At 49.3% G+C, this 70,179-nt stretch overlaps 1 protein-coding gene across 1 annotated transcript; it reads left to right on the top strand.

The window, feature by feature from the left end:
- Positions 1–21,065: 21,065 nt before the first annotated feature.
- PRRX1 (paired related homeobox 1) lies at positions 21,066–60,927 on the top strand. Its single transcript, XM_054515815.1, has 4 exons — positions 21,066–21,466; positions 52,866–53,041; positions 54,175–54,356; positions 59,986–60,927. Exons 1-4 carry the CDS (start codon positions 21,226–21,228, stop codon positions 60,122–60,124), a joined length of 738 nt encoding a protein of 245 aa, XP_054371790.1. The 5' UTR covers positions 21,066–21,225; the 3' UTR covers positions 60,125–60,927.
- Positions 60,928–70,179: the final 9,252 nt, after the last annotated feature.

Here is a 70,179-nt window from a genome sequence, read left to right as displayed (position 1 = left end):
GGCTGGGAATGGTGTCCTATTGAACAGGCAGTGCTGGGTAGTGACAGAAGGGCAGAAAGTCCAGCAGCAGCAGGATGTGATATCTGGGACTGGAAAGCACATGTGGGGCTGCAGCTCTAGAGCTGAGTAATGGAACACATGATGCCTTTCCTAGAAGCCTTTTCCTTGGCTCTGCCATGTGCTGTTTTCTGGATTCTGATGGAAATTTGGGATGGGATAGGTTGCCCTGTACCCAGTTCAGCCCAGTGCTCTGTGGAGCCTTGGGATCCATCTCTGCAGGCAGCAAGAGAAAAGCTTGGAGGTTCCTCACAGCAAAGAATGAAACCCATTGCAGGATTTGTGATGCCATTGAAGTGGATAAAAAACCATCCCAAGGGAAAGCTGCAGTGTTGGGAATATCCCTTTAGTCTCTTACATTGCTCAGAACTGGGGAGGATGTGGCAGAATGAAGAACAGAGTCACTTCACCCAGACCCTCCCTCAGTCAGCTTTCAAGGGCTGGAGCCAAGTAAGGCAAAAACACCCAAAAAAAGGCTTGGTGGGTAATAAAAGTGAAACATGAGTCACAAATAAATCCCTGAGTGATGGGCCTTTTTAACTTTGCCAGGCAAGGTTTCTTTACTCTAGCAGTTGGTAAGGGCTGGTGATGTATCATGAACATGACTGATGTGATCCTCTCATGTCCATGTTACCAGGGCTGAATCCCACCCTTCAAATGTCTGTCTGACATTTTTCTCTGCAGTAATTGGTCTCTGTTCTGGTTTCCTGGTGTTTCCTGATTATTCAGGGCCAAATTGAGCCCCAAATCTCAGCTTGGGAAAGCATTGTTCTGAACTTGCTGTGCCTTGGGAGCCCTCAGATACTGTGATGGATTTGTAATGGAACAGCTGCAGACAAAGAGACAGCAGGGGCAGCTCTGAATGCACCGTGGGTGACCTTGTGTTGCTCCTGCATTGGTCCCTAAATGTCCTGAGTGACTCACTGAGTTATTTCAGCTCCACAGCTTCCTCCTTCATGGAGCCAGTAAAGGAGGAGTAGAGCAAAGCACAGGGGCACTCCATGAACTATGGAGTGGTTCTCCTAGGCAAGGTGCCTGCCTGGTGATGGATTCTGAGTGAGGCTGTGGCTGCCCTGCGCTCCTAAATCCAGCAACGACAGAAACAGGAGCCCTTCAGCTGCCTGCCATGTAGCTAAAGGGCAGCTGACCTTCTTGGCCACTGCCTCCACATGGACCACTGTATTCCCAGGAGCAGTGAAGGGATGGAGAGCTCTGGGAGGCATTCCTAGGCAGCAGGTACCAGCAGCTCCCTGCTGCTGTGGCTCCTTCACAGGTAGGAGCTGAGAGTCCTGCAGATGGTGTCTCAGCAAGCCTTTGCTGAGTTACTTTGCTCCCTTCCTTTTTCCATGTGGGAGGGAAGCCCTTTGTACTTCACTGCCCTAGGAGGTCATGAGCCCTCAGCCCATCAAGGATACCTCACTAGAGGTGTTTGTGGACTGCATTTAAGAGTCACAAAGTGGCTGTCCCTTGGATTGTTAGCTTGGGCAACAAACCCCTGGCAGAGCCATGCTGTGAGCCCCTGCCAAAATCTCTGCTGAGTACACTCGCTGCCTTGGGCACATGAGCTGGGTACAGCTCTGCCTTTGCAGGCTTAGCTCACTTTGCCCATTCCAGTGTAGACAGACACTGTCCCTGTCCCAAGGAGGGGTTAATCCAATTCAGACATCATTTTCTTCAAAGTTTCTCAGTTTGCATCTGGAGTAGGTTCCTGAGCCTCACCCAAACCCGCATCACGTCCTCAATAGTTCTGTAGCTGTTTAGGTGATGACTCTGGTTGCTGATGGTGCATTTTTCATTGTCTGTGGTGCTGATGGTCTCCTAGAGGTTGTGTCTCTGGCTTGGCTGCCGTGTGAGCTGCAGCTGCTCCCACATTTTGGTGGTTTGCTTCATGGAGAAGATGATTCTCTTTGGCGTGAGGATGTGCTCATGAAGAACCAGGTCCATTCCAGGGTTTTCCTAACGTGCTTCTCTGAGCCTCCAAGAAGAACATCCTGCAGCTGTTTTAAAAAGTCATGCCTCATTCTCTGCAGGATTTTCTTCTTGCTTCCAGATCTCTTTTTCCCCCATCTGCTAAAATGCCAGTTGTTTTCTTTTCTTCATTCCTCAAATCAAAATATTTAGCAGTGGACTTTTCTCCATGACATCCCACTGCATCCTTTAACTACTGTGGAGTGTTCATCAGTCTCAGTGACATTAACCAGTTCTGCAGGAAAACAGCTCTGCCAAGCAGGCAGGCTCCACTCCTGGACAGTATCTGGTACTGTCAGTGACAGTCCCCCTGTGAGTCTCTCAGGGATGATGCTTTTGCTGGCAGAACTTGAGAAGCTGTTGGAAAATACTTTCCTTGGCCTGGCAAGTTGCACTTGGGCCCTCATGGTGCTCCTTCTGTGCTCCTTCTGGCCTCAACATTAACGAAGCTCTATCTGCTTTTCAGAGAAGGGAGTCACCATTTTCTTTCAAGGACTAGTCAGTCTCCTCTGCCCCAGCTGCCCGCCACACTGGAGCCTTTCACTGCTTGCACCCTTCAAAGCCACTGGTTTTCTTTTCTCCTTCTGTCTTTCAAACAGTTTCCCTTTCTACTTCCAGCAGCTGCCAAGAAACTTCATGGACCCATCTGTCCTCCAGGCCAGGCAAACAACCAGGGCTCCCCAGAGCCACCAGGAGATGGGTGAGCACAGAGTGGTACTGGAAATGCTTTAATTCATGGAACTAAAACTCAGGAGGATTAAACTCACAGCCAGTTTTAGAAGCCCACATCCCTGCTGTTCTTCCCACTTCTCCCAGGCTTTGGGGGTATCCATGTTCACCATTACATCCTAAACATTCAGAAATCATTGCTTTCACCTGCAGTGTCTGTAACCCCAGAGGTGGCTGGTTTGAGCTGGTCACCTCTGGAGAGGTGACAAATCAAAACCCAGCTGGGCATTCCTGGGGAGAGCCAGAAGGAGACTTCCTGGTGGAGGCATTTGGGATGGCTGCTGTCCTCACACACATCAAAGGTGTGAATGGCTTTTATCAAGAGGCAGTAAAACTAATCCAAAGCCCACTTTAATGTGTTTGCCACATATTTGAAAGGGAACGGATTTCAGAAATGCTTTCAAGAGTTTTAAAAATTCTTCTGGACCTGTGTCTTAGAGCTCTTTCCACTCTGGAAACCTGATGCTTTTGTTTCTGGGATCCCAGATGTTCTGGATTCAAGACTGAGGGAAGACTGAGAACTAAAACTATTTCTAAACCTCTTCTGAAGTATGGGCACAAATAGTTTGGCTTTTTTTCCTAGCTCTAAACCCGAGTGGTTTTTTTAAAACCCAGGCCATGCTTACAGTAAATACCACCTCCTCAGTCAGCAAGTGAGATATCTTCCCATTCAGTTGTCAAAAACCCCTCATTTCCACCTCACTAAGCCTGCAAGACACTGGCCTTTTGACCTGCTGGGGTGCTTGCCCCTAGTCTGGAGCTTTAGGCCAGTCCTGTTCTGCTGCAAGGAATCGACCTTCAGTGTTTAAAACAGGAGCAAATCCTTGGCAAGATCAGAGGAACTGTAGTCTTTCTCATTTTCTTTTTTTTTTTTTCTTTTTTTTGTCCTGTAGGAGAGTTTAAACATCTCTGCTTTCATTTGGGAAGGGCGAGTGACTTTCCCATGCCGTAATACCCAGCAAGTGTTGAGAGAATGTGGTTACATAAAACCATATTTTTAATACAACCGACAGACTGTCTTGAGAGCTAAGTGTTTTTTGACAGTTTTTATGCACCTGTTAATTCAAAGCTCTTAACATGTGCCAGTTAAAAAGAGCCAGGCACTAAAACATCCACCCTGTGGACGGCCAGGGCTCAGCTGCACACCAGAGCACAGGGAATCCATGCAAGGGAAACACAGCACCAACTGGTACAGAGCTGGTGCAACTCTGAGCTTTGCTTTCCCTGTCCTGCTTGGCCTCAAAGATTCCTGCTTCTGCTTTGGACCTGAAGAACAGCTGACATTTCTTTGTGTTTCTTCTGTCTGCTTTTCTCACCTATGTCAGGAAGAAAAGATGCCAAGCTTCCTGTCAGGGACATATCCTCAAAAGACAATACTGACAATACTTCCCCAGTCTCCTCTGCTAAATTTGTGCCTCCTTGTTTTCCTAAAGTGGGGTGGTTTTGGTGAGCAGGTAGAGCCCAGATGGAAACCTGCTGCACTGTCCTCCAGTGTGTCTGCTCAGGTATCACCTCCACTCCACTGCCTGCTCAGACAGAAAGGAAGTTCTCCTCCTCCTCCTCTTCTAATATTTTCCTTCCTCTTCACCCCTTCAATGTTACAAACTTTCAATGTAGAGATTTCCTCAGGGTCATTTTAAACCTCTCACAGCCAGGTCTTCCCTCTTCCTCCTGTGACTTTCTCTCCATATTGTATCTGCTGCCATCACAACTTCCCAGTTTCAGGGTTAGGGTTAGATTTAATGTTAGGGTTAGGTTTAGGGTTGGGGTTAGGGCTAGGATCTGGCTCTGCACTCTGTGGATCACCCAATGGCCTCATCCCTGTGAAGAAAAGTTTGAAAACTCACCACCATCTGACATAAAACCTCAAAAAGCCCAGAAGGCAAAAACAAGAAAGCCTGAGAATTTTAAATACTTGCAGATGCTGACACAGTCATTTCTGTGGTAGAAATGACCAGCTAACTCTAAAATGAGTGGCCACTCATTTTTTGTGCCTGTGTCTGTGCATTTGGGATGTGTTTCTGTGTAAGGAAGGGTTAGCATTCCTTCTGTGGAAATTCAGTCAAGCTTAATCAAGCCTTCAGCTGATACTTCGAGTGCCTTGAGGAGATGGGGCTGTGGCAACTCTAGACCTTCCCTTTATCTCAAGGCCAAGAGGCATGAGGAGAGTCTCTGGTGTTAAGCCCAAAGCTTAACAAAGCAGACATCAGTATTCCTTCTCTGCTGAGTTCCCTGCAGGCTGCACTGACAGATTTGGCACATGGTGAATAACCTGTCAGAACAGAATTGCTGTCCCTGGATGCTGCACATGAGCTTGAGCTGACAGGAGGGTTCTTCAGGCAGGGAACACGAGGTGGGGCTTGTCAGGACCATAGATGGGGCTAGGATTCCACCTCAGTAACACTCAAGCTGTTTATTGCAAAATCACCTGGCAGGACAAATCCGCTCCACGTCAGGTGTGTGCACGCTGCTCTTTGTGTTGAATTAGCCAGAACATGGTTATATAGTGTTTTTATTGGCTTTACATTGTACACTGACTGCAGGAAGACACATTATACCCCATCTGGCATAAATCCTGTTGGAGCACAGTTACCCTGTGACAATTCAGATGATGAATTGGACCAGGCAGAGTGGTATACACTCCATCAGTGTTTTGCTGCATGGGATCACAACAGTTTTAATCACGTCCTGGGTACCCTCAAACAAAATTTTCTGTGTCAGTACTGCCTAGCTGTGCTGGTATGTGTTATGGTTATGATGTTTCCCTGAAAAACATGATTCTGCTCCTGCTGAAACATTGCATTACTGTTATTTCTTACTCTGCTACTTCAAGAGCTGCTGTGCATGGACTTGGCCTGTAGCCTGTCTTTTCAGGGTGCACCTTCCAAGCAAGATTAAGGTGTAGCTGGGGTGATCTCCTGTTCTGGAATGGCAGACCTGGAAAGGATCTCAACACATCCTCCAACTCATAGCCACTACCAAGTCCACCCTGTGTGTCCTGAGTGGTAAGTGTGTGATAGTTCCTGCTGTGGTAATCACACGTTCTCTGAACAGAGAGAGACATAGCTCTCCCAGGATTTTCCTGGGAAGCTGTGAGAAGCTGTGAGAAAGCTCAGAGAAAGAATTAAAACAATTATTATCTCAATCTCTGCACATGGCAGGCAATGACTGTCAAAGATGTTTACAAGGAGTTGTCCCTTCTTGACCAATAGGTGAGAGAAGATTCCTAAAGGCCAATCTGGTCTTTGGTCCACCATTGTTTCTATAAGAACTGTGTATTTCTACTAATAAAGTGCTTTTTCATGTCTTTTGAGGATGGAGTCTCAGTCTCACCTTTGGCTGTCCCCAGTATCCCTTTGGTGATATTTCCTGCCTCCAGATGGAGAATCTGTCTCTCAGCAGTGGAAGCTGAGTGTTGGGACCCAGGACATTTCTCTGGCTGCCCTGGGTGATTCCAGACCCTGGCAGGGGGCTCAGAGACCTTGGCATGGAGTCACAAACACCTGTGCCTTTGATTTTAGCCCATGGAAACAATTACCAACTTTGTGTGAAGATTTACCAGCCACAAGAGTTTGAATAGAATGATAGTTAATTTGTCAGAGGGTAAAAAAGTAGAATTTTGGGGATTGAGAATGGGGGTTCAAGGGGCAAGATGGAGGAACCTGGGCATGTCCTGTCCTTCTCCTTCTTCTTCTCCTCCATCTTCTGCTGTGGTGGTGACACTTCTGGATTGGTTTAGAGTAGAGACAGACTGTCTAACATAGGTGGTAGGTATTGGAAAATTATTGTAAATAAAGCACAGGTAGTTCTTAGTATAAAAAGCCAACACCACCCCAAGGGCAGGGACTGTGCCACAACCCGACCTGCTGGACAGATCTCAGCAGGTCAGAGAAGGAATGTGACAGATAAGAGCAAATAAACAACCTTGAGAAGCAGAACTGAGGAACCTCAACTTCTTTTTCAGTCACAGGGCTGGAAAAAAAGAGACTTTCTGATACCTTGGAGATCATCTCAGCCACAGAAACCCAAGAGCTGAGTGGAACCCAAGATCTAACTGGAAACTCCACTGCCACACTTGGACCTGGCTCTCCTTGCCCCATGAGCTGTGTTTGAGCAGAATGGTTCTTCCCAGGGCCCAGGCCTTTCTCTGTGTTACCCCTTACAGCACATGCACAGCAGGCTCTGCAGTGAGGCAGGGAGTGAAGAATTCGTGGTGGGAAGCATCCCAAACTCCCTCAGATCTGCTGAGATTCCAACAGCACCCCAGCCATCTGTGACTCATCCCCGTGCTTGTGCGTCAGCTCATGGAGAGATCCTCAGAGCAAGCAAGGATCTGATCCCAGGCTCTGATCCCAGGCTCTGATTCCCTGCCTGCTGTCCCAAAACCAGCCCTGGGTTCCTGGTGCTTTGTCCTCACGAGGGGACAGGGCCATGATGCAAGATAAGTTCATAAGAAAAGCTTGGTGGTTGTTTACTGCTCTGAAATACACTCCATTTTCAGCCACAGGAAAATTATAAGAGTCATAATCCTTGCTGAGAGCTGAGCTACTTCTCCAAACAAACTGACTCCATTTCCATCTGATTTAAATTTGAGAGAGCTGTTCGTGTCCCAAAGCTGAATGATTTTATCACCCCTTCACCAGCCCCAGCATATGATGACAGCTTTTTTTGATTGAACCAGAGAATAACTTTGCTGAGAGATCTCCCAGTTTTCACCCATCTGAGGAGCCCTGATGTTTCCTTAGAATCCCTTTGCCCTTTTGCTGCAAAGATGGGTTGCTCTGAGGACAGAACTGCTCTCTAGGGGTTGAGAGCAAAGGGAGGCTTCAGCAGAGCCTCCAGATCAAGCTTGAAATAGGAGCTTCTTTCCTTAAGCTCAAAGAATATGTGTAATTTTTCATTTTTTTGAAAGTGTGTGTTAACTATATCAGTTAGAAGAACTGCTCATGGGGCAAAATGTGCAAACCTGTGTTAGGATGCTAAAAGTTAATTGCATTGCTCAAAAACGTACAGAGTAAAATCTAAGGGGCCTTTCCTTTGGCATGCTCTTTCTTCTTTAGAGAACTTTCTGAAAACCCCTTTCTTGGGTTGGTGACTGTGCCAAAAACTGTTTGGCAGAAAGGTAAATTCAATGTATCAGCCAGCAGCAAAGCACTCAAATGCTGCTGCAGGTCTCCAAATTCATTTCCAGGACAGATGCAATAACTGATCCATCCTGGACAAAGATTTTCCTTTGCCCAGCCACGTGCAGCAATGAAAGCAGCAATCCCCACTGATATTTCTGCCCAAGAACAGATCTGTTGCAGGCTTCACCTCCCCTCGATGAAAGCACCTCCGAGTCCAAACTGGACAGCTTGGTTCCCTGGAATGTGGCTGGTCCTGAGGATCCTGGGCTGGAATTCCTCCCTGTCAGCCATAGAGGGAGCCGTGATGAGAGGCTGGGATGTGGCAGGAACCTCAGCACAATGGGAATTGCCCGTTTGGAAGGGAATTGTGCAGTCCTTGCTGCGGGGAGAGCGAGGCTGATCTGATCTGATCTGATCTGATCTGATCTGATCTGATCTGATCTGGTCTGATCTGCTCCTTAGGGTTTCTGGCCAGCGTGTTCTGGGGTGAACGACAGCGACCTGGGTGGATAAAGGATGCTTTGTGCCAGATTCAGATACCTGGGGGAGGGGAGCAGGGAATGAAGCAATTCTGTTTGTTTGGAACCAAAACAGTCCCAAAAAAAAGAAATGGGAGGGGGAAAATTATATATTTATATATATATATAAAATAAACGAGAAATCCTGAGTCAACTTAGGACATGGTGTTTGATCTGAAACACAATGTTCCATTTTAGAGTTGAATTTCATTTTTTTTTCCCTAAAGTCGGGTTTTTCAATAAAACCTCCAAAAGGCTCATTTCAGAAACACCTACATGAAGTCAACCCCTTTGCTTTGAAAACACTTTGGAATGAAATGTTTTGAAGTTTAAAAAAGAGCCTCCTGTATTAGGCTTGTTGGTTTTGTTTGGTTTTTTGGGAAAGAGTGCTTGTCAAATTCAGCCCAATTTCGTGAGTGGTTTATGTCCCTCCAAAATTAAACTCTGGTCAAAATTACAGTTTGCTGCACAAATTCACCCACTGTATCTATGGATGTGCCCAGGGCAAAACGGAGCCTGTGATTCCACCTGGAGCTGCTGGAACCAGGGAGGAGAACCCAGGGCTTTGCACAAAGGAGACGATTCAGCTCTCTGCAATCAAACCCCAGCTCGTGCTTCCTTTCCAAGGGCATCTGGAGTCCCCTGGCTCCACGTGGCCAAAATTCCCATTGTCTCCATGAGGAGTTAAAACACGACATGAAGAAAACACCAAATGGAGAAAGGAGAAGAGCATAGGAAGAAATGGCTTTGACCCATCTTATTTATCTGCTTCCAAGAAAAAAAATACGAGTGTGAGACATGGAAGTTGATTTCCAGGCACTTTCTAATGACTTGGATGATGCAGTGAAACAAATGAGAGCAGCCAGGAGAGTGCTCTGCTCCGAAAGGGCAGGGAAATATTTGCCAATGCAGCAGCTCTGCAAATGTGTGAGGCTGTTAAGCTCCTAATCCCATGTCTTATTTTTATGAATTTTCACACTAGTGGGATATAATGAACGTTGAACCCAAAGACATTAATTACTCAGGTCCTTTTTTTGAGAGGAATTTCGATGGAGTGTAACGTTTTAAATTACAAGGTGTGAAATAAACTCTACAAAACTTACAGCTTTAGTGGAGGAACTCCAAAATCAAATAAAAATGCAAAACCGCTGATGAAGTCCAATTTACTGTAAAATGCCCTGGATCATGGTGTTCCAGTAATTTTTTTTTTTTTCATCCCTACATACTTTGGTTAAAATAATTTATATCCGCTGCAGTGTTTATGTACCTTAAGCTTTATTTATTAAAGGATATGTATATTTCAAGCCCAGTTTTAATGAGACATGCTGAAATCTGTAAGGTACAGTGCAACTTTTGTTCTAATCAGCACTAAATCTCTTCTCTTTACTTTTTCTGTGTTGAAAATATTCATGTTGGACGGAAAGGGCCGTGCATGTATATAAATTTCAGAAATGTATAAATATATATGTAAAGTAATAAGCAAAATTTATTTCTTTTTTTTCCTATCATCAGGGCAAATACTTCATCATTGTTCAGTCTGAGCACTTAAAATCACGGATGGATTTTATCCTAGTTCTTAGAATGGGACAATTACTTCTTTTTTTAGGCAAATTATGTATTTGCCAAATGCTGTGCTTTAAGTTGGCTGAAAATGTTTGGGAATTCACATCAGCTTGAAGAACTGTTTTGGCAAAGGAATAAAAAGAAGTCCAAAGGTTTTGGCTTTGTTTTCTAATGAAAAGTTTTGAGATTTCATTTTGAACCAACACCCTTAAAGTAATGTCAGCATGAACTAAAAAAAACACTTGGGAAACTGAGAAACTTCTTAAAATTCTGAATTAAATGGGGCCTTAGAGATGTTCCTTGGGGGAGTTGATTTGAAAGTTTCTTCCTGTGTTTTTGTTCTTGCAGGGAAACAGAAAATATTTTTGCTTAAATAGATGAATTTGAAAACTGTAATGTTTATGGCTGTTTCAGTGTAGCACTAGCAGTAAGTTTGAAAATTATATTCAGTTTAAGGAACTTAAACTTGAGTCATATTTTCAAGACATTGTAGAAAGCTTGTCTTTCATTGACACCTCAGGATGAGATAAAAGGTATTTCACTCCTTAACATTTACTGATAGCTCTCAAATATGGATATGAAGCAGGTCATGCAAGTGTCCCATGCAGTCCCTAAACCACTACTGAAAATGGTACAACAGTTCCTAAATCCCTTTAAATGCAGTAAATGGTACCATGGGCAGGAAAGTGATGCTCTTTCCATAAAAAAACCAGCCTTTGATGAAAAGGAAAAAGTCCATTTTGCTAATTTTTGTTTCAATTTAATGAAAGAAGGAAACAGAAAAATCTTTTAAGATTCCTGCCACAAAGAAGGCAAAACCTCTTCTGTTTTAAGAGATGTGACAAATGGAAAAATTCTGGTAAATACCAGCTTTGCTCAACTTTTGCCCAAATATCTATCTTTCAGAGGAAACCTGTAAAATACAGAAGGTTTCAGGTCTGATGAGCCTGATTTCCTCACCATGCTTCCCTCTGCACAGAGAACCACACCATTTTCTGATGAACCTGAAGTTCTCAGCAAAGCAAAGTGAAATCTGGGAGCAGAGGGGGGAGGCTTCACTCTGTCTGTCCCATGGAAAATGTTTGCTTTAGAAATGAATGCATTTCTCAGAAGTGAACCCCCAAGCCCAGAAATGGCTGAGCAAAGGAATTTAAAGGGAGAAACACTGGGAATCAGGGAGCAGAGTAATAAAGTACAGGTTTGTTCTGTAACAAATTCCAGCACTTGCAAGACTCTTTTAGACATATGGAAGTCCATTTAGGAGGAAAATTGGTTGCAGCCGCTGACTCAGAACCTGTTGGAATCAGTGGAAACATTTCCATTGTCTTCTGTCCTGAAGAAATGGTGTTTCTGTCCTTCCTTCCATCCCTGGCCTGTGCTCACTCTCTGGGCCATATGGATTTCATCTCCCTCAAAGACATGTAAGAGAAGAGGGTTTGGCTGTTTAACAGCACCATGGAGCTGTGTGGACAGGAATGGCTGATTCCTACTTGATTTGCTACAAATCAGGTAACCAGCACCTTCAGAGGAGTCACCTGGTGCATCTGGCTCTCGTATCCCAGAGCTGAACGTGGCTTTAATCACACCAGCACGTTAATTGTGCCCCTCAAGACAAGCTCAGAGGAGTCAGGGTCTGTCTTTCTGCAACCATCTGATTCCTGGATTCTGACCATAATTGCCAGGCTATCCCTGGGAAAGAGCACTGGGTAATTGCTTATCTGGATAGTGCCTCCCTTCAGCTATTTCAGATTTCCAGGCTTAAACCCAAAGCTGCCTGCAGGTAATGAGTGAACCAAGCCCATCAAGAACTGATCTTAAAGGATTGGCTCCTGTTTCTCTTTCTGCAAGGCAGGCTCCCAGAAATGGGGGCACACAAGGGGATGGATGCTCCCAAGCACTCCCTGTTCCCACAGGGGGTCACCTCCAGACATTCTAGGGATCCCTCTCTGCCTCCTACCACCGAGACCAGGACAAGTCCCCATGGAAGAGGTGACAACCTGCAGAGCAAGAAATGTTCAAGTATTTCAGCCTCTTGAAGAAAACATGGATGTTTTCAGACCAGAGCTGGGCTTGAGGGAGTGCATGAGAAGAGATGGATCAGTTCTCCCCCAGTGCCACCTCAGACCCTCCGTGTGGCCCAGACAGGTCCCTTCCCTTCCCTTCCCTTCCCTTCCCTTCCCTTCCCTTCCCTTCCCTTCCCTTCCCTTCCCTTCCCTTCCCTTCCCTTCCCTTCCCTTCCCTTCCCTTCCCTTCCCTTCCCTTCCCTTCCCTTCCCTTCCCTTCCCTTCCCTTCCCTTCCCTTCCCTTCCCTTCCCTTCCCTTCCCTTCCCTTCCCTTCCCCTCATTCCCTGTGGTTCCCTCTGCCTTTCCCTTCTGGTGCTCCATGTAGGGTAAGAAGTGCCTTGCCCAGAGGTGCCTCTCCTGTTTGTAGTGACAAGCCCAGTGTCACTACAAACCCCAGCTCCAGCAAAGATGGATGTGCCACCACAGAAACCTTCCCTGAAACCACTTCTGGTATCAGCTGGCTCTGCTCTCCTCCTCTCACCACAGAACTGTGACTTTCGTGGCAATCTTCTCTGGGTATTTTGGACAATGAATGTGTTTCTTGCCATGTAATTAAATTATCCACTTGAGAAAGAAAAAGATGTGGTTTTGTTCCCATTACAAAAACAAACAAACAGGGACTGATATTTATTACAGGCCGAGGCTACTCAACAAGTGTTCTCTGGAACTCTAATAAATTGCTGAAGAAAGTTTACAGCTGAGCCCTAAAGATGGTTTAGTTTTCCAAGGGGCTGGGATGTATTTATTTCCCATTTTCTTAACCCACAGTATGGTGAACAGCTTAACGTGCTCCTTCCAGGGTTCAGATGGTGTCAGCCCAAACCCCTGCTCTTCACCCCGAAACAGTTAACCACTTTTTAATTAGAACCACACCAATTATTCATTTGCAAGTCTCACATTTATTTTTCCCCGTTTGCTCAGCCTGCTATTTGGTTTTGCTCCCACTTTGTTAAAACAGCTTCCAAAAAAATTTTTTTTTAAAAAAATAAAAAATATTAAAAAATAAACCTAAAACCTCCAGCCACACACCAAACCCAAACAACAGAAGCAGCCAGCAAGGAGCCTTTCAGCCAAAGTGAGGATCTTGTCCTGTGCAGATGCTGTGGGCTCTCTGTCCTGTTGTGTTGCCCATGCAAGGAGCAGCCCAACAGTTCAGCAGCCAGGGACTCTCACCCTGGCACAGTTTAAACCCTCTGCTCCCTTCAGGCACATCATTTGTGCCCAGAGATGAGTGTGGACAGATGTGGGAGCAAGGCACTTAAACACAAGTTGGTTGTTAAGCACGTGCTTAAGTATTTGGCTGGATTAGGAAACTGGTTTTGAAGGGTTTGCGTTTAGAGAGAGCCCCCAAAACATTAGAAAGTTGATTTTTTTTTTTTTCAGTTCATTACTGGGCCTGCCAATGACATCATTCGTTTGCAAGATGAGAAAAAGTGTTTAAACGAGATTAAAAAAAAATTAAACAAGACGCAATTTTAATGGCCACTTACAAAGGAGATTTATGGACGTGCATAAAGCTGCTTTCCATGGGAGAGGGACTAAGCTTTTAACAGTTACCTTCCTTTGGATTTTTTTTTTCCCCTCTTGCAATATAATACCCACAAATATTTGTGAGTTGTGACTGTGCTCTGAAGGGTTAGTCCTCTTGCAGAAAGGGGGGTGGAGGGAGAAAAGAGTGGTGCCAATTTGTCTGCCCAGACTCTGATTATGGGAGGTGGTGGGGTTTTTTTTTCCTTTCCTGCAGGGGAGAGAAGCTGGTGGGACATTTTCTCTCTCCAGGGTTAGGGATATCTGATACCCAGCCCAAGAGCAGTCCAGCAGACTGAACTTTCATCTCCAGCAGCAAGGGATTTAAAATAAAAAAACCCAACCAAACCTTGTGGATAAACGTCTTAGTTCAATTTGCAGGAGATCTTGGACTTTCTGCTGGGGAAATGAGGGCCATTTGAAGGCCTGATTGTAAGGAGCAGAGTGTGTACATGGAGAAGGGGAGAGAGAGAGAGAGAGATCACTTGGAGGAGGAAGGTGGTTTAAATACATCTATTTATTTATTTGTGTGCCCTGGGCCCTGCCCTCCTCCCTCCTATCCTGCTATCCAATGACCCTCGGTGCTGATTAAAGTTCCCGGGTGACCTCTGAGTGCTTTTGTTCCCCTGCCTGGTAATAAAACCCCGGTTAAACGGCTGGCTTATCCAAACCCAGGCTCCTTACACAGCCAGCTCTGGAGCCAGCTCCAGTCTGAGCCCTTGGGACAGCAGCTTAGCCCTCTTGCAGCCTGGCCAGCCCTGCCTAGCTGCCCTGGGGCAGGGGGAGTGGCTGCAGCTCCTGGTGGCTCTCTCAGTGTCACCAAGTCGCTGTCATAGGAGAATAGGAACCCTGGAAGTGGCACAGCCTGGTTTCTCACAGGCAGGTAAATCCACTAAAGCCTCCAAGGTGCTGGAGCAATAAACATCATCCACTCACACAGCTCACAGCCACTGCAGCAAATCTGTGCTCAGGAGGTGTTTGTGCTGATACCTGGTGGAACCCACGGTGATGGGTTGTTTTGAGAGGCCACAGTGTGTGACATCTGTCCCCTGCAGCCCAGTGGTGCCAGCCCCATGGCATCCCTGGCAAGAGCAAAGCCAAAGGAGGGAAGAGCTGAACTCTGATTCAGAGCCACAGCCAGCCAGGCTGGGATCAGGACACTCCCCACAGCCCCTCTCCCACTTGGTGGAAAGATGATGGAAGAAGGAAGCAGAGAAGGAGTTCTTGCTTTTCTGGTGCTGGAGCAATAACACAGGCACCATCCACTGCAGAACTGTGCCCTGTGCTCACACAGCTCACAGCCACTGCAACAAAACTGTGCTCAGGAGGTGTTTGTGCTGGTACTGCTGTGGTTTCCTGGTGGAACCCATGGTGAATGGGTTGTCTTGAGAGGCCACAGTGTGTGACATCTGTCCCCTGTACCCCAGTGGTGCCAGCCCCATGGCATCCCTGGCAAGAGCAAAGCCAAGTTCAGATCCACACCCAGCCAGGCTGGGATCAGGACACTCCTCACAGCCCCTCTCCCACTTGGTGGAAAGATGATGGAAAAAGGAACCAGAAAAGCAGTTTTTGCCACTGGCAGCTGGTGAATGTGCCTGTCATCCCTGCTGAAAGCTGGGTGACAGCTGTGGCAGCTCTGCCTTGCAATCTAAAAACCGGGACTAGTGCAGACAAACTGATAAACAAATTTCCACTCTCTCAGCCCCCTCCTCCACTTGTGTTTTAGAAATGACAAGGCAAGGGAAAGGCTCCAGCCCAGGCTGGGTCAGAGGAGGCTGGGTCAGGCAAGGCAGGTTGGAGCCCTGCTAGTGAAATCTCCAGCCCAGGTGCTGCACAGCCAGCCCAGCTGCCCCTACTGTGAAAATCAAACCTCTGAGACTTGGGGGTACTCCCAGGAGCCATCCAGAGGGGGCTTGGCAGAAATATTATTCAGGAGTTGTGCCTGAATAATATAGTTGGCTGCATTGAGCACAGAACTCCCTCCCCAGCCCTCAGCTGAGCTTGCTGCAGAGTGCCAGGTCCCCTGAAGGTTCTGTTGCTGTGAGGTGGCTCCATCCCCACAAAGCTTTCCATCCTTCCTCCCCACACAGGGCCAGGGGAGATGGCAAAAAAAACCCCTCAGCTGCTATCCTGGGACACCTCCCTTATTACACCTGGTGCACAGCAAAAAAATATAAGTGCATGGCCTTGCCCCAGCATCCACATGGGCTGCAGCATGTGTGCAAGTGTTCTCCTGCCTCAGGTTTTAAATCTTGTACAGTGTCAGTGCTGTGATATTCCTAAATAAGTTCCCAGAGCCAAGTCTTTATCACCCCCATGAACCAGTAACAAGGCACCTTGCTCTGACTGGAGATGTGATAGCACTTCCAGGAATGATTGTGTGTGCTGTGAACTCAGCCTCTGGTTCAAAATATTGTGCAGAGGAATAATAAATCTCAGTACTAAATTGCTGCCCCATTTAAGCTTTGATTAGACTCTGATGGTCTGTTCACCCTGGAGCTGCTGGTATTAATCTGCATGCTAAACCCTAATTATAAACTGCTCATGGCATTTCCAGATGACATCAAGATGTTTGGGATTAAAAGAAACCCTGATGCTGAGTTTACAGCTTGGAAGGACTGTAGACTACCTGATCCCCACAGATGTAATAACACACCTCAGTGTGGGGAGGCAAGAAAAGAGGGAGGCTTGGTCCAAGTGTGTAGCAGGAGTTTGTGGGGCACAGCTCTGGCTGCACACCCCAATATGAGCACAGACCCCCAAAATCTGTAAAGGGATGTGAGAGGCACACAGGTGTCCCTGCAGGTGCTCTCTGTGCCCAGCTCCACACAGATCTCACCCAGCCCTGGCTGCACACCCCAATATGACACACATCCCCAAAATCTCCCCCACAGCTGTAAAGGGATGTGAGATGCACACAAGGGTCCCTGCAGGTGCTCCCTGTGCTGAGCTCCACACAGATCTCACCCAGCCCTGGCTGCACACCCCAATATGAGCCCAGACCCCCAAAATCTCCCCCAAAATCTGTAAAGGGATGTGAGAGGCAGACAAATGTCCCTGCAGGTGCTCTCTGTGCCCAGCTCCACACAGATCTCAGCCAGCCCTGGCTGCAGCAAGTGCAGAAGGGCTTGAGACCAGGCATGAAAGTGAACCAGCACCATGGGAGGGCTGGGGGAAAACTTTTCAGAGGGAAAGAATTCTGCTTTGGCTCCACAGCACTGCAGCATCAGGGAGTCCAGCAGTGGCATCTCACTGGGCTGGGCAGGGCATGGGACACTGTGGATGCAGGCTGAGAAGAGGCAGAGCCAGAGAGATGCTCTGAATCCCTGCCTCTCCCCAGCTTTCCCCTAAGGAGCCTGGGTGATGTTTTGGAGTGCAAAGGTGTGAAGGTGTGTTGGAGCACTCCCTCCCCAAAGCTGCTGGGTCTAGGAGAGGAGTGGACATCATTTGTGCCCTCTGCCCTCTGAATCACCACTCTAAACTGCTTGCACCCCATCCAGACCCTCAAGAGGGCAAAGCTGGAGGGCATTCAGCATGTCTGCAAAGAGCTGAGTGCCCTGCAAGGAGCAGGAATAGATGGTGTGTGCATTCTGGTCAGGTTTCCTGCACTCTGGCTGTCAGCTCCTGCTCCTCACTGCCCCCCCCCCCTGCATTTTTTTCTTTAATTTCTAGGATGAAACACATTTGGCAGATCAAAAAAAAAAAAAAAAGGCTCTAAGAATTTAAACACTGAAAATGAAGTAGGGGAAACCCAAAGGACTTTCCCTCACTGAGCAAAATGCTTCTTCACCTGAATGCCATGACACCATCAGCCAGCTAAGGACACACCTGGGTACCACAGGTTCTTCTGCCTGGTTTCTTTTATTCAAAGTCCTTCTTTTATTTCCTTTATTCAAACCCAGGTGGAAGAAAAGATATTTAGGGCACCTGAAGGAAGAGGGCAATCTGTGCTGGTAGAGGCACATGGTGTGGTGGTCAGGGCAGAGGAAGGCTTGGCTTTCCTGCTGCTTTGCACCCTCCTGCATGCCACTAATGCCAGCCCCAAGGGCTGTGAGCTGCCCTGCGGATTTTATAGCTGCTCACCTGCTCTGGTTGTTTCTTGTTGGTTCCAAGACCCCTGGGAGGCTCATCAGGTCCTGTTTGTTGTACCTGAAAAGTGGCACCAAAACTGTGGAGCTCCAGAGCTGCTGTTCAGACAGATGTGAAGGGAATGTTTCTGAGGGTTTAGAACATCCTTGGAGCTGGGAACCACAGGAGCTGCCAGTGCAGGACCTCCTGGGAAACTTCAAGAATCAAAAATACACTCCAGTTAGGGGCTTTCTCACTGGCACTGCAGGGTGCTTGTGATTTCTATGAGAAGAGAAAGCAGAAGCAAAATGTGCTGGTCATCTGCAGAGATGCAGATATTTGGGGTTCCCCTTCTTGAAATGCAACTAGAGAAGGGAAAATGGGGGAATTTGTGGTTTTTGCTTCACTTTCTCCCAGTGTTGGACATGATCACAGCAGAGGGGAGGGAGGTTTTGAGGCAAAGCTCACTGGTGAGTCTCACTAATGTCCTTCAAAATGACAACCACTTTTGGGAGCAGAAAGGGCAAAACTGGGGTCTGGCTGTGGTGTGAGGCTGGGTCTTTCATCTGTGGGTGCTTCACCAGGCAGACTTCTGGCTGTTTCAGGACTTTTGGGCTTTATTCTTCTCCCTTGGCAGAAGTGGCTCAGAGGCTCCTGCCCTGCTGAGAGTGTGAGCAGAAGGCACCCATTTGCTGGACAGCTGGGAGAGGGAGGAATGGGGCTGTGAGCAGCCTCTGGGCAGGTGCACATTGGAGAGGAAAAGTGGGATGGGAGGATGGGGGGAAGGGGAGATACCTGCTCAGCTTGACACCAGAGCAGTGGTGAGGAGGAAATAAATGTCTGATCACTTCTTGATGGCCTGTAAGATGTTTAAAGGGTGCCTGGCTCTGCTGCCATGGGCCATCTGTGGCATGGCAGCCCTCCCCAGCCTCAGGATTGTGAGAACTGGGGTATCCTGTCACCTCTGCATCATAAACTGAGCTGGCAGCACAGGCACTATCCCTGTCAGAGCCCAGGAGGTCCCTGCTGCACTCATTTCCACATCCTAGGTGTGCCTTGGCACAGGGCCTGTCTGGCCAGAACAGAGATAATTGAGAGATGAACTGCAGCCCTGCTGTGCTCTGTGCAGGCCTTGCTCCCACTCCCCTTCCTTCTGGGACAGACAGAGTTGTCAGAGTTGCCCTTGGATTCAGCTTGTCCCTCCCACCCAGTGACAGAAATCCAGAGTTGTGTTGTAGGAGGGGTTCAGGCCACGTTCAGAATGTGAATCAGGCACCCTGTTCTGGAATGCAGCCTGTGGAATTCACCCAGGCTGAAAGGGAAGGGAAGGGACCTGTCTGGGCCACACAGAGGGTCTGAGGTGGCAGTGGGGGAGAACTGATCCATCTCTTCTCATGCACTCCCTCAAGCCCAGCTCTGGTCTGAAAACATCCATGTTTTCTTCAAGAGGCTGAAATACTTGAACATTTCTTGCTCTGCAGGTTGTCACCCCTTCCATGGGGACTTGTCCTGGTCTCGGTGGTAGGAGGCAGAGAGGGATCCCTAGAATGTCTGGAGGTGACCCCCTGTGAGAACAGGGAGTGCTTGGGAGCATCCATCCCCTGGTGTGCCCCCATTTCTGGGAGCCTGCCTTGCAGAAAGAGAAACGGGAGTCAATCCTTTAAGATGCATGTGAGGGGAGCAGCCAGGACTCACTTCAGGATGAAGCCTCACTTTTGGAGCTGGCTGTTTCCTCTTTCCAGGGCAAATTCAGGCTGCATTCCCAACCCCAGGGCTGGCAGGGAGCATGGTCTGAAGGATGCACTTAGACATGGGGAGACCTCAGCAGGGATGTCAGTGAGGGCATTGCTGTCACAGAGACCTCTTGGGCTGGTTTCTGTGGCTCCTGCTGACATCCAAGGCCAAGAGCAGACCCCACTGCCCGTGGAAAGGCATGTTTATGGCTGGGCTTCTCCAGCACCCACTCAGGACAGCCAGCTGCAAACACGCATCTGAACCAGATCAGGGAGAGAGAGGGTAAACCCCAGCTCACCAAGAAAGGAGGCAGCAGCCAGATACCTGAGAAAGGCAGAGAAAAGGGCATTTCATGACCAGGGTATGTACAGGTGATCACCCGCCCTGCCTTGCCTGAACCTGCAGAGCCAGGGTACCAGATGCCAGTATACAAAAGCCAGCCTTGCACACCCATGTGAGGGCACAGCTCCTTCCCCATCCAACATGTGGACATGTACCAGAGGACATCACACAAATCGTCCTTCTGATGCAGAAGAAGTCACTCTGTGCTGCATACGCAGATGCACCCACAGCATTTTGGGTGGATGTACACTCACATGCTTCTGTGCACATGCACAACTTGCCCCAAACTTGGGGTTTTTTTTGCCTTTCCACCTTTGTCTACCCCCCAAATCGGGGACAGCAGAGCTCTGCAGCCCTGCCCTGCTCATTTGGGTCTTTGAGACTGGAAAGGGTAAACTGGGACCGGGGGGGGGGCCTGAAAGCAAACTAATGATGGAAATGTCTCCTCCATGCCTGTGCCTTAATTAAATGCATGGAGAGGCTCGGGGAAGCACATCTGTTTTCAATCTGGAGCCCTTTGATGGCATCAAATGTTCTTTCCCCAGATCAGGGGGGATGGAAATTCTGGGCTGGCTGTGGCAGCTCGGAGCCCCGGCCGCGGCCGCCGGGAGCAGCGGCCTGAGGCGGCCCCGGCCCCTGAGCGGCCGCGCTGTGCTGGGCACGGTCCGAGGGCCGCCACCTGTCCCCGGCCACCGGGGCCACCAGGGCCACCAGAGCCTGCGGGGACCGCTGTGCTTGCCGGCCTCAGCAGCTCCGACTGTGTCCTCGCGGTTTTTTGTTTGTTTTTTCCCTTCCCTTCACTTTACTCCCCTATCGCTCTGTTTCTCTCAGTTCTCTGCTGCACTTTTCCTTCCTCTTTCGCTGGTTTTTCCTCTTCCTTCCCTCTCTCCTGTTCGCACTTTCTCTTCCATTACCCTCGCTCACCTTTTCATCTGCATTTCTCATTTTCGCTGTTCCTCTCCTCACTCCCTCCCTCCCAGGGCCGCGGTCCACCCTCCCCTCCAGGTGCAGCGCCGGCCCACAACGGGGGCCTGCCCGGCTCCCCCCTTCAGCCGCGGGGCCTGCGCTGCCACCCGCGGCCCGGTGCCACGTCCCGGCGGGGCCCCGCGGGCCGCCCTCCCCCGGGTGCCCGGAGCCGCCCCCGCCGTTTGAAGTGCGGGGCGGAGGGGAGGGAGGGGAGGGCAGCGCAGGGGCGGAGGGAGCGGAGCCGGCGGCAGCGGGGGCGGAGGGACGGGGCGCACCCGCCCCAGCGGCCCCACAGCCGCCCTGCGCCTCTCGGCCGGCGGCAGCTCCCCGCGCCGCCGCCCCGGCGCCCCGAGCCGGCCGCCGCCTCTCCCCTCCGGCATGTTTTAAGCCCGGCCCTGCCCGCTCCCCTTCGGGCTTCCCTATCCGCCGCTGCCGTCGAGTCCCGTCCCGCTCGCCCCGCTCCGCTCCTCGCTACTCCCCCCCTGGAAGCGCCGGCGGCTGGGGGGGCGCGGGGGCGGTGGGCGCCCGCGGGGGGCGAGGGCAGAGCAGCCCCGCTCGGCACCATGGCGTCCAGCTATGCCCACGCCATGGAGAGGCAGGCCCTGCTGCCCGCCCGCCTCGACGGCCCCGCCGGCCTGGACAATTTACAAGCCAAGAAGAACTTCTCCGTGAGTCACCTGCTGGACCTGGAGGAGGCGGGCGACATGGTGGCCGCCCAGGCGGAGGAGGGCGGCGGCGAGCCCGGCCGGAGCTTGTTGGAGTCCCCCGGGCTGACCAGCGGCAGCGACACCCCGCAGCAGGACAGTAAGTGCGGGGGCATCCTCCCCTTCCATCTCTCGCCGGGGCAGCCGCGGCGGGCGGTGCCGGCTCCGAGGGGGCTCCGCCGGTGCTTAGCCCGGCTTGCCCCGCTCCCCGAGCCGCCCTTCCCCGCCGCGCAGGGAGCCCCGGCGGGGTCGGCACCCGCCGGAGTGTGAAACCCTTGTTTTCCCGGGAAAGGGGCGACCTGCCCTTCGCCGCCGTGCCCGTCGGGTCCGGTGCCGTGGCTCCTGCACCCTGCGGGGAACCGGAGAACATCCCGGAGAGCAGGAGCGGGCAGGAGCGGGCCCGTGGGCTCGGCCCCCTCATCCATTCCTTGCCGGGGTGCGCTGAGAACGGCGCTTGGCTGGACGGGGCGAGGCGCGCTAGGCGCTGAGCCTCCATCCATCCATCCATCCATCCTGCCATCCATCCTGCCATCCATCCATCCTGCCATCCCACCCATCCATCCTATCTATCCATCTGTCCGTCAGTCCGGCCCGTCGGAGCGGGCACGGCGCCGTGCTTAGCGGGACACCGGGAGGCTGCTCAGGGGTCTGGATGGGGTCCGGACCATTGTGCGGTGCCCTGCCGGGAGCGCCGGGGCTCGCCAGCAGCCCGAGGGTGCGTGCGCGGCTCCCGAGTGCAGCTCCCGAGTGCAGCCGCGGATTGCCGCTGCCCCGAGCCCCGCTTCTCCCCGACCCGGGCAGGACAGGGCAGAGGCCAGACCGGGCTCTGAGCTGCCCATCCTGAACAGTCCGAGCTCGCAGCTCGAGTAGCCGTGACCCAGCAGCCCCGCGGCCGTGGGCAGCGGGATGGGCGCCGGCTTGCGCGGCGTTTTCCAAGCGCCGCGTGTTGTTTTCCAAGGGCAGCGCTGTCAGAAAGGCTGAGGGGGCTGTGCAGGGGCTGTGCAGGGTCAGTAACCCCCCTTTAGCCGCTCTCTGTTAAAATAATTACATCCTCGGCCGCAGGGAGTTCCGTGGGGGTCCGGGCTGGCCGCGGCTGCGGACACGGGATCGCTTCCGAGGGAGCTTCGGCGAAAAACGGGGGGAAAAACAACAAAACGAAACGAGAAGCGAACGAAAATGCGAATTGCAATTTTCGTTCGCTTTTCGATTTTTTGTTGGTTTGGTTTTCTGTGTTGTTTTTTTTTTTCCCCGCCGGAGCCGCCTCCGACCCTCTTTTCTCCGTGGATCCGACGTGGTTTTCTCGGTATTCCGAAGGAAACCGAGCCGGGGAAGCGGGAAGCCTTCCCAAAGCAGCCGCTCCTCGCAGAAGCGCCCGTGGGATGCCCGGGCTCGGCCCGGCCGGATGCGGTCCCGGCGGGGAGCATCCTCCAGGAGCGCTCGGAACGGAGCGAGCGGAGCGCGGCTGCCGGAGCGGCTCCTCTGCTCCCCGAGAGCCGCATCCACCGCCGCTGGGACATGGCTTTAAATTATTGCCTTCCCAGGACCCGAAAAACTGCAATTTCTGGCTCTAAAGGTGTGTATTTTAGCGGGGAAAACAGCGATTGCGGCTGCCCCCGAATCCCCAACTTGTGCCGCTGGAGAATCCGCAAGATATCAAATGCAGACAACTTTTTTTTTTTACTTCTGCTCTGTACCCAATTTAGTTTATCATGTTTTCTTTGGATTCACTCCTGATTTACTCCGATTTACTCCTGATTTTGCCCCTTGCCAACTGCAAGCTCAGTCAGCGTGGAAAAGGAGAACTGTGTTTCACCAATACTCACCTTGCTCTTAAAGCAGGGGGGAAAAAAAACCCAAAAAAAAGCTGTCCAAGGGCTTGTTTTCTAGCCAGCACTGCTGAGCAGGGACCAAACTACAGCTTCAAATAATTTAGAAATTCTCTGAATGCTGTAAAAGTTTTAATACCGTTGCGGTGAATTAGAAAGTTTTAGAAGTATTCTAAAGTAAGCAACGACAGAAAAGAAAGAAAGGGAGAGGAATAAATTCTGCCAGGTTTGTTGGGCAGAGCTGTCATCTGGGCTTTCTGGCTCTCTCATGGATGCATTTAGCATATCCTGGGAGTCTCTGTGCCTCAGTTTCCCTATCTGCTGTGTGTGCTCTGTGAAGTGTTAGCAATCCATGCAGGAAAGGGACTGTGCTGGAGCTAGGAAATGCAACAGAGGTAGGAGCTTTTCTGGGTGAAAAATGAGAATTGGTTCAGTGGGAAAGCTAACACAGGGCTCAGTTACTCTGGTTTTAAGTGAGAAAAGGTAAAAGCAGTTTGAAGAAATTGTGGATTTCTCAAGAATACTAAAAATGTTCTTCCAGGCTGAAGAAAAATCAACTGGTCTGCCCCTGATTTTTGTCCTAAACTGAAGGGGAAAACCAAATTATTGGTGCTGGTTTTGTAAACAAAACTTAAGAAGTTTGACGCAGAAATTACAAAAGGTTTTGTTTGAATGTTTGATATTGAAGGAAATATTTCACCTCTGTTTTATTTGAGAGATGTTCAGGATAAAACATTTCTCTTATTAAAAAGAAAAAAAACATTCTGGGAGCAGCTGTGATTGTAACATTTGCAGGGAGAGCTGTCCGTGGGTTAAGGAGCTGAGTTTGCAGCAGCGCTGCGGAGCTGTCATTCTTACCAAGCTCACTTCAACTCGGAGCTCTGAACACCTTAACCTAAAAGCTGATAAACATCAGGGCAAACCTCCCTGCCTCTGCTGCTTGGCTGGGAAGGCTTTGCAATCCCAGTTCCAGTTTGTCACCAAATAACCTGTTAAGGTTAAACCAACTCTTGCTGTGGTAGCTCAACTTTTGCTGAGTCCGGCTAAAGCTGGGATGAAAATGCTGAGCTGAGGGGATCCCCCAAACTTCCCAGAAAAGGCAATGATCTCCTATTGCTTTTGTGCCCTATGAGGGTGACAGAAACCTGTCACTTGCCTCTGGGTTCCCAAAGCTTGTGGCTCTGGGGTAATTCTCAATGATTGTTTGGGGTTTTTTTCAGATGGGCATTTTTGACTTCTGCTTTTTTTTTTTTTTTTTGCTTGGTTTGTTTGAGGCTCACTGTTGATGGCTCATAAAATGGTGTGGAGAAAGCATGAACAGCAAAAGAAAAATTGTTACGCTGGGATTTCTTTCGTAAGGAGCGAATAAACCACGCTTCAGTCCATTACACGCTCAAGTTCTGTGTTTGGGGGTTTTTGCTGTCCTTTAATCTCTCTTCACTATAAAAGTGCTGGCACTCAGGTGGCTGGCAGATTAAATCAGGCTGATTCCCAATTAAAGCTGAGCACGGGCTGCCTGAGTCCCCCCATTATTTTTTTCCTGTCCCAGTGAGCATCGTGACCCCTCAGTGCTGCTGCTCCTTCTCAAGGAAATCCCAGGAGCCCTGCTGGGACAAGGTGAGTGAGTTCCTCTGCTCGGGCAGGTCAGTCAGTGCCTTCAGCCCCTCTGCTCTGGCAGCAGATTGAGGAAAGGCTTTTTCAGCCTTCTCACTGTTGGGTGATGGGGCTCAGCTCAGAAATAGGTGTTATTTCAAGAAAGGACTGGCAGATTCAGGAGGGCTGAGCATGACCGCTCACTGCAGCAGTGTTTGGAGGCACTGTCCGGTTCAGGGAGCCGCCAGTCACAGGCTGCAAGGATGAGCTGGGGCAGAGATCTCTCCCTTGCTGCCTGGGCTTAAACCCTCTGACTGCTGTTCCTGGCTGTCTGAAACAGCATCCTGAGCTGGAGGACCTTTGGGTCTGCTCCCACATGGCTATTTGTTTTGCTTTAATTGCCTCTTTTTAATCAGAACAAGTGAGGTTGCTGCAGGAGTAAAAGAGAGTGTCTAAGTCCTGAATTGTCTGTGCTCCTGTGCCTCCCCATCCTTCACCCAAAAAAAAAAAAATTGCAAGAAGAGGTGGAAAAGCTCTGCCACTGCTTGGAAATGTGGAAAGCAATTCCTTGGGCTGCTGAGTTGCTGAGGATGAAGGTGAGAAGAAGCACCTGGGACATCTGCAGGGTTTTCTTTGCAAACCTCTGCTTTATCTCGGAGTATTGAGCATCTCTTTTGTTAGTAAATCACAGGCCCTATTCCCAGAAAATGCTGAGTCCGTAGACAAGGGATGTACAACCAATAGATAGAAGAGGGGAAAATTGATTAAACCTTGGAGTTTTCTTCTTGTCTTGTCCTGCTGATGGACAGAGAGTCTTGGGGCAGCAGCTGGTGCTGGTGTCCCCAGGTTACAGCGGCGAGAGCCGGGGAAGCCGCCGGTGCCTCAGTCCCCACCAACAGCGGCGAATCTTCCTCAAGAAAGACTCTCCAGAGTTCTCCTCTTCCAGAAACCGATGTAGGAAAAGCCAGGATCAGATCATTACTCTTTTTAAGGCGCTTGTTGTAAATTATCTGTGTGAAAAACGCAGTTCTTGGTCGACAGCATCTTTGCGCGTGCCGGTTTTACTGCGTGTATCCTCGAGGCTTTGAGGAGAGCTCACTTGAATGAAGGTTGAGATAACTAACACCAAGCAGTTGTTAGAAGCTTGATTAACTCCTTTCCATTTATGCTCCTTGGGCATATCTATCTAATTTTGACCTCAGGCTGGCAGATGTGTGATTATTGCAGCGACTGTCACGGTGTCAGACACTTTTCTTGCATCCCTGAATCCTGCAGTTTGAAGTGGGAAAGCGTTTTGGGTTTGTTATGTAAATTTCTGCAGCTTCTGGGCAAAGACAGAAGATGGAAATGTGGCTCTGCCACATATCTGGAGTCTTAAAAACAAAAGGCACAAGGAAATAAACGAAAGTGGTCAAGGTACTGATATTAACAAAGTAAAAAGAGCTATGTGAATGTACAGGAGGGAGCTGGCTCTGTTTGAGTGCTTTTCCTTTTGAGGGGTGAAAAGAAACTTCTATTTGTTTGTGAATTTCACTTTTTTTTTGATCATAATCAGTTTTGCTTCCTGGTTCTCATGGTCTCATAATTTGCTGATGGTATTTGTGTTTTCAATCCATCCACTCAGAGCTTCCAACTTTTTAATTCGAAAAAGATTTTGCCGAAGGTTTTTACTTTCCCTCCTTCCCCCCTTAATGTAATGAAAACATTTCCATGAAAATTAGATTTTGAAATCTCTCATAAAACTGAAAGGTTTGGTCTAAACTGCTCGAACCTTTTAATGAACATCAGCTTTCTGTCATCTGCACTGAGTTTCCACTGCTAGCCGGTCTATTTTCCATCTTTTTGATGATGTCTAAAGCAGTGATTGCATGGGAAAATATTATCTCAGGGTTAATTTGTGCAGGCCTTACTCACACAAGTCATTGCATGTGATTCAATGGACCACTTATGTGTGTGCCAGTTGATGAGTATTAGTGTTTGAAGACCTGACCAGCAGCCTTGAGTCATGCAAAAAAGGTCTTTTTTTTTCGGCCAGTGGAGTATTTTTGTGCGGGCATGGAGCGGTTTTGCTGTCTGCAGTTGGACCTCCATCCTTTTTCCTCTCAGCAGAAGTGCAGAATGCATCAAAATCTGTGATGTGAGGGAGTCTGAAAGGAAAAGAGCAAGAGCACGGACAGAGCAAAACCAGGAGGGGCTGGGAGAGTTGGGTCTTTCACAAGGCAGACACAGAATTACAGGGCTGTAATTCCTTCAAAGATGTATTTTTATTTTTCCCCCCGGTAACCGAGTTGACTCCCATGGTTTTTGACATCACCAGAATGACTTGATGGGATTATAGGTGTTTATTCCTGGTTGGGAGTTGTTTATGATATATTTAATCGTTTTTGAAACCCATATTAAGTAGCCCTGAGGGAGCTGTGTTCCTGCTGGGCCTCTGTTGCATAATGAAGTACATCACGAATATTTACCAAGTGTCACAGTATTCCAGCCTTGGGCCTCTGTTTCTGGGGAGGATGAATCACTGCACTGCTGCTTCCCCACCCTGCTCGCCTTTCCTAAAGGAGCCTTGGATTTTGGGGCAGATTATGGAGATTTGAAGTGAGACTCAGCACAGTCTGGCTGGAGGAGCTGTTGTCCACGGCTCTGATGTTTGAACTGTCCTCTTGGCTTTACATGCAGGGTACAGAAAGGCTTCAGCTTCTGCTTGGGTGGTGGAGCAGGTTTTTCGTCTGGTTCCCCCAAGAAAAACCTGTTGTTTGGTCGCTGCATGTGGGACATCTTCAGAACCCGCTGTTTGCTCTGGGGGAGAGCAGACCGCTCCAAGGAGGGGTGAAATGGCAGTCTGAAGGGCATGGAGAAGGATGGCAGTAGTGCCCCCTCCTGAGGGGGAGATGCAGCACAAATCCAACCTCTTACCACCCACTGGAGATCTCTACAGAGGCTCTGTGTTACAGACTCAGTGGAAACTCACAGGTGTAGATGTAGGTGCCACCAGCCCTACAATGCAGGGATTTGTCCTTTGTCACCCTGTGTTGGGACAGTTTTCCCATTGTCCAGGGCCAGCACAGCTCCCAAAGCTCCTCAGCACTTCAGGGGCTTTTCAGCTATGATTGGTTTTATGGAATTCCAGAATGGTTTGGGTTGCAGGGGCCTTAAAGATCATCCAGTTCCAACCCTGACACTTCCCACCGTCCCAGGGTGCTGCCAGCCCTGTCCAGCCTGTCCTTGGACACTTCCAGCATCCAGAGACAGCCACAGTTTCTCTGGGCAACCTGTGCCAGGGTCTCACAGAGAAGAATTCTGTCCATTTCATTCCTTAGCTGGAGATAATTTGAAGCTTGTCACAGCCCTGCTCACCTTTGCATTGTAAATGTAGGTTTGCCCTGGAAATCTGTGCTGTGTTTCTAATCCATGTTTCTTTTCCTGCCCTGTTCCTGCTGGGCCCTGCTGATCCCTGGAAGATGCTGTGAGGTGGGGATGGGAGCTCAGCAGAGCTGCCCTGCCTGTCTGGCACTTTGGGGGCATCACTTAAAGAGAAGTTTCTTTCAAGTGAGAGTGTCTGGAGGATTCTGGCTGAGAAGGGAAGGGAGCAGAGGTGCTGAAGCTGAGGGCACCTCCTGCAGTGGAAAGCATCTGCAAGGATGAGTCTGTGAAGGCCAAGAGAGGCCTGATGAGCAAGCCAGGGAGCATCTAATTCAGCTTACATAGCATTCTGGGCTCCTCTCTCACCTCCAGGGGCCGAGAAAAGGTTACAGCACAGTTTAAAGCACCGTCCCAGACAGTCTGGATTTCATACGTGCCCATGTGAAGTGAACGTTTGCCTTGGGGTGGCAGCCCAGGACATCCTGGTGCCTCGTGTTCCTGGAAGGGAAGGTTAGATGAGAGGCAAAGGGAGCCAGCTGCACTCTTAACAAATCACTACATCCTATTGCAGCATCCAGTTCATATTCCACCCAAATTTTCCCCCCATTCTGGCTAGAGAAATTTTCCTACAGGAGAAACTCCAGCCAGTCAGCAAGACTGCTGGGCAGGGCAAACTTCCAAAGAGACGCTCAGGATCTGGCTGGGACCCTCTCCACGTCTTGATGAGCTGCTCAGGCAGCAAAACTGCTTTTGCACCAAGAGCTGGAAACTCATCAGCAGCTTGGGGCCACTGCTTCCTGCTCTGAGCCCACCAGCAGATGAACTTCTCTGGCCTCCTTGACCAAAGCAAAATCAAAGTTCCCCTTGGTCCTGCCAGTCTGGGGCAAGAGGGAATTGCCAGCAGCAGCTGCTGAGTGGGCAGGCTTGGGAAAGGAAACTGGAATCAGGCTCTGAAGGGAGCAGCAGGGCACTGGGATCAAAGCAGGGTGCCTGGTGCTGATGGAGCAAGGGTGGGTGGCTGCAGAAGGCAGCAGCTTCCAGCCCTCTCAGTGTAGGTGCTGGAGCAGTGAAGGTTGAGGATTTGAGCTCGTGGGGAGCCTGCAGTGGTCTGTCTGCTCTGGGCTTTGTTGTTCTGAGTGAGTGGTGGCAGAGCTGGGCTGAGCTGCAGCCAGTGTGCCAGCGAGGCCCTCAGACCTGCTCAGTGCCTCTGGAAATCATCTTCTTTTTTGGAAGTGTCACTAATACGATCCACATTTGTTTAAAGAAAAAAAAAAACCAAACCAGGGATGCTTGCAGCTTTCAAAGAGCTGTCACTTCTCCCCGTGTCAGCTCAGCCGCGGCGGGGCTCGGTGGGGATGGATTGGACTTAAAAGGGAAAAGTGCCTGAGCCGTAACAGTGAAAACAGAGTGTTAATGCTCTGGGGCTGCTGCTGCAAAGGGCTGGCCCTGCTGGTGGCTCTGCAGGCAGCTCCTGTCCCCACCAGGCCTGGGCTGGTTTCCCATCAAGCTTTAGAGCCCTCTCCCTGCCTTGCGGCCCGAAGTGCCGGTAGCACTCTGTGCTGATCGTCCTGCCAGCAGCATCACCTGTACCCTGGGTGGAGGGCACAGAGCAGGGGATTGTGAATCCAGCACAGAGCAGGGGTTTGTGAATCCAGCACAGAGTTCCTGCTCAGGGTGGATGGTTCCTGTGAACCAGGAAGGCTGGAGACCAGGCTGTGTCCCAGGGAAGGCTGGCTGTAGGCACGGGCTGCTAGTGCTGCCTGCCCAGTGTCAAGTACTTGAGCTTGTCAGAGGAAATGTGTTGGTGATTTCACACTCAGGGAGAGGAAGAAGCTCTCAAGACCAGCCCAGAGCCAAGCTCTGCATCCTGCTGCCTTTACTGTGAGTGCTGATGGGGCTCTGTCCATGTGTGTCCAGGCGAGCTGAGGTGAGGGTGGAAGCACAGCATGGATGCACACACAGCAGGCAGCCCCTGGAGGAGGGTGATTGCTCTGTGTTCCCCAAGCAGTGAGGGCTGCTCCATTTGGGAGAACTGCAGGGCAGGTTTTTAGGGTCAGGTGTGTGCTGGTGCTGGGAGCAGCCTACCCAGAAAAGGCTTACACCCAAAATCTCAAGTGGAACAGAAGGGCTTTTCTTCCTCCAAACATGAGACCAGATGACCCAGCCTGTCTTGTGTTGCTCAAATACACCTTTGTGTGTTGGCCACTGTTTTACTTTATACTCCTCCCATAACTTGACCAGGATCACCTTGCCATGCCTCAGTTTTCCTACCAATATAACTGGGTACAACCCTGAGCCCTAATTAGGGGCTTTGGAATTTTCTGGCTTAAACAGCAGTTTGGGAAGATTCTCCTCCTTCTGCACCATCCCCAGCAAACTGCTATTGCATCTGCTTGTCTTTGTGGAGTTAGCATTGAGAATATCCCCTTCCAAGACCTGGAGCAACCTCAGCAAGGTTTGTTCCTGCAGGGAACCCACCTGGTGCTGCTGAGTGCACCCCATGCCCTTGGGGCCAGAGCTGTTTGCTGTGTGCACCCACCCATGGGCTGGGGTGGCTTTCAGGTTTAGATTTTTTGCACATGAATGTGAATCTCCTGAACATCTTGGGGTGCCTGGGCTCTCCACAAGCCCAAGAGATGCAAGGAGCAGCACGTGCTGATCAGCTGGAAGGTCCCTGGCGTGTTTGGTGGCAGGCAGTGAAATTCCCAGCGGCTGGTTGGGATGGTCACACTCTTTTTCTTGGCTACAGCCTGCTCTTGAGTGTTTGGCCAAAAAAGATCGTTACTGAGAGTTTGTTTCATTTGGAAAACTTCTGATACGTGTCATGGAAACTAGGAGGACTGCTCAGGAATAAGTGCTTGCAGCACTATGCTTGTTTGTGATTTGTTTTTCATTGTTTCCCCTCTTTTTTTTTTTTTAATCAACTAATCAGTAAAAAGAAACAATCACCTGTGATTTAGGAGAAGGATCTCTCACTGTAAATAATAAATTAGTGTCAGGAGACCAGGCAGACAGAATGGTTGATGAATATCCTGCAGGCTGAAAGTTGTTTATCAAGCCTGTTTGAAGACTTATGACTAACAAGCTCATTTACAGAGCTTGGAGTCTGTTCATGAGCCATTCTCCAGCTGGGAGGATGTGGGAATCATCAGAAAATGTATTCACAAGTTACTCGATCATTTAAAAAAACGATCAAACAAACAAAGACTGGTTTTTGGAAGGGAACTGTAAATTCCTCTTTCCCCCCACTGGGTTTCTGAGGCATTCCCGTTAGGAAAATGCAGGGCCTGGAGAAGAATGCAGAGCTCCAGTTGCTCACTAATGACCTATTTTGGTGCAAAGCCTCCTGCCCAGTGCCCTGCCACCAGCCAAGGCCTCCAGCTGCAGGGGAGCCCTGGCAGGGTGGATCCCTCTCGTCTCCACCACTGATTCCCAGGGGGAGAAGTTGGGCTTGCTGGGGGAAGAGGTTGCCCTGTGCTCTCTGGTGAGTTCACAGAGATTTCCCCATGTCACAGTGCAGTGTGGAAAGGAGGGCAGCAAAGAGAACTGGGAGCAAAGAGGCTCCCTTGGAGTGCTGTGGTTCCTGCAGCTGTGACTGCCAAATCCACATTTCTGTGACTTTCTAGGTAGAAGTCTTTCTCCCCTCTGCCTTTAATCCATCAGAGGAAGATGGAATGAGAAAGGAGAGCAGCACAGGATCTGGGATGAACTGGGAGCAGAGAGGCTCCCCTGGAGTGCTGTGGATCCATGCCTTTTGCAAATCTGCTTGTCTGGCCTTGGACCAGCTCTGCTGCTCAATGCAGAACAGCACATCTTTATGAGAGGCAGATGTTTTTCACCCCCAGCATGTCCTACAGCTTGGCCTTGTTTGTGGGGCATCCTCTCCCTGTGCTGCTTGGCCCTGGGGAGGGCTCCAGGTGGGCTCTGTGTGTCAAGAAGGTGCAAACTGAGTCCAAAAGAGTCCAGAGAAGAGGTAAAGAGAGCTCTGGCTCCAGTTTAGAAGGAAAGAAGAGGTGCTAAGGCTCAAGTAAAAACTGATTTCCAAGCCCACCTACTGCCGTTGCAGATGTGAGGCAGTAGGGAAATCCCCCCAGGTCTAGAGAGGGTAAGGAGCCCTTGGAAGAGATTTCCTTGGAAGGAAACTTTGTTGAGACAAAGGAATAAACAGCATAGAGCTCATCCTACCTTGGGAAGGGAATCCTCCCAAGTGTCAGGGACTGTGTGACTTTAGTGGGAACTTGTTTAATCCTGAGATTCATCTGTTCTGTTCTGGCCAGCACAATGGTGCTGCCTCTGAATTCCCCCCCCATTCCAGGCAGGGTGCTGTGTTCAGCTGGGATGCCTGTGGGGCAGGAGGCACCCATGGAGCTGAGTGTGGATGGGGAAGGGTCACAGTCACTGGATGGAATGATGGAAAAGAAAAACTAGGATGTGGTTAGCAGGAAAACTACCCCAGAAAGCTGCTCTTCATCAGTCTGGGCAGGTTCATCTTTGCCTTTGCATTTGTGTATTTTGTGTGTTCCTCTGACCAGAGAGAGCTGATGTCTGTCTTGTTCTGGGGGGGTTGAAGAGCTCTGTGTGGAGCTGGGTGCTGAATCCTGGTTTTCTTGCTTTGTGATGCCAGGATCCCTGTTCTCCCTGCCTCTCTTGCTACACCCATGCTGCTGCTCCCCAGGAATCCTCAGAAGGGCTTTGCTCTCAGCTCTGCTTCCCTGATCTCCACTCTTGAGTGGGAGCACTGTAGGTTGTGTGATGGATCACTGTCCCTTTTGGGCCACAAAGTGGCAAGGGTTCTTCCAGACACTTGTGATGATGGAGTGACATCCACATTTCTGTGACTTTCTAGGTAGAAACCTTTCTCCCCCCTGCCTTTAATCCATCAGAGAAAGGTGGAATGAGAGCCAATGGCTGGGAGCAAAAGCCAGACATGCATTCAGAGGAGGTAGGAAATGCATTTTTTAGCTGTGGGATGCTGTGTAATCACTAGAAATAACTCCAAAGGAAAGCACTGGCTGCTGCATCCATGAATGTCTGGAAGCCCTTTTGGAAGAGCAGCTTTTGTCAGCCATGAATTATTGGTCTCACCAGTGGGGTAACTGGGTGAAATGCTGTGGCTGAGTCCCACACAGCAACTGAAGAGCTCAGCTCGGCCTGAGGGATGGGAGATGTGCTGCAGGCATGTTCCTGCCAGGAAATCAGAACACAGGACCAGATGGAGAGCACAGATCCACTTGGTACGAGTCTGTTTACAGGTTTGAACCAAAACATAGCGAGAAACACAACAGGAAGGCGATGTCCTCATCTCTGATCATAACTCAGGCCCTTATGTGAACCAGCTGCCTCACATTTATGGGACAATCCCCTTTCCAAAATCCTAAATCTCCAAAATCCCTCTATTAGGAATAAGAGAGATAGGAAAGCCTCTGCAGGGCTGTGAAGGGCAAACACCAGCCATGGGAATAGCCCAACTTTCTCTTGTATTTCAGGAGCTCTTTTGGAGTTTACTGCAGCTCTGAAGGCAGCAGGCTGTTGTGTGTGATTTCTGCTATTTCTGGCCAGCTTGAGGCTCTGAGTGAGCAGTGTCTCCTGTAGCTGCATCCCTGCCAGCTTTGGGAAAAATGAGGAAAACAGGGAGAGCTGCAAATCTAATCAGTGCTGGGAAGAGGGATAAACATGCTCAGCATCCTCATGGGACAGAGCATCTCTGAAGTGGTGAGGTGAGCTCCCTGGGGGTGGCTGTGCAAGGCTGGCACCAAGGGAAGGGAGCAGAAGGGTTTGTAGGTTTGGGATGATCAGAGCAGTCACCCACCCCCTGTGTCCACAACTGTGCATTCAGTTGTCACCAGCAGGGAGAGAGCTGCTAAACCAGGAATGCCCAAAGAGCTGCAGAAGGACAGCTCTTCCAGGAAGGTTCCTTAAACAAAGCCCTCATGGTTGGTTCTCTGCTCCACCGCTGAGCCTGTGGCAATGGGAGCCTTTCTCCACCTGGCTGGCATGGTCATTTTCCAGCCCCAAAGCTCAGTGTTTGTGGACATGTGGTCATGGATGTGCTGCTGGCCAAGGAGTGTGGAGTTGTGGAGGTTTCCAAATGTGCTCTGTTCCTAGAAGGGACATAGAGTAAAAAGTGTGCCGAGAAATGGTTTGGCAATGGTTTGGTTTGGAGGAATTACACTTTCCTTCAGTGTGATTAATAACGGGGATGTTGGGGAAAGATCAAAGTCATCAAACTGCTCTAAAGACTTTGCTGGGCTGGGCCATGTTCAAAACTCAGTCTGGGTGTGAAAAGCCAGGTGGTCTCTGAATTTGTCCCAGATCCTCCAAGCAGGATTCAAGGTTCTGAGTCTATCCTGGTGTCTCCCTAAGCACATGAGACCTGCCCCAGGCAGAGCCGTGGCTGCAGCTCCAGGGTGTTTGGTGCCACCACGTAGTGCCCACACACATCTTGTCACCTGTCACAGCTGAGACAGGGACTAAAAAATGCATTTCCCTGGGGGAATCCTGTCTGTGCTGCAGAGACCATCCCTGGAGACCACCATCATCTTTGCCCAGGTCCTTCTGAAAACATTCCACCTTGATGATCAGGAGGTACCACAAGGCAGGAGTGGGAATAGGATCATCCTTAACTCTCTGTGACATTGTTGGATTTTGCTGCAGGATGTGCACTGGCTGTTAATTCTGTTTTGGGGCATCTTCTTTGTAAAGAGAAAAATTCTTGCACACCTGGTGTGCAAGAGAGAGGTGGGTACCTCCTGGGGAAAATGTCTACCCTGGCTGAGCCTGTCCTGTTGCTTGTTTTGAGAGGGTTGAGATGATGCTGAACCCACTGGAATCAGGGATGTTGTCATTATCTGACAGCAGAGGAGAGCTGGGGAGGCAGCACTGCTCTGTCCACAAGAGCCAAAGAGAAGGGGACTTTCTTACCTAAAAATGTAGCCTGGCACTTCACAAGGGAATTGCTTCTACATCAAGAAATGCAGATCCTATTCAAATGCAGCAGGCAGAGAACTTCTGTCAGTTCTGGCTGGATAGGGGAAGCCTTCTCCAAAGTAAAGCAGCTGCTTTGGGCAAATACTTTGTTTCTGTGTTTCATTTAAAAGCAGCATCTAAGATGCAGGAATAAAAAAAAAAAATATAAGCCTCCAAAAGGCAGGGTATCTCTTAGTTGGAAATCTCTTTTTTTTTTCCTAGAGAAACTGGTAGAACTTTTGAAGCCCTGAAGAAGTCAGGCTTTTAAAACAGAGAGCTGAGAGCCATAGTTTGGTGCCAGTGCCCCGTGCTGTGTGTTGGGGAAGGGATGCTGCTGCCGGAGATGTGGGGAGATGCAGAGGGGTTTCTCTGTCATTCTGGTGCCATCTACTGGCCCAAGCCCTCAGGAAGGTCTGTGGCAGCGGGGACTGGAGCACGGATGGCCGGGGTGGGGTGGCCAGTGTGCCCCCAGGAGCAGGGGCTGCGTTCCCTCCCTGCAGGGCACACAGGCACAGTTGGTGCTGCACTCCCCATTGTCTCCAGCTCTGCTTTCCCCACGATTAATAGTTAAAAACACCAAAATCTGCTCAGTCAGCTCCTCCAGTCCTGGTCTTACCAGGAAGGTGAGGGGGGGTTATGTGAGGGTGGCAGTGGGTGGCAATGCTGCTCAAGCCACTGTGCACCTCCAGGGATGCCCATGGAGCAGCCTGGGCTGAGCTCTGCTGGCATTTTCCTTTGTTTTGTTAGAGCAGCAGGGTGAGACTCTGGGTTCTTGTGTCTTGTAGAAGCTTGGGCTCACCCAGCTGCTTGGTCTTTGCTGCTGTCATTAGTAATCCTCTTTCCTTTAACTGAGCCACCAGGTTTTCAAAAAACTAATAGGAGCTAAATTGCCTTCATGATTTCTGTTCAAATGGTCAAAACATGGTTGAAGTTGGCCAATTCCTCAAAAACTGCCATGAGATCAGAGGCAAAGAGCACGTTGCATTGTAAGCATTTCGTCTGGTGAGCTAGCTGAAACCAGCTGGGAGAGCTGGGCTGCCCTTCTGGAAGGCACCTCGAGGGATTTGGGATTTGAGGGCACAATCCAAAACCACCCATCTCCTGTGGGAGGCTGATCTGAGCTCTGCCCCATGGCTTCTTCCCCATCACTGCCTGTCTCCTGCTTGCCACACATTCCAGGCTGGCTTGGCTGTGCTGGTGGCCAGGCCAGCCCTGTGTGGCAGGTCCCTGAGGAGAGGATGTCCTCAGCAGGTCCCTGAGGAGAGGATGTCCTCCCTCTCTCTCTATTTCTCTCTCTCTCTGTTGTGGCTGCTTCAAAGGGCGCATCCTCAACTCGCTTCACTCCAGCGTGGCAAGCTGGGCTTTGAGCAGGGAGCACAGGAAGCCAGGAGAGGGGAACAGATCTTTGATGGGGCTTTCCAGCAGCTTTTCCCTCTTTTTTGATTTTGCAGTTTAAGGGCAAGACCCACAGCAGGAGATGGTGCAGGAGCAGCATCTCTGTTCTAGCAAACAGGAGGCATTTCCCCTCCTCTAACCCCTTTGGTTACTGTCAGTAGCAACTTTTAAAGTGTTTGGGTTTCAAACCTTTGACATCTATTTCCTTATTTCCTCTGATGATTTGAGAGAAGTCAAAGCCCTTTCAATGTGAAAACTGGAAGCATGGGGAGTAGGTGAAGGTGAGGCAGGCTGGTCCCAGTAACCAGGGCTGCCTGCTGGGACAGGACACCCCAAAGCTGTCTGGGCAGTTGCAGGGATCTGGTGTTGTTTTGGGGCAGCCTGGCCTGTTTCAGCCAGTGCTGGTGGAGCTCTGGGGCAGATCTGTGATGAGGGTGGCCATGGGCACCCTTCTCTCTGGGGGAGTGCAGCAGCAGGGCTCCCAAGGCAGGCACTGAGGATGGGACACCTGATTTTGGCCATAGGCTGGCAGGTAACCAGGAAAGGGTATAACCCATGCCCAGGACTGAGGGTTTTGGTATTTTATCTGTGCCCAGGTGGTAGATTCCATAAAACTGCCAGAGCAACTGAGAAACAAATGCCTGACCAACAGAAGAGGTTTGTGGGAGAAATCTGAGGGTTTTATCACAGCCTGGGCTCAACAAGCAAGAGAACTTGAAGTCAGCTGTGCATAAATGATAATCTTTGGGAGTACTTTAGCTCCCCTGAGCAGAGTCCTGTTAGCCAGAATCAAATGTAGTATTTGTTTTAGTAACTCACCCATCCTTCATCAGGGATGCGTTTTCCAGCTCAAAAGGAGATTTTCATCTCCAGTTCCTATAATGCTTCTAATGCTGGGACCTGATTTGGTTGAAATACAACTTGGGTTTACTTTGTGTGGAGACTTGGGGTTTTATTCCTGTTGGTTTTGATTCAGGAAAGTGTCTCTGTTCATCAGGGGGCACTTGAGCTATGTGCTGAGTGAAGGCAGGGTGTGAGCTGGGAGGGCAGGATCCGTGGCAGCAGATGACAGTGCTGTGATGCACTCCTTCCCATCAGAGCTCGGGAAATAAAGCAGGATTCCAGGACACTCACTTGATGATCTTGGCTTGGGAGAGTCAATTTAAAAGGTCTTATTTTTCCCTAAAGGACTCCAGGGTTTGCCTTCCACGCTCTGCCCTATAGAAATTGCCGTCTGACTTGTGGTCCAGGAAATGGCTGAGATTGTCCTGTGCATTTTCTAAAGTTGAGCATTTCAGCCTTTAGTTCTGTGCCTGACTGGGAGTGCCTAGAGCAACACTTGCTTCTGCAGGTGGATTTAGCTGACACACTTCAGCTTTTAAAACAAAACAGCTGACTAATGACAGGCTGTGGTGTTTGTGAGGGTCCCCAGAATGAGGTGAGAGATGAGAATCTGACTCCAAGTTCTCAGAAGGCTGATTTATTGTTTTATTATATATCATATTAAAATAATGCTATACTAAAACTATACTAAAGAAAGAGAGAGGATACATCAGAAGGCTAGCAAGAATGATAAAGAAAGCTCGTGACTAAATCCTCAGAGTCTGACACAGCTGACTGTGATTGGTCATTAATTTAAAACAATTCACATGGAACCAATCAAACATTCACCTGTTGGTAAACAATGTCCAAGGCACATTCCAAAGCAGCAAACACAGGAGCAGCAATCAGATAATTATTGTTTTCATTCCTCTCTGAGGCTTCTCAGCTCCCCAGGAGAAAATCCTGGGCAAAGAGGATTTTTCAGAAAATATCATGGTGACAACAGGCCATTACTGCCAGGATGCCTGGTTCACTAAACAGAGTGCCCAGAGCCTTTATGGGAAGACTGTCACTTACTACCTCAATGTGCAATGCCAGCACAGCAAGAGCACAGCCCAGTCTCAGCATTGCTTGAAGGATCATGGCTTTTAATTATCTATTTGATTTTTATTTTAGGCTTCGGATTCTGGGGTCGTGTTAAAACCTGGGATGACAAAAGCACAACTCTGTCAGTGTGTGTATGGTGGGAGGATGAGACTCAGCCAGCTTTAAGGTTAGAAAGGAGCAGAGAATGCAGTGAGAGAAGGCACAGCCAGTCTGGAGCCTGTGTCCATGCTAATCTCCAGCAGGGGCAGTAGCACAGTTCTGGGAGGATCCAGTTTAGGATGGTCCTGCTTTGGTTGGTCCTGCTGTGCATGAACAAGTCTGAGTGGCACAGCCATGGCAAAGCTTTCCCCTCTCCCCAGCCCAGTAAGACACCCTGAATTTGAAGCCAGGTGACAACTGCTGGCCTTGCAGGAGCAGGGGTTAGCTGGTGCAGGCTGGGTTTTACAGGTGCTGGAGCAGGCAGGCCGTGTGCCACGGGCTGCAGCTGCCTGCAAAAAGGACTGGTTTTCCCCTTTCTTCTCTGTTGGTGCTGCACAAGTCCTGTGGATGGCTAAATCTGCTTCCAGGACAAGGCAGACAAAGGGTATCTGCCCAACAAAACCCCGTCTCTCTAAGTCTGCGGAAGGAAACAGAAAAGCTTTTGCCAAGCAGAGGGACGGGAACGTTTTACAGCTCACCGAGCAGGCTCCAGGTTTGTGGCAGGAAAACACAGCTCAGGCTGACCTCTCTGGAGCCCCCTTTGAGAGCCAGGGTGGAGACTGTTTCTGGACTGTCACTTTTTCCAGGTTAACTAAAGATAGCCCTGGTGCAGTGCAGACAGCCAGTGATGGCCTTTCCCTTCCCCAGGCTCTCTCCCCTCTGTGCACTCTGCATGGACACAGCATTCATCCCAAGAAACACCAGCAGGGATTCCCAGCTCTGAGCTCTCCTTTGCCAGAGCCTGAGTGGAAAAAAGCTTGAGGGCCTGAGGAGTTTGGTGGCAGAGCTCTTTCCTCCTGCTGGGGAGGTGGGAATAATCCAGGGACAGGGAAGGGAGGCTGCCTTTTGTCCTGGTTTGTGGTTTGTGCAGGATCAGGAGGCGATGGAGCTCCCAGGCCTCCACACTGTTGACTTCAGTCTATTCCAGCTGACCATCCAGCCTGAAGGAATGGGATGATTCCCTCATATTCCTCCTTAATGAACTGTGGGGCAGATGAGTTCAGGGTATCTTTGCGGCCTGCTTAGAGCTTAGCAGCCATCAGCTTAGCAAGCCCCTTGCAGAAACCAGCTCGCTGTGTCCCAGCCCTGTGGCTGAGCTTGCCAGTGAGCTGGAGAGCTGGGGAGAGGGATGTGAGCAGTCCCAAAGCAGGCAGCAGCCTCCTGAGAAGGGGCAGGAAGTGCTGAATTCCCAATCCCCCCCTGCTGAACCAGCAGCTCGTGCCGAGCATTGTTGCCGAGCGCCTTTGCAGCGTTTTATGGGGAATAATCTGTTGTCATCAAAGCCCATGGCAAATTCATACTTTCTGCAGCTGATGCTAAATAGGTCTTTTGAAGGTTGTAATTTCTCGTTTAACTGATGCCAGTTGTGAATACTTTGTGTTGAGGAATAACCCCTTAGTGCCAAGTAAAATACAGTGGAAGTCTGTGGCGTGTTTTTCAGCGTATTGTTAGTTACAGCCCTCCTGACAGAGCACATTCTATGCTGAAGATAAATGCTTGGGAGTCTCTTGCCAATTTATGTCCAAAAGGGCTTTTCTTGGATGTCCTCCTCTCTGTGGAAAATGCTTTTCTGTTTTTCCAGCAAACATTTAATGAGCTGTGCTTAAAAGAAAAAGAGGGCCTATTTCAGGACCAGCCCATGGTGCTTTAGTTCTCTCCCAGCTGGTTTGGGGTTCTTTGGGTGCTCTGATCTCTGTTACACCATGCTGCATGGCACTGGGCTTTGTGGAGCAATTTGTATCTTCCAGGACCTGACTGGGGGATGTTTCAGTGCACACAGCACCATCCTGGAGTATCCCTTGTGCCTGGGATGGAAGGACATTTGCAGCTGACCTGTACCAGAAAACCCAGGCTCTGTGCAGGTTGCAGGTACAGCTGTTGGCACATCAGGACACTGTAGGATTTCCCATGCAGGAATTGAATTCAATTTCTGTGACCACAGGGGAGCCTGGAGAATTGGTGTGAGTGGGCTGGGCTGTGGGGCCATTTGGAGGATGTGCCCACAGGCATCTGGGCTAGTGGTGGAGCCTCTGGTTGCTCACAGCTTGGTTCCAGCTCAGCTTGTCCAGCACCTAGCTGGGCCCTGGGGCTGCCCTGAGAGGGTGTTCAGCTCTGGGAGATGTGTGGAGAGCTGCATGAAGAAGAGGGAGAGGGAGGAGGCCACCTCTGACAGGGACACCTCTGACCTGCACACTTGCTGACAGGACCGGAGAGTTTGGCAGAGATTTCCTAAGTGAAGTTGAAGGCCCTTGAGGTTTCTGTGAGCAGCCAGGAGCAGCTGACCTTTCTTTCCTAGGGATGAGGTGGTTTCAGAAGTCCCCTTGAGGGATGCTGCAGTGAAGCAGAGAGAAAGCCCATCCCATGGTATCAGTTTCTCTGGGTCTGGATTGAAGGCACTTGAGATGATAGTTCATGTTTGGACTCAGATGTTTATTATTTCTTATCAGTGAAACAGTCTCACAACCATGAGTTCTGCAGCCTTTCATTAGCAAGGCACAAAATGGCTAACTATCTCTTGTTACAAAGTCTTTTAAGGCTAAATTATCCAATTAAGAAAGGACACCTAGATTACTTTCCCTTTTAACCCAATAACTGCTCCCTCAAAGCCCGCACCGTGGACTTTGCTGCCCAATTACAAAACATCACCCAAACCCATGGAGAAGAAGGAAGAAGAAGGTAAAGAACAACCTAAAAGCTCCATCTTGATTCATATTTATTACTATATTCTAAATCCCCAAACTTTTAAGTTTTCCACCCTGTGATATTGCACACTTCTAACCAACTACACACCCTTAATCCCTGTGCTATCTATCAATTTTGGAAGCCAGTTCCACAACCTCATGTCAAATGCAGTGTTCTCTTGTGGGTCTGTTCCTTTAAGCACAGAAAGTTTAAAATTCTCAGCATCCAGGGTTCCAACACTATGGATGCTTCTGTCTAAATCTGTCTAAATGCCAGGTGTGGGGTCAGTAGTCAGTGAGGCAGTGCAGCAGTGGGGGGATCTGAGGCTCTGTGCCCTGCTAGCACTGGCAGTGGCTGGGAAATGGGGCTGCAGGACTCACCAACACACCAGCTATCATTTGTGTATGCAGCTGAAATGAAACAGCTGCTCTCTGTACCTTTATACCACACACTGAAAGTGCTTTCATTACTTGCTGTTATTTTATTTTCTGTGCTGTGAAGGTCAACAGCGTGAACGTAATGCCAGTGCATCCCACTTGTGATTTATTTGGATTGATTTGATTAAAATCACACTTTTATTTATTTGTTTTATTGATTTGCTTTTTGTCTGCACCCCACTTAAGCACGGGGCTGCTGGATGTGTTATGAACAAAGAGAGTTGGCAGTCCACCTCTACTCTAGGGCCATATGGAATTTTAATGTGCTTTTTGCTTTGAGGACTTCTGAGGATGGAGAAATCTGTGTGACCCACACTAATCACCCCTGCAGTCTTGAATCCGGTGGAAGGTAATTTGCTTATTTCAGGGCAGCTTTGATGTGGATGGGTTTAAATCTGCACTTCCATACGGTGTTGGACATGGCCCTGAGGCTAGGCTCTCTCTAAATATTCTCATTGTTTTTCCAGTGAAAAACATCACCTAACTCCCAAAGGTTTTGCTGAGTAGTATTTTTATTATTTGGAGAACAATTTTTTTCCTGCATTTCCATTGCAAATTATATTCACATATCAGTGTTTCTTGGCTTAAAAATATTTTGTACTCGATTTACTTTATTTTTACTTTAGTTGTTAGCAAAAAATATTTAATGAAATAATTATTTTGCCAGAGGGTTGATAAAGAAAATCTAAGATGTCGTCCTGCGTGTGTGGAGAAATCTGTTTTAAAACTTCTCATTAAACATAATGGCATTTCTGGACGTGAGTAACATTAGGAAGTTTGAAAAAATGCCCATGCTAACAGGCTGGGGGACAGGAATTTGCTGTATTTGACAGGCTGGATGTGAGAAGGATGCAGCACTGCAAATGCGGCAGCGCAGCCTTGCCAATGTGTCTAGACAGCCCATCTCTATGGGGGAGAGAAAAGCTTATTTCTTGGAGCTGCTCCAGTGAGACCAGACCACTTCTGGTCTCCTTTATCCATGGAGACTTTCCATCCAGGCTTGGGGTTTGTGCTGAGCTGGCTCAGCCTGGTGCCTGGTGATCCACAGGAACTGATTTGGGCGAGCTGTGCAACCTTTTTCTGGTCTTGAGATACTCCTGGGCAGGTGAGGATTTGGCTGGTCTGGCATTGGGTGTGATTCCTTTATAAAAGGCTTAAATTGTGTTAAATTTTGCTAGAGCAGCAGCAGCTGTCTGCTAACCCTGCACCAGAGCAAAAGCAGTGTTTTGTGGCTGAGATACCTCACATTTCTGCACAGGTCCCCCAAATTGTCCAGTTGTCCTGTCTAACTCCAGGTTAGAGTATCTGACATTTCAGGCAGATTAAGGGCAGGAATAAACAGATATCCTATAATATATTCATCACCTGGAGGCAAAAATTATTACTCCATGGTAAGGATTGTCGTTTCCAGTATATCCCTTGTGGGCCTCAATTCACAGGATCTTTCATAATCATTATTTTGCCTCCTCTGCTGGGAGTTGTGCTTTTCAAACTGCGGTGAACTCTGGAAAGACAGGGCTTTCCATTCTTCAGCTTTCTGATTTCAGATTTCTGGATGATTGTTCCACTCTGGCAAGAAACCATTCAAAATACATTCCAAAATATTCATCATTCCAGCAGGCTAAGAAACATAAGATGTAGCAATTTATTAGCTAATGTGAAATGCATTCGCCGTCCAGAAGAGGCAGAGGATGGAGGGGGGGTCTGAGCCTGGTTTCCCTTTGTGTCCTGCAGAGCTGGGGTGTGGAGCATCCTGGAGCCCATGCTGTCCCATCTGCCTTCCTGTTTTGCTGAATGTCCCTGTGTCCAACAAAAATCTCCCAGACACCAGCAGCATCCTCCTTGTCCATTCTCCTTAGAAGAGCAGGTTTCACTGGGGACCTGGAAGGAGAAAGTTGTTCTGGAATGGCCCTACCTGCTCTGATCCCTTTGCCTCCTGCAGCTGCTGTTAAGGTCCTTTATTCCCCACCCAAGGAGTGTGCTCCTGGTCAGGATGCTCAGCCCTTGCAGAAGGCAGGTGGGCTGGATGCTGAGAGCCAGGCTCAAGTTATGTTATTTCTGGACCTCGGATGCCATCGTTTTTCCAGTTGTGATCAAGAGGGACCCATAAAATCCATTAGCAGTAAAAAAATGGATTTCTAAGTTAAGCTTTGCAGCAGCTCCAGTCCAGTTTGCTCGGGAAGGGGTGGTGGTGGTCCAATTTCCTTGAAACCCATTTGTTCTTGGATGCTAATGAAAGGGGAGTACAGCCTTTGCAGAGCTCGTGGCCGTGTTCTCGCCGCCGTTCGCGCCTCCTGTGCTCCTGGCACAGCCTTTCTGTGCCATGCAGTTTGCACTCCTGGATGTTCCAGGAATACACAGATGAAATATCCATTGGGAGCAGTGTTCCTGTCTACCAGAGCAGCCAGCTGGCGTGTGCATCCCACTGGTCATCGTCAGTCTGTTTGTGTAGGTCCCAAAAAAACCCATCCAAGTGAATTTCCAGATCCAGTTGGGAGAGCTGTTGGATAATGGCACTTCTCAGCAACACAGTGGGGACCTGGACAAGCAGAGACACTCATGGAGACACTCAGCTTGAGTCAGTCTTTCCCCTTGAGAGGAGCCTGCTGGGGAGCGTTTGCAGACTCTTGTGGCTGCCACAGTGTTTGGAAATGAGCCAGCTGAAATGCCAAGTGGCTCATCTGCAAGGGATATGTGCACTGGAAAAAAATCCCCCCCAAAGCAGCTCTTTTCTGTCTTCACAAAAAACTTTCTTTTTTCTTCCCCCACCCTCCTTTTTATTTTTGCACTAGTCAGCTTGTTGTAAAAATATCTGATTTTCCTTAGTTGAAAGCTTTTCTAGCTGAAGTTCACAAGGATTTTTTGCCACTTTTTCTAAATGTGAGAATAAATTTATTAAGAGCAGTGTTGCCCAGAGTTCAGGTGAGCATGCAGTGCCAGGTTTTCAGTTCATGGCTTCCAGCTGTTCATGGTTCATGGCATGCTATAGGGCTGGGGGGGGTCACTTCTGTACATAAAGAGAAGGGGACACTAGGAAAATCCAACAGGGGAGCAGGTGGAAATAATACCATGTGCCTTTTGCATAACGTGAAACCCCATGGAGCTCACTCCAGGGGGATATGAGTGTGGAAAATGGATTATTAACCTGTTTGTCCTAATTGCAGTGGTGCTTGCTGCCACTGTCTTTGAGGCAGCTTGTGGTTATGTCCAGGAGGATGTGGATATTGGCCTTCCTGACACCTCAGTCTGCTCCTGCATGGAAAGGGTTAATTGCACAGTCCAGTTGAGAGCAGTGGTGGCTCTGGAGGACACTCAGATTTGCTGGTTTGGAGCAACCACGTGTGCATGAAAGGGAGCAAGTGTCCCAGAGCTTGGCTTTTTGAGTCTTTGGAAGAGGGAAAGGAAAGGGTGTTGGATAGGAGAGGAGAAAATTTGATTATGTTTTTTTTTTCTGGAATGAACTGGGGCAGGGAGGGGATCAAGAACGTGGACAGACGTTTTTGGGAGTGAGAAGATACGGATGCAGCAGGGCGGAGGTTGGGAAGTTTGATCTGTGCTGAATCTGTGCCATTCCTAAGATAAAACATCAGGACTCGGGAAGGGGAGCTGATGGGAAGAGGTGTTGGAAGCCAAACCCCTGACCTTGCAAAGCCATGAGTTCACACACGTTCAAGCACTGATCCAGATCTGAAACTGATGCCTCAGGTTTGAGCTTTTCTATTTTTCAGGTTCTGTGCTGCTTTAGTGTGTGAATCTGGGCTTCACATTAGGGGATGGTGAGCTCTGTGCACAGAGCAGGGAGACAAAACAATTCCTGCTCCAGCTGGGCACCAAGGACAAATGATCCAAATCTCAGCCCCAAGAGCACAAACACCGTGGGCTGAAGAGAGAAAACCAAAAAAGTTGGGGCTTCATGGCCTGGAGCTGTAATTGGACAATTAACTCCAATATGCAAATGGAGCAGAACTTATAAAAGTGTCAGACCTCATGACCAGTCATCCATTTTGTGACCAAATTGGGTCCATCTTGGGTGCAGCCCTGGCTGGGCTCTTGTGCTGCCCAAGGTGGATCCATTGAGGCCTCCTAATAAATCCCTGCTTCATTCTTTAACTCTGTCCAGCCCCTGTTCTAGGTCAGCCTGCACAAGGCATCAAAACCAGGAGTGAGGGAGGGGCTGTGGAGGCTGAGAGGCTCTCGGGAAGCTCTGGGGGTCCCACTGGCACCGTGGCAGCTCAGGGACATTGGGGTGTGACACTTTGGGGGGTGGTGGTGGGGTTTGGCTGGCACAGCCCTGTGAGTGCATTTCTGCTCCTGTGCCATGGCTCCAGTGTCTGCATTTCTGCTCCTGTGCCATGGCTCCAGTGTCTGCATTTCTGCTCCAGTGTCTGCATTTCTGCTCCTGTGCCATGGCTCCAGTGTCTGCATTTCGGCTCCAGTGTCTGCATTTCTGCTCCTGTGCCATGGCTCCAGGGTCTGCATTTCGGCTCCAGCGTCTGCATTTCTGCTCCCGTGTCTCTGCATTTCTGCTCCTGTGTCTTGGCTCCAATGTCTGCATTTCTGCTCCTGTGTCTTGGCTCTGCCCTGTGGGGCTGATCTGGGGGGGACATGGGGGAGCTCAGCCCCCTTGGATCCCCTGGTGAATCCACACTTCTGGAGCTCTGCCACGGCCTGGTGGTTTGGTCTCTTTGTCAGTTACAAAGTGCAGCCTCACAGAACATGATTTGCCTCTGGCAGGCTTTAAAATGTATGTGTTTGCTTTTGATTATGTCTGTTGTTTTTTTGGGGTTTGGGTTTTTTTTTTTAAATTAATTTTCCAAGGATCAATGCGGTAATGCATATAAAAATTACAATATGTAAAACAAAGTATAAAAGCATACAAGGAATTCCAAACACATAACATACTGTGCCTTGGAGCTTATGAGATCCATACAGTGCTTATTGTATTATGGGAACACTCTGACCCCAAGACCCATCAGAAAGGCTTGTTAGAAGAGCAGGACTAAGCCATGTGCCTTATGAGCTGTAGGATGCCCAGAAGGAAAACTCCAGTGAATATAAAAGCAGAACTGTTGCAGCAGAGCTCAGACTGGTCTGTGGGATGCAGGGGGACTTTTCATGGCCTTGTACCAATTTCTGGAGGAGGATGTAAACTTCTGCCCCCACAAACATTGTTCTCCCAATAATTAACACTGAATGTTAAATCTTTCCAGCGAGACTCTCTGGATTTCCATGGGATCATGATTACTCTTTTTTTTTTTTCCCCCAAACATAATTTCTTCTGTCAGCTCCAGCAAGTGGGAACACTGAAATGGTTAGAGAGGGCTCACATCTTAGCTGCTCTAACTGCCCATGTGCTCTACAGGTTGCCACCAGATGAGAGACAGAGCATCAGAGCTGAAACCACCCTGAAAAGGAGTTGAGAGGAGAGGGAGAGGGAGAGGAGAGGGCTTTTGGCTTCTCATGCTGCCCTGTCTGTGGGTCAGGAGCAGAGCAGCCTGGGGTTTTGATGGGACCTTATCCCATCAGATAGGGATAGAACAGAGCACAGGGAAAGCCTCTGCACTCAAGTCCCCAGTGCCTGGTAAGTTTGGGTGAAGATGGTTTGCATGCTGGAAGCTCTTTTCAGAAGCTTGGAGGCATCTCTAGACTCTCCACCTGAAAAGTGACAACCCCAAGACCTCATTCCAGGGGCCAAGAGTCACTGACTGTGCTTTGCCTCCAATCCCACCTGGGAATGTCTCCTTTGGCCACAGTGCAGGTGGGAGCTCCCTCTGCTCCTGAGGGAGGACAGCCAGAGGGTTTCATCCTTCCCGTTGGTGACGCTGTGGCTGTGCAGGACCTCAGCAGGTCCTGGCAGGCTGAGCCAAATTCAGTAAGGTAATTCCTTGAGAGGCTACCTAGAACAGAGGCTAGATAGTGTTAAAGGAATAAAGTAGGTATTTATGAAATTATTGATTCCTTTATTAAAGGAATAAAGTGGGTATTTATTAAAGTAGGTATTTATTATCCTATTCCAAAGGATACAGGGCTCTCCCTGCTATCCCAGCCATTCACAGCTCTGTAATAATCTGTAATGGTTTGTGTGCAGGCAGCTAGAAATCACCCTGATAGGTCCCACATTGCAGACACTTTGGAGAGGAACTGCTGTAGTCCCACGGGTAACACTGAAAATATGCATGTTTTTCTATTTAACATTAAAATTCAGGTTTGGTATGAAAAATTCAGTGTCACCTTTCTGAAGCTTCGTGCTCATGCACAGAACAACTTCTTATTTATGTGCAAAACTTGAACCTGACTGTAAGATGATCACAAGAGATGGCTCTTAAAGGAAATAGAGCATCTGTTTCTTTGTTACTTTTTTTTTTTTTCTGTGTTCCTGATGCTCTTAACAAGACTGGAACTTTGGATACTTGAATTTTCTGTGTAATTGAAATAATTTAAACATTAAGATAATGCAGGAAAAAAAAACAGTAGAGGTGAGGAGAAAAGCTCAGCTGGTGTTGTGTAATGAGAAGAAAATGATAGTTCAAAAATCTCTGTATTCTGACCTATACTCAGAATAAAAACCTTCTGTTATCACTGTTGTACAGCTGGGCTCGCTATCGCTGCTGTACTGAAGTACATGACTTAACAGGAATCTCCTACCTTAACATATTTACTTTTATTTGTTATCTTCATTCCATATTGCCTACATTTGTGATGGCTGCTGTGGGATACCTGCACCTTCTCTGTGTAGCATTTGTGTGCCCTGAAGTTAAACCCCGTTTCCGTTCAGAAATCATTCTCCTGTGCGCAGAAATCCGCACGAGCTGGAGTTCGTTCTCTCCTGGGAGATTTTAGAAAGAAAGATACTTCAGGCAGCTCTGGGCATGAAATCTTCTCCATTTATGTCCCCCTGCCCCTCTTCTGTCCCTGCTCACATCTGGCAAAGTCAATGGATGCTGCTGCTGGACAAGGAGCCCTCGGGAGGAGCGGGGTGGAAAATCAGTGAGCCTTGTCTCAAATCAGTGGGGCTGGGCTCTGTCACCGTGTGGGGTTTGTGTGTCCCCATCGCTCTGCTCGGAGCCTTGGTTTTGCTTTGATTAAACATTTTGGGTCTGGGTTTTGGGTTTTTTATGATGCCAGTTCACAAAGCTGCCCTGCACACAAAGTGTTGCAGTGTTTTTAGAGGGATGTCTCGAATCGAAAGCAGAGCAGAGCGTGAGTTAAAGTGGACTGGGAGGGTGTGAGGGGCTAAAAACTGGATGGCTGATGCTGGGGAGAGGAGCCTGCCCAGAGCTGGGGGAACACCCAGAAATATTTCTATTCAAGCTTCATGAAATTTAAGTTTAAACCAAATAAAAAACCCTGTTCCTTTCCCTTCTTTTCTCCCTTTTCCTTTCTTTCTTTCTCCACCAATCTGAATAAAGCTTTCACTTGCTTGCAGTATTTTTTTTTTATATTTTAAGAGTTTTGAATTGTTTCCTTTTAATTTATAGTTTGGGGGTTTTTCACTGTGAAATAATTTGTCTTGCTTGTTCTTAAATCTGTGTTCAAACGTTAACTTCTTATTTTGAAGGCTGTGATTAGAGTGTGATTCCTTATTTTCATCCTGGAATCCTTTCTCAGTTTACAGTTTCTATAACTGATGTGACAAATCTTTGCTGCCTTACCATACATTATTCTGTGGTTAAGTGTCTCTGTCCCTCCCTTAATTAAATCCAATGGTTTACTTTCAATTCGGATCCAATTAATGAACTATAATAGCTGGTTCTGGACTTAATAGAACTGGTCAAAACTTTTCCAAACTGCCCACAAATGTAAATCCCATCTGGAAATTAGCTTTTGTTCTGACCTGGAATGAATGCAAGTATGCATAAGCATTCCTGCAAACTGGAAATCTGAAATGTGTTGTGGTTGTAAGTATTGATGAAAAAATACCAATCTTGAAACTCCTACGTAGGCATTTAGTTTTCAACTCTGATTTTTTAAAATTTAATTTAATTTAATTTTTGTGGGGTTTTTTTTTGTTTTGGGGGGTTTTTTGGGGGTCTTTTTTTTTTGTTTTTTTTTTTAACGTGGTATCCCAAGAGGAGCTGTCTGGTGGTGCCTCAGCAATAGTTACAGGCACTGGGACAGACACTGTGCAGTGAGGAGAAGAGAGTGGAGTGTCTACAAGTGTGGATCTGCCTCGCTGCAAGAGGAAAAAAGAACAGGATGTTTCCTGCTGAATCATTTAGGAGCGCTTGAAAATGCTTTGGTGCACTTGTGTATGACATCAGGACCTGCATGTTATGGGGAAATGTAGAAATAGCACAGGAAAACGCAAATGTGGAAACAGGAAACGTAGTCCCAGCGTGGAAGGTTGGGATTTGGCAATGAAATTCCCAGATTTTCCAGCACTGGGTTCCTGAGAGGAGAACACATGTTTCAGTCTTTCTGTGAGGCACATTTGCAAGCTGCTCAGCTTTTGAGAACTCTGCATGTAATAAAATTTTTCTGATTAAAAGAATGTTGACAAAAGACTTCTGACCTACCTAAAAATCTTTAGAGCTGTTTCCCTCTCCTCTCCGTTTCTGCTGACCCCAGTCACTCGTGCTGTCAACACTATTTAGGAATACCATTTTTCAGGAATACTGTTTTTCAGGAATACCATTTTCCAGTGTTCAGGGTTGTTTCCTGATAAAGAAATGAATGGTAGAGAAGAAGAAACACCCTGCTGCTGTGCTGGAGGCAGCCGGGGAGCGCTGTGAGCAAGGTGACATTTGCAGGCAGGCTGGGTTTAGGCGTGTACAGTCCCTCCTTAGCAGCACATGGCAAAACACAAGGATTGACCAACCTCGTGCTGCTCTGGATTAATATCCTGTTATTATTTTTTTTCCCCTGCTACCCAAATCACTTCTGTAGAGGTTTGGATTTCGTGCTGTTCCAGAGGTGCGGCCGTGGGAGATACCAAAATTCCAGAGCTCCACGTCACAGGTCGTGCTTTGCTGTCACCTCCATGCAGCTCTGTCCTGGATAAAGGGGGTGACTGACATCTCTGCTCCGTGGCAGCCCAGGCTGGGGGTGCTTTAGCCAGCAGTGACCCAGCCATGAGTCACCCAGCACGGACACTTTCTGTCCTGGCTATTTTTGGGCTCAGTAATTACGAGGTGAGCCGTGAATCACCGGCGTCTCGCTTTACTCCGGGAGGAAACCAGGCAAATTATGCTAACGTGCTTGGCAGGGGGAATTAATTCTTGTTCTCTGGTGTTTTACAGACTTTGGCCCTTCTTCTTGCTCCCCAGAGGGATGTGCTCACCCCTCCTCATGTGTAGCTGTCACGCAGGGCCGAGCAAGGGCCAGACTCGTGTTCCCTGCAGCCGGGTGTTGTCTTCTGGGCAGAAATGATGCTTCAGAGGCCTGGATGGGATTCTGAAGGGGTCCCAAAGGCTTTTATTGATTTGTTCATATGCTCTGCATAGGCAGGATTTAGGTTAGAAAATAGCATGAAGTGGGTAACTCCAAAGGAGGCCGTGTTGTCTTTGGCCTCTCCAGCAGCTTGCCTTGTGGTGTTTGTGGCATTTGGAGGGCCATTTGTGCCCTGAGGCTCTGTTTGCTGTGTTGTGTGGTGCACAGCAGCACAGCAGAGCCAGGGGAAATGGCTGACCCCTTTTGAGAAGGGTTTGGTGATGAGTCAAGAGAGGGACATGCAGAGTTTTTCTCCTTCTTTATAGGGGATGGAGCCTGTGATGGCGTTAAACCCCCCAGCAGGGAGAAATGTGTGCAGGGTGTTCTGCACAAGCAGCACTTCAATCCCATCCCTCTGAGCTGATAGATTCACCTGTAGCCCTGCTTTAATTCCTTCATACCTTTGTATTCCATGCACATTCCTGCCTCTGCCAGTCCCTTCCCAGCTCAGCTTTACATCTCAGTGTTCCTGTTAATAACCAGTCTCCCAGCACTTCCTCTCGGATACGGGAAAACCAAGGGTATGTTTTTGCACCCAGGAATCCCCAGGCTGGAAAGGAGCCTTCTGGGGATCATCAGGCTGTTGGAGGAGGATTAGGGATGGAGGCACTGTAAACCTGCAGGAATTTGAAAGCCATGCTTTAATTTAAGAGGAATGTCCTTTTGTTCTCAAATGGATGGGCCTTGCTCCAAAGGTGTTCAGGTGCAGTAACTGGTACCAGATGGGCTGTGAAAAGCAACACAAACAGGTGGTGAGGACAACAACTGCAGACTTTAATTTCCTTGTCAGCCTCTCCCTGTGCCTTACATACCCCCTGGAGAAGAGAGGGATAAGGGGGAGCTGTCATAGTTGTACATGGCAAAAGGAGTGACTGTTGAGGGAGTGTTCTCCTTCTGTACATAGCAGGTCAAGCCCTGGCACTCTCAGTGGTGACACTCACCTGGGCCAAGGAGTGCAGGGATGAACTTAGAATATGATTCCCTAGCTTGTGGATTTTTATGGATTCAGGGATCAATACACTTTAATGCTGACATGAATATTGCCTCAGGTCCCCCCAGGGTAATGTGGATTTTTTGGTGGCACCCCACACATACTGGCGTGATCCAGATGTGTTGATTAATTTCTGAGTAAATGCAAACCAGGTACGAAACAATACATGCTCTTAGGGGTGGTTGTTCAACACCTTGCTGGGCTCAGCAAGGCCAGGAGGATGCTGCAGAGGGCACAGCTGCTCCTCACTAGCAGCATCCAAGAGTGTGCTCGTACCCCAGAAAGCTCTGTTAATTCCCAGTCAGAGCAGTCCTTGGAAATTGAAGCAGAGAGAACAGGGCTTTGTGATTCTTTGCCTTCAGAAAAGATTTCTGGGATTGTGAGGAATGGGGAGATGCATTTTGGGCTTTTTTTGCTGCTTTTTAGAGAAAAGGAAGCTGAGACCTGGCATAGCTTAAGAGATCTGGCACAAGTCTTACCCAGTAGAATTGAAAAATGAATGCTTGATGTTGGTGCACTTTGCACCTCCTCTTCATGTGGGGAGTAACCCAGCATGGTTAATGTATTAAAACTCTGCAAGCCCCTTCCTAAGCCCTTTCCCTCTTGAAACCACTGAGGTCGTTCACCCCTCAATGGTGGCTCTGGGCTCTTGGCTTTTTCACTATTCACATCCCCAATTGTCTCTCATAGATGATCAGCTGAACTCAGAAGAGAAGAAGAAAAGAAAGCAGAGGAGGAACAGGACTACCTTCAACAGCAGCCAGCTGCAGGCACTAGAGAGGGTCTTTGAGAGAACTCACTACCCCGATGCCTTCGTACGGGAAGACCTTGCACGCAGAGTCAACCTCACTGAGGCCAGAGTTCAGGTAATCCCATGATTCAGGTAATTCCCACCTCACCTGGGGGATCATCAGGCCACTCCAGCAAGGCAGCAGAAATCCTTGAGGTCTGTGTGGCACAAAAGAATCACCAAGCTCCTGACTCCACCATGCCTTGAGGGAAACTGCCAGGCCTGTCCTGCCCCTCCATTCACCACCTGCCCACTCAGATGTGTCCATATGGCCAAGCTGTTGGATGCTCAGGCTGCTGATGTTACCTTGAGCTCTCAGCTTGCAGGCCTGCACCTTCTGCAGGTGAAAGCAGACTGTGGAACACGAGGTGCTGGACAGCACTGCCAGGCCTTGCTGCCATCTCTTGTATTTGTGGGGCTCCCTCACACAAATACAAGAAGGGAGGAGTGATGAATCTGATTCCATGTTCTTAGAAGGCTAATTTATTATTTTAAGATATAATATATATATATATATATACACATGTATATATAATATATTTCATATATATATAATACATTTTATATAATATATATTATATATATTATATATTTATTTATATATATATATAATATATATATTATATATTATATTAAGGAATTCTATACCAAAAATATACTAAAGAATACTAAACTAGACTAAAGAATACAGAAGGGATACTTGCAGAAGGCTGAAAGATACTAAAAAAGACTTGTGACTCTCTCCAGAGCCCCGACACAGCTTGACCATAATTGGCCAATAATTCAAAATAATTCACATGAAACCAATGAGACAATTACCTGTTGGTAAACAATCTCCAACCACATTCCAAAGTAGCAAAACACAGGAGAAGCAAATGAGATGATATTGTTTTCCTTTTTCTCTGAGGCCTCTCAGCTTCCTAGGAGAGAAATCCTGGGCAAAGAGGATTTTTCCAGAAAATACAACTGCCACAGCCATCTGCATGGGACACACCCATGTCCCTCAGCCAGCCCCTCACCTGAGGGCTTGGGTCAGAGCAGGCACCAGGGTTATCCCATCCTCAGGGTTCCCAGGGCCACCCTGGGAAGCAGCCAGCTTTGGGGATGGGGATGGGATGGAATCCCATGGGGATGGGAATTGGAGCCCGTGGGGACGTGGCCAGTGGCAGAGCAGGTGTGATGGTTGGTGGCCCTGTCTGTCCCCTGCAGGTGTGGTTCCAGAACAGGAGAGCCAAGTTCCGCCGGAACGAGCGCGCCATGCTGGCCAGCAAGAACGCCTCGCTGCTCAAATCCTACTCCGGGGACGTGGCGGCCGTGGAGCAGCCCATCGTACCCCGGCCCGCCCCCAGGGCCACCGACTACCTGTCCTGGGGCACTGCCTCACCCTACAGGTGAGGGAGGGATGGAGGGAGTGACTGACTGAGTGACTGACCCCACTGCACCACCCCAAAAGCGCCCTCAGACAGCTCTGATGCATCCACACCTGGAGGATACAGCAGCCTGACGGTCCCACTGGTTCTCCTCACCTGTTCCCACCCCATCTTTTTGAATTTGGGTTGCCCCCAGATGTAGGAAGGAATGATGAATCTGATGTAGGAAGGAATGATGAATCTCACTCCATGTTCTCAGAAGGCTAATTTATTACTTTATGATACTATATTATATTAAAGAATACTATACTAAATTATACTAAAGAATACAGAAAGGATACTTAGAGAATGCTAAAAGATAACAATGAAAACTCGTGACTCTTCCCAGAGCCTCGACACAGCTTGGCCCTGATTGGCCAATAAGTCAAAACAGTCACCTGTGGGTAAACAATCTCCAAACACATTCCAAAGCAGCAAAACACAGGAGAAGCAAATCAGATAATTTTTGTTTTCCTTTTCCTCTGAGGCTTCTCAGCTTCCCAGGAGAAAAATCCTGGGCAAAGGAATTTTCAGAAAATATGACTGTGACACCATCTCATTGCCAGTTTTGTAGTGTGATCCCAGCTCAGTGTTGTTGGTCTTTCTGGCAGCTTCTGGGGGTCTCTCTCTGCAATTCATTCAGGGAGTTTCTAGAGAGGCTCAGTTAGAAGTGCATGGAAACAGAAGGTTTTCCCCAGTGCATCTGGTTTATAGCAAGGAGGAAACCTTTCCATGGGACACAGATCCAGGGGAGGGGGCTCAGAGCACTTGGGGAGGCTCAGCCAGCACGCAGTGGCCAGAAGAGGGAGTTCTGTGGCTGTCCCACTGCTGGGGATGGCAGCAAGGCTGGGAGCTCCCTCCATCCCCGTGGAGCCCTCAGCACCGGGCTGGTGAGCAGATCTTTTATTGCCTGAGACCAGGTGTGTGTGTGAGCACTGCACTGTGGCCAGCCTGCAGGAAGGGCCAGGTGACAGACTGGTGCTCAGTGTCCAGCCCTGTGCTCAGTGCTGCTCAAGGGATGGCAGGAAAGGAGCAGGGATGTGGCAAGCCCAGCCTCAGAGGGTCTGGGATGTGTGTGCACATCACAGCGCTGCCTGTCCTCTCTGTGCCATTGCTGGCTCTGCAGGAGCTGGGTGTGGACACGAGCTCCACAGGATGTGTTGGTTTGTGGGGAGCCAGCTGGCTCACAGGCAGTTAAAAAGGAGGTTGGAGGGTGTCTTTTAGCACAGTGGCTTCATTGTTGGTCAGAACCATGAAGCCTTTGGCTGGATTTCTTCCTGTTCGTCTGGCCTGGTCACTGCCAGCTTCCCGCTGCCCTCCAGGAGCCACACCTGGTGCTCAGGACCTCTCTTGCTGGGTCACCTTGACCCTCTTTTTGCTCCAAGCATTGTTTGCACAGCAAGAGCTGCAAACACATGGTCTGGTCTTCCTGCTTGTTGCTTCAGACCCGGGGGTTCCTCCTCATCCACCCTGTATGTCCAGAACAAGTCATAGACCCACCCACTGCAGATATGGAAAAGGATGCGCCTGGTGGCCACCAGCTTCATCTTAGAAATGGCCCTTATCCTTTGGAGTTTTTTCTGATGACTGCTGCCTGTCAAAATCCCTCTTTTATGGATTAAGGCTTTCTCCCTGTGCAGTGTTCTTGCTGTAGCATTCTGGGAGGTGAGATCAGGGAAGGGAAGAGAGTGAGTTCCTTCCCCAGCCCCATGGGGCTGCACTGGTCACAGGTACCAGACCCCTACTCAGTGCTCATGGCTTATTTCCACCTCTTACACTTTTTAAAAGAGATCATCCTTCCTTGAGATGATGTTTACACAGGGGGCTTCATAATCACTGCTAGGAGAACATGAGCCAGGAGATTCATAATCACTGCTAGGACATGAGCTAGGAGATTCATAATCACTGCTAGGAGAACATGAGCTAGGGGATTCATAATCACTGCTAGGAGAACATGAGCCAGGAGATTCATAATCACTGCTAGGACATGAGCTAGGAGATTCATAATCACTGCTAGGAGAACATGAGCCAGGAGATTCATAATCACTGCTAGGAGAACATGAGCTAGGGGATTCATAATCACTGCAAGGAGAAGCCCCTGCAAAGGTAACTCCCAAGAGCACCTGGGAAGGGCTGTCTGAGGTCACCTGCAGCACCTGGGATGTGCTAATGAGAACAGGGGAGAAGGGACGGCCTTAGGGATGGTTTTCCAGTCTCAGGGATGGTTTTCCTGTCTCAGGGATGGTTTCCAGCCTTGAGGATGGTTTCCAGTCTCAGGGATGGTTTTCCAGCCTTAGGGATGGTTTTCCAGTCTCAGGGATGGTTTTCCAGCCTCAGGGATGGTTTTCCAGTCTCAGGCATGGTTTCAAGTCTCAGGGATGGTTTTCCAGCCTTAGGGATGGTTTTCCAGCCTTAAAGATGGTTTCCAGTCTCAGGGATGGTTTCCAGTCTCAGGGATGGTTTTCCAGCCTTAGGGATGGTTTCCAGCCTTAGGGATGCTTTTCAAGTCTCAGGGATGGTTTTCCAGGGATGGTTTTCCAGTCTCAGGGATGGTTTTCAAGTCTCAGGGATGGTTTTCCAGTCTCAGGGATGGTTTTCCAGCCTTAGGGATGGTTTCCAGTCTCAGGGATGGTTTTCCAGCCTTATGGATGGTTTTCCAGCCTTAGGGATGGTTTTCCAGCCTCAGGGATGGTTTCCAGTCTCAGGGATGCTTTTCCAGCCTTAGGGATGGTTTTCCAGTCTCAGGGATGGTTTTCCAGCCTTAGGGATGGTTTTCCAGCCTTAAAGATGGTTTTCCAGCCTCAGGGATGGTTTTCCAGCCTTAGGGATGGTTTTCCAGCCTCAGGGATGGTTTTCCAGTCTCAGGGATGGTTTTCCAGCCCCTCAGCCCTAGGCTGTGCCCGTCCAGGATGCAGACACACCTTCCCCTTGTCTTGTCTGCAGCCAGGATGTTTCAGCAGAGGCATTTATTTGCAGCTTCCACCTCACAGCAGGCTGCAGTGGCACCCTCCCACTGCCCTGGCAGAGGAGCAGAGCAGCTGCTTTCCACACTCTGGGGTGCACAGCACCCTCAGACACTCCGTGCTCCCCTGGGTTTCTGATCCTTCTGATCCTCTCCTGGCAATCACATTCATCTGAAAGGGTCTCAGCCTCATTAAAGCTTTGCAGTAAGGTCATTCAGATATTCAAATAGTGAAGCCCTGCAGCCCTGTGCAGTGTTTGCATGGCCCCCTGCCCCCTGCCCATCTTCCCAGCAGTGCTGGAGCAGCCCCTGATTAGCAGCCACTCCTGGGGAGGGCCCAGAGCAGCGTGGCCAGGGCTGGTTTCCCTCTCAGATCTGGGAAAAGTTTGCAGTCCCTGTGTTTATTCTCCAAATACACTCAGCCACAGGTCAACCAAAGCTATTTGCAGATCTCTGTCACACAGACAGCCAAGTAGATACTATGCTTTTTTTTTTTTGAAGTTGAGAAATGTTTTACTTAGGCATTTTTTAGCCTAGGTTCCTAAGAAAACAGGACTGGCAGCCCACACTTCCCACTCCAGCAACATTTGGCTCCACGGGCCACTGAAAACCTTGTTTGAAAGAAGGATTTTAGGCCTCAGAAACATGATGCTCCTCTGTGTTTCATGAAAGCAGACAGCTGAGTGGAGGAAGGAGAATTTTCTCTGCCTGAATGGGGTAGAGGGAGGGGGCAGCAGGGTGACTTCAACCCTTGTTAGACCCTGGAGAGTCTCTGGAGCAACCCTCAGGCTGTTCTGGTGTTTGGACACAGCCTTCTTGTGCACTGCTCCTGCTGGAATAACCTGATGAAAGGAAGCACTGCTAGAGATTTTTGGTTTAGCAGGGATTTCATTTGGCATCAGTAAGTGAAACCACCTTCCCCACACCTCCGGGGAGCTCCCAGAGGCTCCCTGGAGTTTCAGCCCAGACTTGGCCAACAAACTGGTTTAGAATGGGGGCAGTTTGCAGCCCTGACTGAAAACTCCTATTTTATCCAGTTTAGGGTACCCTTGAAGGTCTCCCAATTGCTTCCAGCTCAAAAACACGGGAGAGATGCACCCTGTGGAAGCAGATGGGCATGGGGGATTAACCTGAGACCTTGTGGAGCTTTGCAGCCTCCTGCAGGCAGCACTTGGGGGTGAGGAGAGCAACCAGCCCAGCCATGGAGAGGGAATGAGGGTGCAGCTGGTTGAGAAGAGCTCCAGAAACAGCACATCCACGTGTGCTGGATGCTGGTGAAATGCAGATACTCCCTGCTCTGGATCTCCTGCAGACTGAGGGTTCACACAGCACTGGGTGGCAGATAAACTCCTGGCAGATAACCTCCCAGAAAGTCAGAAATACTCCTGGAATACTCCAGAAATACTTTCTGACCTTCTGGGAGGTCAGAAATACCAGCAGCACCTCGGGGTGAGCAGGCACAGCTCCAGCCTGGGTCTGTGCAGCAGTGCCCCTGTGCCTGCAGGGAGATTTGCTCTTTGCATTTCCAGTTGTGGAGATCAGTGCTGGAACAATTTAAAAAATAAAATAAAATAAAATAAAATAAAATAAAATAAAATAAAATAAAATAAAATAAAATAAAATAAAATAAAATAAAATAACAGATAAAGGAAAAGACAAAAAGGCAAAAAATCCCAGCCCATCTTGGTGTTTTGGTGTGTGGATGGAGCAGAGCATTTCCCAGAGCCTCAGCTGGGAGCCAGCAGGGCAGGCAGATGGGAAAGGTCAGCACCAGAGCTGAGCTGGCCTCCAGCAGAGCATTTGGGGGTTCCTCCTGAGCATTCTGTGCTAAATGGGCACCTCCACTTCATGTGGTGCTTCTCAACTGGTTGTGATCTGTGGGCCATGCAAAGGAAATGCAGCAGGTCAAATGCTTTGGGGTTTTGGGGAGTTGGCAGGGGGAGCTGCTTTTCACAGAAACCCAGGGGACACATGGATTAAACAAGTTTTCTAGTGGTCTGGAAAGCAGCTTTGCAGATTTTTTGGTAGGATAAGAAAGGAGTTGGAGATCTTTGTTCAGGCTCTGCTGTTAGAAGTGATGTTTTTCATGAATAAAGTTGCAGTTTGAAGGGAGAAAAAGTGGTTTATGTTTTGGGTTTCTTCCTTCAGCCTTCAGGACATGCTCTTTATAATCAGCTGAAGTTTTGAGGGGGGAAAAAATGTGGAAATTTTCATTCCAAAAGGCAGAAACAAGAAAACATCCCAATTGTTGAAAGGGGTTTTTCCCAGAATGTTTCTTTAATGTCACATGTGTTTCAGAAGTGACGTGATTTCACAGGCTGTAAAACCAGCAATTGGTCTCATCAAACAGACACTGCTTCCACTGGGAATACTTTTAAGGACAATAGTCTAACTGGCAGGCTGACCTCATTGCAAACCTTTTTTTGGGTTAGAAAATAGGAAGTGGAAATTTTTCCCGTTGACTTCAACCAGCTTTGGTGCTGGGTGAGTGAAGAGCAGCGGAAAGATTTGCTAAACAAAGGGGAGAGGTAATTCCCTGCTGACACCACAGCAGGATTACATCCCACAGGTATGGAAAAAACCAGGCTTTAGGCTCTGCTGTGGTTTGGAGGCCACGTGTGACATGATGTTTCTCTTTCCATCCCTCAGTGCCATGGCCACCTACTCTGCCACGTGTACCAACGCCAGCCCAGCACAGGGCATGAACATGGCCAACAGTATTGCCAACCTGAGACTGAAGGCTAAGGAATATAGTTTACAGAGGAATCAGGTGCCCACAGTCAATTAACAGCTGGGGGCAGCTGCCTTGCAGGAGAAGACACAACAGCACCCGTCCTGCTTTGCAACTGTCTGTGCTGAAAGAGAAAATAAAAGAAAAAGAGAACAGCAGCAACAACAGCAACAAAAAAACAACACCGTCAAAATAAAAGAGAAAAAAAAGAAAAAAAGAAAAAGAAGGAAAAAAAGCCAACCCTCACCCAGAACTGAACATGGGGAGCAAACAGAACCTGTGAGTGATCAGGTTCCTCCTTCCTTTTGGGATAATGCCACCATTTTTTATTTTCTTGTTATCGTCGGGTTTATTGCTTCTGCTCAATATACTGCGAGCTTCTTCAGTAAAGGACAGTCTCACCCTTGCTGGTGTCCATTTTTGTGAGGGACTGCAAAAAGAAACCTCTGCCAGTGTCAGCCCACGGACCAGTCCCAGCCCCAGCACGCTGAGATCCAAAGCTTGCTCATCTCCCTGCTGCCCCAGCTCACCCTAGAAGAAGAAGAATTTGTTTGGTCACCAATTTCCACCATATCCACCCCACCCTCATCCCTCCAGTCCCTTGTGCCACAGAGGCAGCACGTTCCTATCAGCCTGCCAGAAGCCCATTTAGTGCAGCAAGATGGATTCCTGCTGTCTGAGTTGCCTGGAAAACCTCCCTGGGTTCTGCAGAGCTCCATTGTTTGGTTGAGTATTCCCTGCACTGCTGCCTCAAAAAGCCAAAGAAGAGAGCAAAGCCAACATGGGTGTGTGAGCAGGGGGATCTCTCTGTAGTGCCAAGATCAGGACTGTCAGGACACTCCTTCCTATGCCTTACAGTTTTTGCCACAGGGAAAGGCATTGTCCAGATGCATTTGTTTTATATATACTGTATATATTTATATATATAAGATAATACATGCAAGCTTGGTTGGTGTTTTTTATTAAACAAAATAAAACCCGTTGAAAACGTTCAGGATGTTTGTGCTGCATCCAGGTGGAGCTGTGCATTGAAATTCCAGCCACAGCCTCTCTCAGCCTTGCCAGAGCTCTTCCCTGCAGCCTTGGGCAGCTCTGGGAAAGGCAGCTCGTGAGAGTTTCCATGAGGAACCCCAAAGAAGTGGTGCTGGAGGGAGCCACACTCCTTTTTGCAGGTTTTCCCCATGGGCAGCTGCACAGAACACAGCAAGGGTCTCCTCTGCTGGTTCATGTGGTTTTTGGGATATCCCAGGGAAATCCCTCTGGGCACAAGTGATGTCTCAGCAGGGAGCATCCCACCAAAGATCCCTTAACTCTACTCAGTAAGGCTTGTCCCATAACCTTAACCATTCCCCCTACCTGCTGTCCTCCCTCTGGGCTCTGGAGACCTAATTAGCCCCTAATTAATTTATCTCCACCAAGAGCAGAGGAGATGCAGCCCAAAAGGCATTTCTTCCACGCAGATATCCTGAGGAAATCAGGATCTTTCTCATTGCTGGTGATGCTGCCTCTCATGTCAGGGGGAGGAGGGGTTGGTTTATGCCAAACAGCACTTGTGTCCAAGCTGGGATGGGCAAGGCCATGGCACAGCCCCACTGAAGGCAGCAGAGCTGCTCCATGGCCCAGGCTGGAGCATCAGGGCAGGAGAATGGAGCTCAGCCATGAGAAATACCAGAGTGGCTTGGATCCCCAGCCTGGTGTTTGCTGCAGACACCCTGGGCATGTGGAGATGTCTGACAGTGGGCTCTGATAGCCTCAAACAGCAAGTTACAGGAAATGAGGAATAAATCTCTTTGAAGTGTAGGTGAAAATTAAACTGCCAGAGGATGAATGGAAATCCAGCCAAAATGTTTGAGCTAGCACAAGGGAAAAAGCCCCAAATCCAAACTGGAGTGAGTTGTGCCTGTGATTGTATGCATTGCTACTGGATTTTTTTTTTTTTTTCCTCCCAATGTGGGTATTTTTGAGGAAAAAACCCCTAATTTTGATCAGGACAAAAAGCTGAAAGTCACAGGCAGAACACCAGGGAAAGGGAGGCAGGGTGAGTACTGTGCTTTAAGAAATCCATCATGTTTTGTCTGATCCCTTTTCTTGGAGAAACTCATGTGTGTAAACCAAAATATTTCTGCCCTGCCCAGGGCAGGTCCAGCTCCTAGAGCCAAGTGATGATGTTGGAAATCTCAGGCTGCACTTAGAAACTCACTCCTGCTTCCTGTGCCTCCACAAACACAGAGCAGAATTGGTCAGAAAGGACCCAGTGCCCTTGAGTACCATCACTCAGAGGCTGAAGTGGGTGTTGAGTACCTTGAGCTGGTGCTCTGCACCCCCTTGCCCTGCTGCCCTCCTCCAGAGCCCACCCCATCCCAGCCTGGCTGGATTCCCCTGAGAGCCCTCAGAGCTCTCCCTGGAGTTTCAGCTCTTTCCACCTTTCAGCATCCCTCTGGCCTGTGGCTTTCCCCCAGGCTTTGCTCAGCTTCTCTGCAGTAGAAAAACCACCCTGAGCAGCTTTTGTTGTTGTCTGTGTAGGGACAGCACTTTCTGAGGGTATCAAGGGAGCTTGGAGCTCCTGGTACCCCATGACCCAGCCATAGACTGAGATCTCCATCCCCACGCTGGGATGCTCACATCAAGGAGCTCACAAATCCCTGTGCCAACCCTTGCTCAGCCTCTTCATTTGATCTGGACTGTCTGGCATGGGGCTGCTCCTCAGGGAGGCTCTGGGAGCTGCTGCACCTCCAGTCTGAGCTGGGTCTTGCCTTGGGTTGGGCTGCTTGGTCAGGGGTGCCGCCACAGCTGGCTGGGCTGTTGGCAGTTCAGATAAGACCTTTACATCCCCAACATTGCTTTGTTTACATGGATTTGTTAACCAGAGTCCAGCTGGATGAGCAGACAGCTTCTGGTGTTTATTTGTTGATTGCTGATGACCTCAGCCAAAAGACAGCGACTCCTCGTCCATCAAGCCAAAGTGAAATTTTAGAATTGCCTGTGTCTAATCTGTATTTTATTCAACCATGTAAATATATGTGCAAATCAAGGGCCTTATCCTCAAAGAGTGGAGTTCTCCAGGGTTTCAGCAGATTTCCAGTTGTAGCTCTGGGAAGTTGCCATGGTTACCATGGTTAGCATTAAGTTTGGGTACCATTCAGGGTAGAAAATGTGTCTTAAGGCATTTTCCTCTTGCCTGCTCTGTACAAGCACTGTTTGTTTTCTCAGGCTCCCCCTCTCCCAGCAGAGAAATAGGTGACTGGTTCCCTCCAAGTGGGAATTTTGTGCATGGCAGGGATGGTTGACATGGCATGGGATTTCCAGATGGGAGCTATCCTGTAAATTATCTCTTGCTTTGTGATGTAAAATGTACAGTGTTTGCACTAGAATAGAAATGAACATTTTCAATAAAAGGGGAAGAGACTCCTCAATCCTTTCTATGAGCTGCCACATCTGTGTCATGTGTTGCTGTCCTGGGGTGTCCTGCAGCCTTGGCTGGGGCTGGGAACTTTCTGGAGCATTTTCGGGGGGGAACAGGAGCCTGTGGAGCTGGGCTTGGGGTTCAGCAGCAGTGCAGGGCAGGAAACATCCACAAAGCCTTCTCCTAGAAGAGATGCAGTTCAGGAGGGATGGAGACACAGCCATGGCTTTGTCCCAGCTCCCTACACCCCACAGGGCTGGTGAGGCACCAGGTGGGGCTGAATGTGGGGCACAAAGGGAGCAGGGAAGCGAGGGGAGGGAGGGATGGAGGGATGGACATCCCCCTGTGGGTGCTGGGGATGGCTGACCAGCAGGGAGGGAGGGAGAGCAACAAATGAAGATTAAAAAAGGTTTGAGTCCCATCCCTGTGCAGGAGTGAGCAGAGCTGGGCTCAGCAGGGAGATCCCTCCTCACAGCAAGGCAGGGGGGCAGAAGGAGCTCAGAGGGTCCTCAGGGCTCATTGGTGAAGGCTGGTAAAGCAGGGTGGAAGTGCTGCTGGTTTTGTCTCCTGAAGATGTGGAGCTGGGCTGGAGTTGGTGAGCTGTGCTGGGGGGAGATGCTGGGGGGCTTCTGCAGCTTCCCCTCTTGGTCACTAAAGGATGGATTCGGGTTTGAGCCAACTGTTGGGGAGCTCTGTCTGGCTTGGCATCCTATTCCCTGCTGATCTGCCTTCTGAGCCTCCCTGGCAGATAAATTTCAGCAGGGCAGTCCCCAGAGAGAGCTCAGAGATAAGGGGAGATGGGTATCTCTGCATGGCCCTCAGCACTCAGCCAAGCTTGCATTCCTTGGAAAGCTGATTATTCCCTCCTCTGAAGCTGAAATAATAATAATATCACCCTCTTGCTTATTATTTCTTTTTGCCAAAAGAAGTAAGCTTGTAAATAGCATCGCTTCCGAGTTGATTTAGAGACTGGAGTGGTTTGGAGAGAGTTGAAACAAGCCTGGGTGTCCATGCAGACCTGCAGCCAGCTCCTCCCAGCCACACCTGGGCAGGTGTCCATCTCCTGGCCTGGCACTGCTGTGCTGTGGCTCTCACCTGGTGGCTCCAGCTCAGTTTGGGTTGGATTTTCCAGCAGGATCCCCAGGAGCTGTGGCCCAGGCAGGTGTGGCAGCCTCCCCTCTCCCTGCAGGCCTCTCCTGGACATGCACTGCACACTGTGGTGCTCCCACCATGGGCCTGGGTCCTGCCTCAGAGCAAAGCCACATCTGCTGCTCATCCTCAGGGACAGCAAAGTGTCCCCATGACTGAGGGTTTGTGTCACAGACATCTCGTATGGAAAATCCTTTCCTCAGGATTTTCCTCCTGAGAAGCTGAGAGGCCTCAGGAACAAAATGTAACCAATGGTTATCTGCTGCTGTGGAATGCAACAGGTGCATCTGGGATTGGGCTCATGTGGTTGTCTCTAATTAATGGCCAATCACAGTCAGCTGGCTCAGACAGAGAGTCCAAGCCACAAACCTTTGTTATCATTCTTTCCTATTCTATTCTTAGCCAGCCTTCTGATGAAATCCTTTCTTCTATTCTTTTAGTATAGTTTTAATGTAACATATATCATAAAATAATAAATCAGCCTTGTGAAACATGGAGTCACATCCTCATCTCTTCCCTCATCCAAGAACCCCCCTGTAAGCACCATCACAGGTTTGCCCACAGGGGCTTTGCTGTTCACCCTTCCCCTTCCTGCCCCTCCAGTGAGATCCAGGTGAGCTGGGGCAGTGCCCGGCACCTTGCTGGGGTCTCTGCAGCCTGGATTTGGGCTTAGCACTGCTCCTGGGCTCTCCTTGTCTTTCCCAGCTTTCCAACCAGTTGTTTTTGTGCCCCTCAGCTGCCTGGAGCACCTCTGACTTTGTCACCTTCTCACCCTGACAGTTCAGCCAGCTGTGGCAGCAGTGGCTCACTCTGTGTCTCTGCCTGTCCATCAGGTGGGATGAAACCGCCTGAAGCTGCCAAGTTCAGGAGAACAGGAGGAGTGGGGAAGGCCCAGGTCCTTCCACAAGCCAGGAGGCCCCGTGTGTCCTTCCAGCAGATGTTCAACAGATGCAGAGTGCACCAACAATTAGGTCTTGCAAAAAAGAAAAGTCTCTGTGAGGGAAGGCAGGCAGGCCAGCAGTGATTTTGGGACCATGTGCTGTGTCCAAACCTTCTGCCAAGCCCCTGATGGCTGCTGGGGGCAGGAGGGCACCTCTGGGGCTGCAGGGATCAGAGTGCCCTGGGTGGGAGAGCTCTGGCCAGGCTGGGGGTCAGGGTCTCTGCTGCTCACAGGGACCCCAAGATGTGTCACAAAGTCTCTTTTCCCAGCCTGGCACTCGAAGAAGGAGTCAGGGCTCTTCATTTCTCGGTCTCAAGGTTGTTTATTGTTCCTTATCTATAAAAAATTTTCTCCTGCCCTGCTGAGATCAGCTCAGCAGGACAGTTCAGGCACTCTGCCTGCCCCCAGGGCAGTGTTATGTCTTTATACTAAAAACTACATGTGCAATATTTACAATTACTGTCCAATACCCATCACCTATGTTAGACAGTGAGCTTCTACTCTAAACCAATCCCAAAGTGCCACCATCACAGCAGAAAATGGAGGCCAAGAAGAAGAAGGAGAAAGGCTGGACATGCCCAGATTCCTCCATCTTGCCCCCTGAACCCCCATTCTAAAATCCCTAAAATCTACTTTTCCACCCCGTGATAACTTCACTAATATTCTACTTAAGCTGTTGTGGCTTGCTGATCTTCATACAAGGTTGGTAATTTGCTCCATGGGTCAAAATCAAACCCACAGGGGCATCTTGGGCTCTGTGCCAGGGTCTCTGAGCCCCCTGGCAGGGTCTGGGCTGCTCAGGAACCCCAGAGGGATGTCCTGAGTCCTGAATCTGGGGATCATCCAAGAGCCAGGTGCTGGCTCTGAAATGACATGGAAATGACACTGAAAGGTCACTGAAAGGAGTGGCCCCTCCCAAGGTGGGGCTGGGGGATGGTTGTGCCTTGTGGACACCTTGGAGCCCTGAGGGCAGGGCTGGGATGGGCCCCAGGGTCTCCAGCTGTGAAATCAAAGCTGAAGTGACTTTGGTGGGGCAGGGATGGACATCTCTGTGCCATGGCAGGGAGGTGGGAGTTCACAGCAGCCTGCAGGGTGAAGAATGGCAACCAGCACCTTATGATGTCTCATTCTTTTTTATTTGAATCACTCCTTTAGGATCAGAGTTACTCTTTCCAGCCTCCTGGCCAAATGCTGCTCAGTCTGGCTGCAGTCCCTGCAGGCTGCTCTTTTCCTTTGCCTCCTGCCTCTGCCTGTCCCAGCTGTGCCAGATGTTGTCCCACAGCCCAGAGGTGGTTTCAGAGCAAGGCCAGGTGCAGCCCTCCTTTCAAATGGGATGTGCTAAAATCAGCCAGGCCATAAACCCACCCTGGGACATCACCAAGCACCATAAAACCATCCTGGGGTATCACCAAGCTCCATAAACCCATCCTGGGGTATCACCAAGCTCCATAAACCCATCCTGGGGCATCACCAAGCTCCATAAACCCATCCTGGGACATCACCAGCTCCACATTTCAGTGGCCTCAGATGGGCTCAGTGCCACTGCCCAAAGAGCTGCTGTGTGAAGGAGGTGAGTGCTCTCCACAGCCACCCCCAAGGAGCAGAGGAGCCTTCCTCAAGGATGTGGGGGGTTCTCAGTCCCCAGAGGAGGAGCTCAGGTGGGAGCTGTCCTGTCTGGGAAGCTCAGCACAGACCAGTGTGTTCAGCCAGGAGAGGAGCCAGGGGGGAAGTGATGCCTCATTTTAACTTTTATATTTTTCAGGTTCTGTGCTGCTTTAGTGTGTGGGTCTGGGTGCCATATTAGGGGATGCTGAGCTCTGTGCACAGAGCAGGGAGACAAAACAATTCCTGCTCCAGCTGGGGACCAAGGACAAATGATCCAAATCTCAGCCCCAAGAGCACAAACAACGTGGAATGAAGAGAGAAAACCAAAAAAGTTGGGACTTCATGGCCTGGAGCTGTAATTGGACAATTAAAACTCCAATATGGAAATGGAGCAGAACTTATAAAAGTGTCAGACCTCATGACCTGTTGTCCATTTTGTGCCCATTTTGGGTCCATCTTGGGTGCAGCCCTGGCTGGGCTCTTGTGCTGCCCAAGGTGGATCCATTGAGGCCTTTTAATAAATCCCTGCTTTATTCTTTAGCTCTGTCCAGCCCCTGTTCTATTCAGCCCTCACAAGGCATCAGAGCCACCCCACACTGGAAGGAGGGGACTCCCCCAGTTTGTGGGACTGAACCCCCAGTGTGGGGCTGCACCCCAGAGTTTGTGGGGCTGCCCCCCAGCTGTGCCCAGCTGCTGCAGCAGTGCAGGAAATGCTGTGTCTGTGCCAGCTGTTCCAGCTGTGCCAGCTGTGCCAGCTGTGCTGGGCGCTCCTCAGCTGCCCCCTGGGTTGGTGTGGCTGAGCTGGGGCTTGTCCTGCCCCAGACCTGGGAGCTGAACCATTTTCCAGTCAGCCCCATCAGCTCCTCCCTGGCCTCAGCAAAGAGATGTGAGTCTTGGAGACCCAGCACCCTCAGGGGATATCTTGGGGGAGAGCTGAGCTCTTCGCTCATCTGGATGGGACAAGGAGCCAGGGAACTCTGCCACGTGCCCCCTCCTCTGCTGCCTCCCACCAGCATCTTGTGGGAACATCCAGCCCATCCTGCAGGGGTGGGACAGCAGCACCTCCCCAAACTGGCTGCAGGACAAAGACCTCCTGGACCATGCTTGAGCCCTTATCTGAGAGGTTAGTACAGCTCCCCAGGCTGGCAGATGATTTGTTGCTGTGGCTGAAGGCTGTATCTGAAGCTGGTTGAAAAATGGAGTTTCTTTTCCTGTGGCAGCTTCCAAGATTTACATATTTGACTTTGTCCCAAATCAGGCTGGGGAGTGGAAATCTCTAAAAATACTGCAAGGAAAATGCAAATATGCACAGGCATGGCAGAAGAGCTGACACTGGAGATTTTGAAGCCTTGCTGAAGTGGAGCAGGTCGAGCTTTTGGAACAAAAACACCCCAAGAAAATTGTTGGATTTCAGTGATGTCTGTGCCCCCAGTGGGGGCTCCTGAGCCTGGCAGGACCTGGGCTGTTTTCTGCCTTGTGGGGCAGTTCTGGTGTCTCCTGGGGCAGCCCAGGGGTTGGATCTTCACAGGAATGGTGGGCATGGACAGCACAGCTTGGCAAATCCAGGGAGAGCCGTGTCCCTGCTCCATGCCCATCTCCCAGGTGTTTTAAGGCCATGATGACCTCCCAGTGCTGTCCAGACTGAAACTCAGGGTGGGAAGGGCAGAACCCCAGGGGGATGGGCTGCCCAAAAGCACAGGAACCATGGTGAATGTGCTAACAGCCTCTTCTGGCAATGCATGATACTATGATACTTCCTTTTTTTTCCTTCTTGTCCCTTTTTTTTCCCCTTTTTTTCCCTTTTTTCTTTTTTTCCCCTTTTCCCCTTGTTTTTCCTTGTTTTTCCTTGTTTTTCCTTTTTTCCTTTTTCCCCCTTTTTTTCCCTTTTTTCCTTTTCTTTTCCTTTTTTTTCCCTTTTTTTCCTTTTTTGCCTCTTTTTCCCTTTTTCTCTTTTTTTCCCTTTTTTCCCCTTTTTTTCCCTTTTTTCTCCTTTTTCCCCCTTTTTCCTTTTTTCACTTTTTTCCTTTTTTCCTTTTTTTCCTTTTTTCCTTTTTTCCTTTTTTCATTTTTTCCTTGTTTTTCCTTGGTTTTCCTTGTTTTTCCTTGTTTTTCCTTGTTTTTCCTTGTTTTCCCCCTTTTTCCCCTTTTTTCCCTTTTTCCCCCCTTTTTTTTTCTCCTTTTTCCCCCTTTTATCCCCCGTTTTCCCTTTTGTTTCCCTTTTTTTTTCCTTTTTTTCCTTTTTTTTTCCCTTTTATTTTTCCCTTTCTTTCCATTCCCTTTGCAAACCATTTGTCAAGGTGGGGTTTCACTGATGGAATGCAAATCTCCAAAAGGAGATTTTCCGAGGTAAATGGGAGAATCCTTCCAATGCAATGGCTTGGCTGTCACAGGAGGCCGGAGGGGAAGGTCCTGGTGCAGCACTGATGCATCTCCTGCACCACAGGGTGGCTTCTCCCTCCTCAGTCTGCAGCTGTGGCCAGCCTCCCTTCACCAAGGACAGCTGGCTGGCCAGACATGGCACCTAGGAGCAATAAATAGCAATAATCTGTCTCTGATTTCACCTCCATTTTCCCAGTGATGAATGGCTGCGTGGAGGAGAAGCAGCTGCTGGGAGGGCAGGGTGGCTTCTCCAGGGTTTGTTGTTTTAATCATGGCCTGAGTGGAAATGACAGCCTGGAGATGAAATATCTGCTGAAAGGAAATTGTAACTCTGGGTGACTCCACTTAGCTCCATGCCTGTTACTTGTTTTTGTTGGACACAGGAACACAATTTCAACCAACTTTGCACTTAGATGCCATTTCTGCCTGGCTTGGTGCTGTTGGTTTTGCAGTGTCTCTGCTGCCTGTGTTGGGAGCTCCTAACCTGGAGCTCCTGGTGGGGCCTCCCAGCCTTGCCAGGTGTGGTGTTTTGGTGGATCTGTGCTGCTGTGAGGAATGGAAGCCAGGACACTGAACAGGGCTTTACCATCCCACAGGGACAAGGGAAGATGTGGGAATGAGATCTGCTCCCTGTCC

The sequence above is a fragment of the Molothrus ater genome, chromosome 9 (genome assembly GCF_012460135.2).
Source record: "Molothrus ater isolate BHLD 08-10-18 breed brown headed cowbird chromosome 9, BPBGC_Mater_1.1, whole genome shotgun sequence".
NCBI classification, from domain to species: domain Eukaryota; kingdom Metazoa; phylum Chordata; class Aves; order Passeriformes; family Icteridae; genus Molothrus; species Molothrus ater.
Note: the sequence above shows the minus strand (reverse complement) of the source record. Positions and strands in the feature narration are given on the sequence as shown.

What these genes read in the sequence shown, in the direction of transcription:
- PRRX1 (XM_054515815.1), top strand. Translation starts at nt 21,226, where the DNA reads ATGGCGTCCAGCTATGCCCACGCCATGGAGAGGCAGGCCCTGCTGCCC. An exon ending in TCACTGAGGCCAGAGTTCAG is followed by an intron (nt 53,042 to 54,174) that starts GTAATCCCATGA and finishes TGTCCCCTGCAG; the next exon opens with GTGTGGTTCCAGAACAGGAG. An exon ending in GGCACTGCCTCACCCTACAG is followed by an intron (nt 54,357 to 59,985) that starts GTGAGGGAGGGA and finishes TCCATCCCTCAG; the next exon opens with TGCCATGGCCACCTACTCTG.